At 38.1% G+C, this 72,089-nt stretch overlaps 1 protein-coding gene and 1 long non-coding RNA gene across 2 annotated transcripts; one reads left to right on the plus strand and one right to left on the minus strand.

Annotated features, from left to right (window-relative positions):
* Positions 1 to 12,290: 12,290 nt before the first annotated feature.
* Positions 12,291 to 14,224, minus strand: LOC147299446 (uncharacterized). The gene is made up of 3 exons (XR_015120738.1): positions 14,109 to 14,224; positions 13,386 to 13,443; positions 12,291 to 12,360 (listed from the first exon to the last, which is right to left on the minus strand). It is a non-coding gene; the product is annotated as an uncharacterized LOC147299446 (long non-coding RNA).
* A 5,640-nt stretch (positions 14,225 to 19,864) lies between these two features.
* LOC147299447 (PH, RCC1 and FYVE domains-containing protein 1-like) lies at positions 19,865 to 33,842 on the plus strand. Its single transcript, XM_086238032.1, has 9 exons — positions 19,865 to 20,466; positions 22,214 to 22,300; positions 24,159 to 24,248; positions 25,186 to 25,266; positions 25,400 to 25,594; positions 25,677 to 27,815; positions 30,367 to 30,513; positions 31,351 to 31,730; positions 33,236 to 33,842. Exons 1-9 carry the CDS (start codon positions 20,398 to 20,400, stop codon positions 33,366 to 33,368), a joined length of 3,321 nt encoding a protein of 1,106 aa, XP_086094158.1. The 5' UTR covers positions 19,865 to 20,397; the 3' UTR covers positions 33,369 to 33,842.
* The last annotated feature ends 38,247 nt before the right edge of the window (positions 33,843 to 72,089 follow it).

Raw genomic sequence — 72,089 nt, forward strand, 5'->3', positions numbered from 1 at the left:
ATATCAGCTTTGGGATGTCGACTGTAGCCGAAGGAGAACATGTATAGTTAACTACCTAGGGAAACCGACTAGAGAACTAAGTATGTAAAATGGATATAATATGTTAATAGCAGTTACAACTAGTAACTAATCAAACCTGCTAGCTTGTAGGCAAACTTTAACATATTAGGGGAATACTAAGAATTAGGGTGGATTCTGAATGCTAGCATGTCCATGGGAATTTATTTACTTTTATGCACTTAGGATAGAACATCTCAATCCCCCTGCTTTTTATTGCTTTCAATAAATGCTAATTAAGTGAATTAATACTATTACCAACACATTCCTCGTGAAATTGACCTCGTACTTATACGTTATCACTACATCAAAAGATTCGTATACTTGCGAGCTATAACTTGGTATTCATTTCAAATTTCAAGTAAAACAAGTTGTATAAAAAGTGGCAACATGTTCCAGCCATCAAGCTTTCACCTCCACCTTCATAGCTTAGTTTAATCAACATCCTAGAGTTTTTACAAAATAATTAGTTGCCATCAGCTGCTACTAGCCTATCATACTCAGTTTTCCCTAGGTTGTTGAGTGAGCATGGTTATGATTATGTTAGAAAGAGATGATAAGGATGAGAAGCTAATAAGAAGAGGAAGAAGCAGGCAAGAAAAAGAAGATGATTTGCAGGAAACGTTCAAAATTTTGGCTGGGTTTTTGCTTTGGGTTTTGAGGGAATGAGCTAATCACTTATGGGCTATTAAGAATATGGGTTGGTACAATCTAATTCTAATATAAATTAATTCATCCCAAAACTTAAATAATTATAATTTACTTAAATAAACAAATAAAATTACTAATCAAAAAATTTAAAATCACATAAAAATATATGGGTCTTTACATAGCTCTTGTACTGTACTCTCCTCATCGAGTTAGACGCTAATTTGGTCTTGACCAAGGGATACCATGCTACTTATGACCAGGAGGATAGGTCGTGTGTGATCCAATTATTCTTGGGGAAATTGGGGTTATTGGTGTCACACTTGGGATACTCATATTGGCCGGCAAAGAGAGGGAGAGGCGTAGTTCCAAGCCCTACCATGACTATTGGATTAAAGTTTTGGCGACTTTTCAAACTTTCTTAAAATATTTGGCCCTAGAGCAAGGCTGCCGCCCCCATAATAATTGCGTAACCATCCGGAACCATCAGATTATCTTATAAATCACTACTACAAAAAGGTGTAATCTTGGCGAACAATGCTGGCGGATTAGAGGTGTCCGCCACAAATGCTTAAGCATTCATGGTGGAAGATATTATCCGCCAGGATTGATTAATCCTGGCGGTTTATTCCGCCAGTATTGATCAATACTGGCAGACCAATCCGCCAGGAGCAAGTCAAAAAAAACACTCCAGCGCCTCACTCATTCCTGGCGGATTGGACCGCCAGGATTAATCAATGCTGGCGGAATAGATCGCTAGGATTGATTAATCCTGGCGGTCCAATCCGCCAGGAATGAGTGAGGTGCAGGAGTGTATCTTTGACTTACTCCTGGCGGATTGGTCCGCCAGGATTGAGTGCTTAACCTAATCCGCACCCTCTTTCTTCTTCTCTTTTCTTTTCTCTTCTTCCTCGCGCCGCATCTTCCTCCTTCTTCTTCTTCTTCTCTTTCCCTTCTCTTCTTCCTAGCTCGCGCCAATTCCTTCTTTTTCCTCCATCTACTCCATCTTTCTTCTTCCTCCTCATCTGCCACCACCGCGCTCAGCTCCAGCTCCACGTCCACGCTCCCCACCAAGCTCCAGTAATCTCTCTCTCTCTTTCTCTCTTATTTCTGATTTTATTTTCAGATTTTGTTAATTAAGTTTGTTTTTTATTTTGTTTTATAATTTGTTAGGTTTATCCAAATCTTCTCAAATTTCTTGTCTCAGAGGCCAAAATCCACTTCATTCTTGAATTCTTTGGGGGTATGCCGAATTTGATTTTTGTATATACTAGATTATATTTAATTTAGGGTTTTGTATATCCATTTTCATTATTGTTATATATGTGATTTTTTGTGTTTTTTTTTTTGCAGGCCAGATAAGTGGTGATTTTGGTGCAGCAAGATTTAAGTGTTGATTTGGATTTTGCAACAAGGTTTTTCTATGACTAGCTTGGATTTTTTTTTTTTATATGTTGATGTGTTGAAATATATTAATATATGTTAGATATGTTAAAAAATATATATGCTTGATTTAATTGATATATATATATGTATATGTTAGATTTGTATTCATTTTTTGCATTGTATGTTAGTGTCAATATATTATTAGGGTAGGGAGTATAATATTAATTATTTAGCTAACATACAATTATTAGGATAGTATATATAAAAAATGTTAGTATTATGTTAGTGTTCATGTATCAATGTTAAAAATAAAAATAATAGGAGAAATAAAAAAATTCAAATTTTTGGTTAAATAGATAAATAAAAATATAACATATTAGTGAACTTAATTTATTCATTTGTTCTATTTAAAAGTAAAAATAAAATTGACTGAAAATTTTTAAAATTTGGGTTAATTAGATAAATAAGTATAGAACAACTTATTTGTAGATATAATTTATTTGTTACAGTTCAAATAAAAAAAAAGGTTAAGTAGATTAACAAACATACAACTTATTTGTGAATATTTTGTGAATTTAATTTATTTGTTTGACATATATAAATAATCATAAATTATTATTGAATATTTTTTGAATTTAATCTAATAGGTATGAATAGATACGCCTACATGATAGGGATTGAAAGATTGTAGGCGTCAGGGTCTAGAGTTTTCATCTAAGAGGTAAAGCATGGATAGGACTTGGTTGACGATTCCGCGACAGTTAGAGGCATAAGTAGATGGAATTAATTTGTTTTTGGATCAAGCAGCTGCGAATGGTGTTGGGCCAAATAAATTCAAATGTCCGTGTAAAAAATGTTGCAATAGATACATTTTTGGAAGACAAACTATTGTGGATCATCTTGTTTGGCATGATATGGATAAAGATTACAAAAAAGCTTGGTGGCGGCATCATGGGGAGTCTAATATTGGAGAGCCAAATTTAAGGGAGATAGAAGATGACGTAGGAGGAGAGATGGATGGTATGCATGATTTTCTTAATGACATATTTGTTCAACCAGTAACGGAAGAAGAGGTTGGGTTATCGACACAACCTACTATCGTGGATGGGCGTCCAGCAGAGGCCAAAAGTTTTTTCAAGTTGCTTGAAAAGGCAGATCAAGAGTTGTATCCTGGTTGTCAAGAGTTTAAGAAATTGGAGGCCGTTGTAAGATTGTACCAAATCAAGTGTTTAGGGAGTTTGCCGGACAGTTTATTCACTACATTACTAGAGTTGGTTAAAAGAATGTTGCCTGATGGAGATTGTTTGCCTGACTCGTGTTATAAGGCAAAGAAACTTATAAATGGGTTGGGTCTCACATATGAGAAGATTGATGCATGTCCCAATGATTGCATGATATATTAGAAAGACACCTCAAAATTGACTGCATGTTCGGTTTGTGGCAAATCAAGATATAAAGATAACAAAGGAGATGATACTTCTAGAAAGAAAGTCTCAGCTAAGGTTATGTGGTACTTCCCTTTAAAATCGAGATTGAAGAGGTTTTATATGTCGAAGCATATTGCTGAACATATGAGGTGGCATGCAACTGAATGTCCCAAGAATGGGTTTATGAGACATCCGTCAGATTCTCCAGCATGGAAGCATTTAGATAATTTGTACCCTGACTTTGCGTCAGAAATTCGAAATGTGCGTTTAGGGCTGGCAAGTGATGGATTCAATCCTTTTGGCCATATGAGCAATGCCTATAGCACATGGCCTGTAGTGCTTTCTGTTTACAATTTGCCTCCATGGATGTGTATGAAGCAACCAAATTTATTATTGTCCTTGTTGATTCCAGGACCGAGAAGTCCTGGAAATGACATTGATGTGTATTTGCGACCATTAATTGATGCTACCATGACTATTGGATTAAAGTTTTGGGCGACTTTTCAAACTTTCTTAAAATATTTGGCCCTAGAGCAAGGCTGCCGCCCCCATAATAATTGCGTGACCATCCGGAACCATCGGATTATCTTATAATTAATGCTGCCAAAGGGAGAGTAGACATTTCTCACATGGTTGAAAGAAAATGTAACAGCAAGGCAAATAAAAAAGCATATAAGCCAAAGGTGTTGGAATTTGGCCATTATACTAACAAGAGGAAGATTAATGCTATCAATGTGACCCCATTTGGTAGTGTTTTATTGCTAGAGTCGTTTGATACTCCTTAATTTGAAAAAAGGGAAGAAGAAGTAGTATGCAATCAGCTCATTTCCCAATACCCCACAAAGGAATCTTCACCCTAGAACCGCTTCTGAGTCTCACGAACCTCCAAGACTCATCTCTTCCAGCGATGATAAGGACTCCACTTCATATGCTGAGGAGGTACACACTGAGGCTAATCTGAATTAGCACATGGGCCTCCTCAGGGCCGTGTCTTGGATGTGAGGTCGAAGGTGCTTGCAACCTACACTTTCCTCTTTTCTCATTGCAATTAAATTTACTATTTTTTTTTTGCTGGGAGATATTTCGCATGAGCATGCAGGTCATTCTCAAAGCCATAATTCATGTGAGGTGGCTTAGGTGCGTATTTTGTGATTACTTGCGTATTTTGTGCAAGTAGTAGGATCAACCCTAGTGGCATTTCTACAGCTTCGGATATAGGGATTCGCACTTCTGACCCTCCAGGCCCTAGCGCATCTTTTCTTAGCTCAGGGTCCCACTGTATCACCCTAAGGTCATGGTGGAGAAGCCCCTGATCCAGATTCAGTACAAAATTTCAATCATTTGCTGACTCCCTTGAAGAGTATAGAGCTAAAGATCCATTCTTTCAAGGGGATCCATTTTCCTCCCTAAGTGACACATGCATGTGATCCTTGTTCCTTTCAAGGGCATGCAGGTTTTTGCAGAGGTTATTGCTCCTCTGGCCAAGGAGTTAAATTTCAAAATTTTCGAGGAAATTTCGTCGAAAATTTCAGAATTTGGGGCTAAGGAAATTTAGCATGATTCCATGTATTTTTTGGGAAAAATTAGAATACTTCAGTGGAAATTTCGAAAATTTTTGTGATATTACGAAGGGAAATTTCGATTCCATCTTACACTGCTCTCTGACAAACTTTTCAGAAATTTCAACAATTTTAGCAAAAAAAAAAAAATTCAAACTTAAGTAGAAAAAAAACAATAGCAACTTTTTGGAGGCCCAAAGATTCGAACTAAGGAAAAAAAGAAACAAACAGCCTACAAAGGCCCTACCATCCCATCTACAATAACTTTTTGTCAGCTTTTGATTATACATTATATTTATTGTGTTACCTTTTCTAGAGTAAGTTATACTATCACTCTATTTTTTAATTGGCTTATTCACGCCAATTGTAACGACCCGACCCAAAGTTGACTTTTAAAAATAATGGACTTTCATCTTTGACTTTGGGCACGTTGGAAAGCTCTTGAGTCCACGAGTTCGTAGACACGCGGCACGCGTTAATCGGAGCTACGGTTTGAAAGATACGAGCATTTGAAGGGAAGGGCAATTTTGTAATTTTGTAGGAGTGGGTTTTAAATACCCAAAAATCCAGAAATTTCGGGGGGATTCTCTCACACTCTCTCTCCTCTCTCCCCGATACTCTCTCTCTCTCGCCCATTCAGTACCGCCGCCCTGTCACCGGCGCGTGGGCGCGCGTCCGGCGGCGGATGGAGGCGGACGAAAGCTCTCCGAGCACGCCTCTCCTCCCTCCTCATTCCTCTGTAGATCGTTTAGCCCAGAAACCCCCAAAAATCGAACCCAGTTAAGGCCGATTGGGCCTCCGGCGATGACTCACATTTTCCGGCGGATTTGAGGGCGGCGACCACTTGGGTTTTCTTCCCCAGGCCCCGGCGAGTTCAGCCATGCCACTCCTTTGCTCCGGCGACCACCCCCGATGGAGAAATGACGCGAAACAGGGCCGATCTTCCTCGCCGGCGATCTGCGTTTTTCGGCCACGATGCGACGCCGGACCCACTGGGTATCATACCTCTCGTCACGGCGAGTTCAGCAATGGTGTCCTCCTGCCCTGACGATGTCCCACGGCGGAGCAATGAGCTCGGGAAGCCAAGCCAGCCGCCGGCTTCCGCCGTCGATTCCGGCGTTTCTGGCGACTTTTGGCCGTCGGTCCAGTTGACAAAATCGATCCTCTAGGTACGAGTAATCTTTCCCCTAAAGTGTTGATGTTCAATTTTGAGACTTTAGAAATTTGATTTTTGGGTTTACGTCTATTTTGAATATCTTGAAATCGGACTCAAATTTGTGATGTTTATGTGCAATTGGAGGTTCTATTATATGATTAGGATTGTTCGGAGTTGAATTTGGATATTTCTAGGTATGTGCCGCCGCTGCCACCGACGGCTCCACCACTTGTGGCGGTGAGTTGGGTGGTTTTTCTTGTTAATCAGCCTCCCCAGGACTCTTAGAGGCCAACCCTAGGGTTTGTTTACGTGTGGGTGAGTATTGGGTGTACTTTGGGGCTGGGTAGTCACCGTACGTGGTGGTTACCGCCCATTTCGGTCATTGAACGGCCAAATTGTGAAACCTGAATATTTAAATATTGGTTGTCTGGTCATAACAGGTATACGGATTCAGGGAATATCATTCCCGATGCCGTTATGCTGCCGGATTTGGTATCCGAGCAATGACACTGTGAAGGGTAGGATTTGGATCATGAGAATAAATTGATGAGGATCTGAGGTTTAGGAATTTATTTGGAATGTTAGAGTTTGTCCTGAGGAAGTATTGGAATGATTTGAGTGACAAACAAGGGAAGGGTCGTGAGTAGAATTCAATCTCGGAAAGGTTTCGGTGTAGATCGGAGTAAACAGTGAGTGGACTTTATTTTTATAAAAGTTTATGTTTCTAAATGTTTATGATTTCATTGATTTAATGGTGGATTTGTGTTGAGAATTTTTATTTAAGTTTCTTCAAATGATATTCTGGTTGAGACAAATGACTTTAAAAATTGAGATGTTGTGAGTTGAGGAAAGACACATGTTTTGTGAGTTGGGTTGTTAAAAGGGAATTGTGAAAAGAGTATTTAAAAACTGATGTATAAATGCACGTATTGACCGGTCGAGCCTGCCTGTGTAAAATGCACGGGATTGTGGCTAGGATACGAGCCTGCTCGTACGGATTGACCCCTCCGTATGAGATTGTGGCTAGGATACGAGCCTGCTCGTACGGAGCGACCCCTCCGTATGAGATTGTGGCTAGGATACGAGCTTGCTCGTGCGGAGCGACCCTCCGTACGAGATTGTGGCCAGGATACGAGCCTGCTCGTTCGGAGAGACCCCTCCGTACGAGATTGTGGCCAGGATACGAGTCTGCTCTTACAGAAGGACCTCTATGTGCGAGATTATGGCTAGGATTTGAGCCTGCCCGAGTGCGGGATTGTGGCCAGGACATTTTCTACAGTACAGGTACGAGAATGATGTGAGTTTTAAGAATTAGTGTTTTTGAGATATCAGATTTCAAGGATAAATTCAGTTCAGAGTTTGATTTACGGTTGAGGGGATGTGAAAATGGTTTTGAAAGAAGAGATTTTTGAAAGTAGTTATAAAGCTGGAGGATTTCCATGAAACGAAGTGTGTGAAATTAGATAGATGGTTGTTTGGTTGCTTGTATTGCATTTGTTTGCTAGGACTTAGTAAAGTCTAGGCTTGAATCGTGAGGACGGAAATGATAGTGTCTATGCGTTGAGGATATTAATTAGAATGTGAATGATTGAGGTTGAGGTTAATGGTTGATTGATTAGGCAATTGATTGGTTGGAATGATTATTAATATTATTGGTGGGATTTTGATGTGAATTTGAGGAATTTGGTTCATCTTGTTGCTTGGATGATTGGTGATGGAACTATTATGAAATTGAATAATTATGGATTTTATTGTGGATTATTTATTGAGTATGGAATTGAAGAAATTATTGAGGACAATTATTATTATGAAATTTCACTCATACGAGCTTTAGTGAGTTTACCGGATTTGTTGTATAACTCGGTACACCATGGATGCGGTGTAGGATTTGTGTTTTGCAGGTTAAGCAGACTGAGGAAGCAGTGGGAAGAAGACGAGGCAGTGGGACTCAGAGAGATTTATTTAAAATGTTTTTGACAGAATTTTATTTACTTATGTTGTTGTGTATGGCTCAAAAGTAAGAGAAAGCAGATTTAACAGTTTGATGTTCAGTATTTTCATGGCCCGAGGTTTGAGGTGTTTCACCAATGCCCTCTGAAAGTAACTTCGATTTTCAATTTGCCCCTTGAAAACTTCATTCCTCCCACTTTAACCCCCGAACTTTACAAAATATCATATTCTATCAAGTCTGTTACAAACTCCGTCAAATAAACTGACGTGGCAGTTTATTGCCCCTTCCACATAAGCGACACGTAGGCTTTTTTGACGGACTCATAGACAGACTTAACGGAATATGATATTTTGTAAAGTTTGAGGGGCAAAGTGGGATGAAAGAAGTTTCAAAGGGCAAATTGAAAATCGAAGTTATTTTCAGGGGGCATTGACGTGAATAAGCCTTTTTTAATTTTAGTTCCACTAGCTTCACTCTTTAAGGAATGATTTGCATTCTATACAGACAACACCAAGATACACTTGTACGAGAAATGCTTAATAGTTCTAGTCACCAAATCCAATACAAAGGATGCACATTTAGTGCGGAGTCAAGGAATCTAAAATCTACAACTCTGATACCAAATTGGCAGGACCGGCCTCGGATTTCATCCTAAAACTTGGAGTGATCCTGTGGGATCCAATATAAAAAAAAATCCTATCGAAAATTCGGCAAAACCTCCCCTGAAATTGGACTAATTCAACTTATAAAACCTGTAGAAAACACTTCTATGTCTTTTAGCCACCTCTACCACAAAGCAACAACGGTCTCTGACCCGTCAAAAAATAAAATAAAACATCATACAACCAATTTCCATCGGTTATCAGAGTCATTCTAGATTTTATACAAATAAAAATAAAAGGAACGTTAGCCTACAAAGTCCTCAAACATATCACAAAAATGTCTCGATGTTCTTCTTGGCTCGACCACTCCTACTTAGGGGGAAATTTAAAACAAAACAGACAAGATGTGAGAGAAAACTTAGTGAGTGGACATAAACTAATTTAATAGCGTAAAACCCTTCGTGAGCTTGTTTCCATATTAAAAACCTTTTTTCCTTAAAATTAGACTTGGTTTTGAAATCCTCCAGTTTTAAAACTATTTAGCAATTTAAAAAAAAAAACGTCATAAAAACCATTTATGAATAAATATGCAATTGTTCGATGAGAACTTTCCAATTATAAGTATCATGCAAAACCAAATGTCCAAGAATCAAGATGAACATAAAAAGAAAAGTTTTGTTTAAAACTTGTGTAATGGAAATCCTTGGGAGAATAATGAGATTACACCATACTCGTACCCGTAAACTGTAGACAATACCCTGACCACAATCCCGCACACAAGCAAGCTCATACCCTAGCCACAATCTCGTGCAGAGAGGTCACTCTACACGAGCAGGCTCATATCCTGGCCACAATCTCGTGCAACTTACATAGGCAGGCTCATCTGATCATACGTGCACGTAGAGCGGCCCCTAAAGGGCGAGACATCCCAACACACAGCCCAAAGCCTATATGTGTACCAAGATGGGTCCCAAAGACCTATCTGTATCTCAAATTTCAAAAACGGGCACTTAATACAGCGATTTTAAAATATCTTTTAAATGTCTAAAAAAAATTACTTTTGAGATAAAAGATTAAGCCATTTTTATTTCCTTCCAAACTCTCTTTAACAATCCAACTCATCAAAAACTACCTTTCCTCAAATCACAACGTCACAACCAAACGTAAATATTCAATGAAATGAACATCCAAGATATATGAAATTATAACAATTACAGCACGCCTTTTAAATAAAGATTTCTTCAATAAGAATTCACATATAAAAACACATTGAAATATTATTTGATCGTTTAAAATATAAATTTCAAGATAGGGGCAATCAGACTAATATAAGTGGTTATTTATGAAACTTAGGATTTAAAATTCAAGGTCGACTTCAAATTTGATCAAAGGGATCAAAATCACATAGTAAAACATAATTTATTAAAAATCAAGGTCCACTCACAGTGAAATATCTAGCTCCGATCCTCCACCCGATCGTCTCGGCCCACAATCGTCTCGCCTATAGAATAAAACAATAGATTAGTCTCGGCTCTACGACATTTAAAGGGTGTGTGTGTGTGAAGCCTAACGTCCACCCAACTCTCACTCAATACAACAGTTAGAATCTTCTTCTCCTAAACACTATACTTAACTCTAAAACTTTTCTGCTCAAATTAATGTTAATTACATAAAGTAAACCAACCATAAATCCAAAGTTAATTATGTAGAGCCTACCCCAAAACTACAATTATTCTAGAGCTTGTTCGGTCTTGGAAAAGTACATAAATACCGTCCAAATTACACTCCGATCATTTCCAACACCTTCACCCTATATAAATCCGACAACTTATCAAATTAGACGCTTAAAAGATGCTAGAAACTAGAGTTGGTAACTGAATGGTTGTAACCGCTGCTGCCACTGCCCAACTTGGCAGCTCCGAAGGCAACACTCACCAAAACTCAGACAAATGAGAGTGAGTAAGCCCAAGAAATGAAGGCCATGTATGGGTCCATATGAAAGTAATAGAGAGTGAGAGTAGTAATAGAGAGTAGGACCCGCACTAAAAGTGATGACATCAGCAAACAAGTGGCTGACAGCCCCTGGCCCACTCTTACATCACGCTCCATGCGCCTCCTATATAAGCCACGCACGGCTGGGATCTTTGAGCCATTGGAGATCGATCAACGGCTATGAACAACTGACCATTGCTTTTTTATTTTTCAAACTTGGGCAGTGTGCTGGCGAAATCTAGGCCTTCGAAAAAAGTGACCGTTGCTCATCCAACGGCTCACATTATTTGTCTGTTAATTTCAAAATAAAAAATCATACAAAAATCAAAAAAATGCCAAAAAATCACAAAAAATTTGTAACAGCTAGTTTAACATTTCCTCCATAAAATTGGTCATTCCCTAATATATTCATGAATTTACATCATTTTATATTCCTCTTACTTAGTTTTTGTGAATTCATTTGAATAAAAGCTTTAAATTTTATTTAGTTTTGTGTTTTTGGCTTCTGAGCAATAAAATGAGAAATTGCACCATTTATTCTCCTTAATAGATATTGACATGAATCCAATTAGAGATAGAAGCTAACACCTTGAAGTTTTCCTAGGTTTAATTTCGTGACATTTGGAGGCACCTGGGACAAGAAGCTATTTTGGGCATCCTTGGAGGAGTGACACCCCTTGGGAGCTTAATTGGCTTCAACATCTAGAATTTTATTTTTTCCTTCTTGTTTCCATTTATGTTTAATTGGTGATGTTGTTTGTAATTTTTATAGTTACTGAGTAGTTTCTTGATTTGGGGCTAAAGATTTAGCTCTAGCGCGCCCAACTATGTAATGACTTTGTGATTTGTGAAATAATGCCTATTTGGATATTTATATCTTATGCTAGTTTAATGATCACAACTTGTATGTATGAACTCATCACTTGTGCATATGAGAAATGTTGTCATGTAGAAATTGGAGTTTGATGAACTTTAGTTTCTAAAGCATGTTGCTTAAGAGTGTGGTAATTTAAAAGCACTTTGGTTGGATTGTTTTAATTGCTTGGATTTCTCATCCTTAGAACTTTTTGCACCTAGGGTTGGCTATGACATTAATCTTGGGTAGTTAGCTATCACCTTGGATGGGGTAGTTGATAACATAAAAGAGGATGTGCCTTAATTCATCTTGGCCGGGGTTAGGAAAAAATCTAATATATCCAATTTGGCATAATCACTAATTGCATTGTTTGTTATATAGAAGGGTTAGTGTGAACCCCTAACAACCCCAAATCTCATGACAGGACCGCCCCCGGATTCCACCCTGAAACCCGGAGAGGTCCTGCGGGAATCCAAATTCAAGGAAAATCCTACCAAAAATTCGGCAGAACCTCCCCTGAAAATGGACTAACCCAGAAATTTCTAAACCTGTTAAAAACACTTCTAAATCATCAACCACCTCTACCACAACCAAATAGGGTCTCAGACCCAACATTTTAAAATAGAAACCATTTTACAAAGCTAGAATAACGCCTACAGGGTTGGAGTAAGGATATGGACGCAAATGCCTCGACGTTATTGGCTCGACCTCCACCAAAGCTACTACCTGGGGGGACAATGTAAGACAAAACAAAGAAACTGTGAGATAGGCTCAGTGAGTGGACAGTTAAACGGAAATGAAAATCATAGTTTGAATACTTTTTTCAGAAAAACCCTTTTAACCACATTTAACGCTTAAACCTTACGATGTCCTTTGAAATCCCCCAATTTTTTTAAAACCATTTCCCAGTAAAGTAATAAAATTTGAAGCTGAAAATCAAACTTTGAAAATCCAAGTTCTCAAACTATAAATAAATAACTTGAACTGAAAACTTTCTTCTCAAACATTCTCAATATACTGAAAATCAATAAAACTGTTCAACTGGAACTGTCTTACTTAAACTTTTACTGTCATAAACTCATCACTTAAAATACTTAACATTTGAAAACACACACCAGTCAGTTACCCATATAATCTGTCATACATGCGTAGAGCTGAGGATCTGTCATACGCATGCAGAGCCATAAATAATCTGTCATACATGCGCAGAACCGAGAATCTGTCATACGCATGCAGAGCCACAAATTCTGTCTTACGTGCGCAGAGCCAAGAGTCTGTCGTACGCACGCAGAGCCGGATATTCTGTCGTACGTGCACGCAGAGCGGCCCCCAAAGGGCGAAGCATCCCGACACACGGCCCAAAGCCTATGTGTGTGCCGTGATGGGTCCCAAAGACCTATTAAATCTGGTAACCTGGAGGGTACTGCAAAGGTGGTTTGAAAACCGATAACTCATAAACACATAATTCAAATCTCAATCCTTTTCTTTTTCTTCCAAAACTATTCTTAACAAAACCAAACTCATCGAATATACATTTGTTCAACTCAAAATATCTAAATTCATAAATCCATGAAACTTTGAAATGCAAAAACCATAAATATCAATTTAAACTTAGGAAAAAGGAATTTAAAAACCCAATTTTAACCCAAAAATCCTTTAGCTTAATTTCAAACTCAATATAGCTAAGTAATAGAATTTAATCATCAACATGTAAAAACATTTCAGAAAAATTTAAAAGTTAGTCCACTCACAGTGAGAACATCTAATGTCGATCTTCCACCGGATCGTCACGAGCCACGGTCGTCTTGCCTAAAAATAAACCAATAAAACATAAGATTAGTCTCGACTTCAACGACCAATTACAAGGTGTGTGTATAAAACTAGGTATTTCGTTCAACCCCCTATTTTCAACGGTAAAAATCAACTTCATCTTAAAGCCCATAAACACAAATCAGTATATATATTCTTCCCGGCTCAGAACCCACCACACACCAAACTTTTTAATCCGTCAACTCTACTCAAATAAAGCTTCTTGCATAGGACACCACGGTTGGGGTTCGTCCGAAAGTCGTTTCGGTAACCAAAAGTATCCAAATAGCACCCAAAATTGAGTTTCGTCAATTTGGGCAACACCCAACAGTCCAAAACAACGACCGACTTAATGTGAGTTCTTGATTTCGTGTCATCTTAAAGAATTGACGGCTGAGTGGTCGGAACCACCGCCATCGCCACCACCACCATAGTGAATCCTGCAACTTACTCCAAATTACTTCGAATTTTGATCCTAAACATCAATCATCCTTCCTAAGAGGTAGAAATCGCCCAATAATAGACCAAGAACAATCTCCAAAACCAAATTTCAAAGCACACCCGAACTGGCTTTAAACCCCCAAATTTCAAGTTTCAAATTTCTAGTTTTTAACAACCAAATACATAAGGAAATGAAAAACCCAGTAGGAGAGAAGAAAACCCACCGGAAAAAGCATTGATTGGCGACGGGGAAGGCTGGAATCCGGAGAGCAATGGCGGCGGGCTGGGCTTCCTCTGGCCCTGATTTCGCGCGTGTGGGAGCTGGGCTGGCTGGAGTAATGGCCGGGAGAGGAGGCCGGCGTCGAGAAGGCTCGCCGGTGGCCTAGGCTGGTCGGGAAATGGCCGGAATTGGTCGGGCTGGGCTGAGTCGATTGCGCACAGTGGGGGAGGGAGAAGAGGGAGTCATAGAGAGAGGGAAAGCTAGGGGGTCTGTGGGGTCGGTGACGACGAGAGGGACTCGTCGCCGGCCTCTCGTCGCCGGGGAGTAGGCCGGAGCTGGCAGCGCCGGTGAGGGAAGAGAGGAGGAGGTGAGTGAGCTCGGGGAGAGAGGGAGAAGTGAGAGTGCGGGAGAGAGAGAGAGAGAAATAAAAAGGAAGAGAGAAAGTTCTAGAGAGAGAGAGAGAGAGTTGTGGAAAAATCTAGAGAGAGAGAGGAAATCTGATTTTAAAACCCACTTTTATAAATTTACAACATTGCCCCTCACTTTAAACGCCTATATCTTTCAATCCGTAACTCGGATTGGCGCGTGCCGCGTGTCTATGAAATCGTGGGATTGAAACCTATCTAACGGACCCGAAGTCAAAATCGAAATCTCATTCATTTTAAAAGTCAACTTTTGGTCAAGCTTAAATTAAAACAAAAAAATATAAAATAAATTCAAAACATTTTATTTCTCAATAAATTCCCAAAATATTCACAATAAATTCCCAAATCTTTAAAATACTTTTCGAAATCAAATTCAGAAAAATACAGTCTTACAAATTTTAAAACGAAACATTTTTAAATCCAAATTTAACTTTTAAATAACGTTAAATCAATCTTAGTGAAAACGTCAAATAACTCTCAAAACTCCCAAAGTAAATTTTTTAAAAAAATTTCCAAGGTCGCGAAAACTAAACTTCCTTGAAACCCTCTTGAAACCAAAGTTACATAAAAATTTTAACTTCCAGTGAACTTTGGGTCGGGTCGTTGCATCTCATATCATTATCAATTTAAACTTGTACTTGAATTTGCTTACTTTCCATTTAAATTTACTTGTCTTTCATTTTAGTGTTACTTGTCATCAATCAACCAACTAACAACCAAATACTACTCATTTGTGTATATCATGATGCTTAGCCGTGACTTTGCATAGTACATAGTAGTTTGTTGTTAGTTTTATATCCTAAAATCAATCTAGCTTGTAGTTGAAGTCTCAATCCAATCTCTTGAGTATGACAATCACCTACTTAATTCTCAATTCATACTAAAACTTGACAACTTTGCACTTGAGGTAGATAAATCAACATTCTCACCCCATATTTTCACTCACTCATCTATTGTTTGCATACTAATTAATTGTAGAAAAATTTTCTTTTCAATCATGGTAAATCCAAAGGGGAATAATTGGTCCAATGAGGAAGAGGAAGCTCTAGTTGTAGCTTGGATACAACACTCTGAAGATTGTAAAATCGGTTCTAATCAACAAAATATAGATTTTTGGCGTAAAGTGTACAATCATTTTATTCAGAATTGTCCTCGAGTCGTGGCTAATGGGCACAAATTGGGGCGGTCATAGCTCACTTCAAGAAGATAAGGCAAGCCACCTCGAAGTATCATAAATGTATCTTGGCAGCGGAATGAGCACAAACTAGTGGGCAAAACCAAATTGATGTGGTGAGTTTTTTTGTTAATTAAATTTAAATATTTTGTGTTCCATTTATAATTCATTAATTTGTTTTCATGTTACTAGGTGATTTTTTCTAACGTATGATACCAAGCAACCTACCCGAAAACTGTCCTTTTGGTTGACTCCATTGTTTTGTCAAGATGCAGCATTTTGTGAAGTGGCAACATGAACTGTCAGGCACTCCAACCGACACCCCACTGATGCCGATGTCGATGACAATTATGCTGAAACGGTTCAATTGAGCGCGGTTGAGGATGATTCGGCCTTTCAACCACTTGTCGGTAGTCACCCGAAGCCACCTGGCAGAAAGAAGTCAAAGAGGGCTAGATAAGATAGTTCCCAAGTGGCTGAAATTGCTGATAGTATCAAGACCCTTTGCCAAGATACCAAGACGTTGTCTGCTGTACGCGAGCAATTGATCAAAGAGCACACCAATTTCAAACAAAAGCAAAAAGACTTGGAGGCCGGTCATGAAAATGAAGCTTAACACCATGTTTGAAGAATAACTAGCGTTTTGGGAGGCATGACAGTGGGAAATTATGGCAAGATGAAATGCAAGTGCTGCTATAATGAGGCCAATCAGGGCACATCAAACTTAGAAGGGTACTTTCCCAACACTGACTTTTCACCATATAACTAGTGTTAATTTCATTGTATTTTCAATTATGTTTGTCGTTTACTTTATATTTGTCGTCTATTTTATGTTTGTGTGTGTTTTATCAATATGTGTGTACTTTATGCCGTGTAATATTATGAATTGAAATAAAATATCCTATTATTAAATATGCCTTGAATTTTTACATTTCCAAGATGATAAGATTTCGATTCGTTTATGTTTCTCACATCATAAATTATAATTTGTTTAGGTTTCCAAGATGATAAGATTTTGATTCGTTTAGATGTCACACGCGTTTGCATTACAACAAACCTAGTTCGTTGGATCGTTATCTTTGATTTCACATGTATTTTTATAAATATCATGGCTAAACCTGCGCTTTAATCACACTCTGTTTTAGGATGTCTTTCACCAACGATTATGATGAGGAGGAAGAGATGTTTAATTTGCAACTAGAAATGATGGATCAAGAAATCATAAATCTCACGGCGTGTGCCATGGGTGTTGCAGTTTCTTATGCACAACTCAATGAAAAACCAATACATGGAGGCACATCCAACCCACGACGCTATATCTCTCGAGACCGAGAACTAGGCCACAATCTTATTATGAGCAACTACTTCAACCTTGAACCAACATAATATTATCTCAAAATAATACCAAGGAAAACTCAAAATAATATCTCAAAATAAAACTATACAATGTATCCATACTCAAGACATGGACTTGGAGTACGTATGGATTGGGTCTAGTAATACATGTATGAAGAATCATAGTTGTACGACAAAGAATCTGTCACTTTCCGTAAAGAAGGCGAATAACTTATGTGACATTCTAAGATAGTTGTTATGAAGACTTTGGTCAAATCATTAGGTTATAATTTGAGAAAGGGGTCTTCTCAAATTATAAGACTAGACAACATCAGTTAGAAGATGTCTAGATAATAAGGATATATAGGACCTTATAAGGGTGAGTGATATTATCTTCCAAATTTTTGATGTAGAAGTTTACCAAGAGGGAAGAAAGAAATATTTAATCATAGACATTCATCTCTCAGATGCACAATTGAAAGAACGTTTGGTATTCGAAAAATTCGATGGAGAATGATACGTCAAATTAATGACTTTCCTTTGGAAAAAACAAGTACAAATTGTTGTTGCTTCAATGGCCCTCCACAACTTCATAAGAATTCATTCTATAACAGACCCATAATTCAAACCTTATGATGATGATGAAGACCTACTTCCCATAGGAGATGAGGGAGAGCATGGAAGTGAAGAGGTTGCTCAAGAACAAAATTTAACTCATGGATGAGAGATGGATGACGAATGCAAGAGAATTGCAAATCTTCTCACGTTTAGTTGAAACTTATGCCAAATTTTATTGCCACACAACAATTTAACATTTTTTTTCTTGAATAAATAACTATCAATGACGTTTTATTTTGCATTAAAAATTTATCATGTATGGTTTTCATTCTTTTATAATTTAATTGATGCATTAGTTGGTGTACGAATTATAAATATATGACAGTATTCTTTATTAATTTTGTTTATAAATATTTATAAGAGAATATAATGCCCTTTTTGATAATTTGTCAATAATAAAAGTATTTTTTTTATTATGTAGCTAAACATTATGAATAATAGTAAAAATTCTTTTATATAATAGAAAAACACTTTCATGGTTATCCAAACCAAGGAGTAAAATTTCGTTTTTTAAAGGTATGGAAATTTTAACACTATACCAAATTAATTTCGAAAAATTTCGTCGAAATTTTCCGAAATCCTCGAAATTTCGGCGAAATTTTCGAGTCGCGGGGTGGGAGGCACGGGTTCTGGGCGAGTGAGGAGGAAATTTTCGAGTCGCGGGTTCTGGGCGAGTGAGGAGGCGCGAGGCTGGCTGGGCAAGGAGGGAGGAGGCGAGCGATGGGCGCGGACGGTGGATCTGTGTGAGGTGAGCGAGCGGCGCGGGCGGCGCGGGAGGTGGGCGCAGATCTGGTGGCTGGGGAAGGACTGAAGGAAGGGAAGACCAGTGGGGGAAGAAGAGGAAAAGAAAAGAAAAAAAGAGGAAGGGCACGGGGGAAGAAGAGGGAAAGGGAGAAAAAGAAAAGAAGAGAAAAGAAAGGAATAGGAAAAAAAAAAAGAAAAGAAAAAAAAATAAGAGGAAGGGCACGGGGGAAGAAGAGGAAAAAGGAGAAAAAGAAAAGAAGAGAAAAGAAAGGAAAAGGAAAAAAAAAAGAAGAGAAAAGAAAAAAAAAAGAAGAGAAAAGAAAAAAAAAAGAAGAGAAAAGAAAAAAAAAAAAAAGAAAAGGAAAGAAAAAAAAGAAGAGAAAAAAGGAAAGATTTTTTATTTTTTTTTTAAGGTAGATTGAGATTTGGAGTCTTTAGACAATTGGAAAGAAAAAAAAAAGGTTTGAGATTTTATTTGGGGTTTGATCTGGTCAATTTTGTGTTTCGTTTAGTTATAAACATAAATTATGAAAAACAAATTTATCCCCTTATCATGAAGTTTCATTTTCTTAATGGTTTTCCAATTTTGATAATTTGTAAAATTGAAATTTTAAGTAAACAGTTGTCGCCGCTGCTATCGGATTGGTTCTATTTTAACCCAATTCGGCTTAATTTAACTATCGAAGACCATTTCCAAGTCCCTTTGAGCAAGCTTGCTACTTTTCGTTGTCACATTAGTGATTTATTCGTGTAATTTTATTATGTAATTATTAATTAGTGAAGTATTTTTTTAACAGTATTGTCTCCGGCGCACATTATATTCATCACATATCACATGAAATCTACTATATTATTTGATTTCTTCAATGTTTTTTATCAATGTAGTAGATAATATGTTAAATAAACATATGATCAAGTTTCATTCAAAATTTCCATATTTTAATAGCAATTTTCGACGTTTTTGTCTAATTTTATCGAAATCGAAATTTTAATCGAAATTTCCGCGAAAATTTCCGTCGAAATTTCCATCGAAAATTTCCTCGAAACCGAAATTTTACTCCTTGATCCAAACAACAAACTGCTTTCTTTATTGAGTAAAAGTGCCTTCTTATAAAAGCACTCCCAAATAGACCTTAAATTCTCCCAATTTTTATTTTGTATTCTTTTCATTGTGTGACTTTTTTGTCATTCACACAAGAAATAGAAAAAGAAAAAAGACAGTAAATAGAAAAAAATAAAACAGATAGTGATAAAAGAAAGAAACAGAAAGACCATAAAGCAAGTGTCATGTTATAAAGAAAAAAAAAGGGTCAAATAAGAAAATTCAGATAATAACATGGGCATTATCCTAATCACCCTTCTCTTCTACCTTTTTTGCCATTCTGTTTTCAGTTCTCTCACTTGTCAACATCTTTTTATTATTTATTACACTTTCTCATAATCAAAAGAATTAAAAAATAAATATAATTCCACCACTCACTCTCTCTCTCTCTCTCTGTGGAGTTAAAGCTGTTTCTCTCTCTTCTGCAACTCATTCATAATCAGATCATACTCACCTGGATTTTCTCACACTTTCCCTCACTTTCTTGCCCCGATTCTCTCACACACTGTCTCGAGTGCGTAACTCAGTGACTCACCAACTCACCGCTTCCGCAATTCTCGGAATCAACAAACTCTCGCCTCATTTCACTCTTGGTTTCATTCACACTAGACCAACTTACGGACTTCACTTCAAGACTCCAACGGCGTCGTTTTCTGTACAGTTCTTGTAGTCAAAGGAGCTGAAGCTGAGAGAATTTGAGTTGAACTGAGTGGCTACGATGGTAGATTCAAGTGTCGGTGGAGATTTGGGGCTGTTTGGGAGCGAGGATATGGGGTTCGGCTTGGAGACTCAGTTAGGAATCGGTGAATGGCAGTGTTTGGTTATGGGAATGATTGAGTCCCGAATTGGGGTTTAGAATTTTGAGGTACTTAGGGTTTTCTGAGGAGAAGAAGAAATGTCGCGGACCGATAGGATGGCTTCCGATCTTAGCAGGACTGGCCCGGTCGAAAGAGACATTGAACAGGTATATCCTGCGTATTGGTTTTGGTTCTTTTCGGGTTTGGTTGATAATGAGTTGTTTAATGGTTTAAATTAATTGGAATATACTAATAACCCCAAATTGAGTAGTTTTGTTTGTTGCATGTGATGCTATTTTGGCGATGATGTTGTTGTTGTTGCGATTTTTTCTCATTGTGATCAAGTGGCATTGGGTTGCAGACGGTGTGAAATGATTTTTTTGAATGTGATTTTTACTTATGGGATTTGTAGGAGCGCATTTAGATTAAGTTATGGACTCGAGTAATTGCTAACACTGATACTTGGGTTGTTGTTCAAATGAAATGAAAGATAGTTGATTACTGAGTTTATGTGTTTACTGTTTGGTAAACATAGCTAAGAGTTGCCTTAACCATGCAGTGTTGAGTTTTCTGTGAACTTATTGTTATTTGCATTTTTTTCTGCTTTTTGTGATATGGATGTGGGGGTTGGGTAGTTGAAGTGGCAGATTTGGTTGCTCTAAGTTTAGGCATGACCATATGACAGATTTTTTAAGAGTTCACTGTATGAGTTTAGCAATCAGGTTGCAGTTACTTTGTAAACAAACAAATGCAAAGCACTAATTCATCAGGCTGAGTTAGTCTCTATTCTTTTTCCAAAAGCTGAGTTAATCGTGTTCAGCTATCTGTTGCTGTACTTGTTTGTATGCTGATCACTTTTTATCAGTGACAACAAATGCTCTCTATATATAATGGTATATAAATGATGAGAAGATTAAGGGACTGAAGCTGGATCAATAGCATTATTTGTTGCTTACAAATGATGATGACTGACACACATAGTTTGGCGAGTATGAAACCAGAAACATGAAGGATGCTTTAAGTGATTTCAGTATAATTATATCAATTCAAAAGGTTATGAGTAGAGACCACAAGATGCCCACAGCAGAGAAAAATGTCAAATCTAGATAATTTTACATTATTTGAGATGGAGGATGTTGGCAATATAAATATGAAATGCAGGATCAATTATGTTTTGAGATTTAGATAATCTAGGCATGTGCATTATTGGTATGTTAGAACTGCGAAGGTGACTGGAAATAATCAGGATGAGATTAGTGAGAAAAAAAGAGAAAAATAAAGAGGGGAGGGGGGGGGGGGGGGGGGGAGGAGCTAATAGGAGGCATGGCTATGCAAAATAAAATGTTGTTTAGTGGAAAAGAATCTTTCAATTTGTTCTCCATGATAATCTGGGCAATAATTGAAGCATGATGAAGATAATGAAAGAATTTTCTAAGATTTTTGAGATCGGAATTTTCTCCTTCTTCCCCATTATCCCTTGCCAATATGTTTCTCTTCTTGTATCAACACTTTCAGACTGCTGTTTAGGAATATTGTATTCATTACCTTGTAGAGCATCACTTCTTGGAATGAATACATTTTTAAATTGAATTTCCATGATTGGTTACTTTCCTAAGCCATTTTAATATGGGTTCTGGAAAATAGCCGGAAGGTGAAAATTTCAACATGAATTCTCAGAAGGTGTCGTATACCAGGACTCATTTCAAATTCTTGCTCATGGGTATTGATGCACTTCCGTCTTTTCTTTTCTTTAAAGTCTCTATGTCCTTTTCACATTTTAAATATTTTGTTGATTATGCAATTTACTCATCCTTTTTCTGTACTTAGCTATAGTTACTTTTATTGGTAGTTTCTTCCCACCTGCAAATGTGCCGAAAATGCTTAAGTTAGTTTCTTGGTTGATCTTTACAACAGGCTATTACTGCTCTGAAGAAAGGGGCATACTTGCTTAAGTATGGACGAAGGGGAAAGCCCAAGTTTTGTCCCTTCCGTCTTTCCAATGTAAGCTTGGTCCTGCATTTCTTGATAAGTATATTGCAATCTTGTATTTGTGCCTGCCTTTGTGTTTCTTCATATCTATATATGTTTGTTTTATTTTCCTTGCAACAGTACCTACTAGTCGTTCATATCTCAATTTCTAGTTCAACTGATCATATTGTTTTCCATTTCCACCTTCTTACATGCATGAACAAATTTATGAATCACTTTCTATTTAAAGCTAGTGTTTGAAGTATGTGAGGTTGTATTTGGATATGTGGATATAAAACGAGGTATTTAGAGGGTTTTGATATTAAAAAAATAAAAATAAGAAGAGATTTTTGAGACTTTTTGTTATGAATTGAAAAGATAACTCTTATTCAAGTGATTTAGATAATGAATTTAAAATGACACTTTTTTCTTGAATATTTCAAGTCCATCATATCTCATATAGTCAAATTTACCTATAGGTTAAATTAATACTTCTAAAGTAACAATTTTCACTAACAGTTCAACTTCAAAATCCCTTATTATAAATGCACATATCCAATGCAACCTAAATGCATTTCCTTTTTCATTTTATTGCGATATAAATGTTTCCCTCATGACAGTGACACATACACACACAAAAGTATGATGTTCGTGCAGCTCTAGTTTGCTTTGTTTTACTGTTCAACCAAATCAGGGATAAAAAACATATATAAGTTTCCAAATCTAGCCAAATATATGCTAGTGAGAACCCAAGTCAATCTACTCAGATATTCAATAAACATACAGTAGACAATGATCCATTACATTTGTTTGCAATCACAAAATTTTTCTGTTCTCATTTTTTCCAAATTGTACCACTCCTTTGCATGCAATGCCACTAGACAGAAAAATAACAGAATGGAGAGGCGGGACATGCCATTAAATGAAATAAATGAATGGGATAACATGCCTGCACATAATAATATGCCAAATGTCTTGGGGCCTAACTTACCACATGCAATGCCACAATCTGGACCAACTTGTTCACACAGTTGGGCCACAAAGCTTGGAAAGCTTCCTTCTCTATTTCAAAAAAAGCTCTTGCCTTTTATCTATTTGAGTACATGTATTCATTTGTTTTTTTTTTTTCAAAAAAAAATTATCAGAGAGAGGGGTATATATATATATATATATAGAGAGAGAGAGAGAGAGAGAGAGAGAGAGAGAGAGAGAGAGAGAGAGAGAGAGCCAACTTGGATTTATCTTTCAGAACTTCAGAGCCATAATAATATTTGTTTTGGATTTGGTTACTGCAATATAAACAATTTTTTTCCCTGATTACTCACCCGAAAAGGGAAATGAAAGATACCTTGGCGATGTTTGGTAACTGAGCATTGCAAGGAACTGGAAAATACAAACAACCATGTGGTTAACTTTATGCGCGTAGGTTTCTTGACAGCTAAACTGTGGCTGCTTTTAGCTATATGCATGACATCATGTTTCCAAATGCAATCATACAGAGTTCTAAATGTTCGAGATCCATATGAAAGCAGTATTGTAACAATTCAAATGCCAAGTAACAGATTGAGTGAGTAATATCTAAAATAGCTTGAGTGCCATCTTTAAACATAGACAGATTGAACTACATTAACATCTATTCAGCACCAAATAAATCAGGCTGAATCAAATGCTATTTAACTTATTAATTTCACTTATGCCACTTTCCTCTGCAACCATATCATCAAATTCCCTTATTATTAACAATCTTTTATGATTTTTGTACGTGAGGCATGTAATTGTGGTTATAAGTCGTGCAATCTTGAATGCAGTAGTTTCATTTCAATTCATCTTATTGTCAAACCGAATTCTTTCTGCTAGTAGATATAATTCGTCTTTGCATTCTTTCTTTCAGGATGAGTCCGTTCTAATATGGTTCTCTGGGAAAGAGGAAAAGCACCTTAAGCTAAGCAACGTGTCTAGAATTATTTCTGGGCAACGCACCGTAAGTATCCCTATGTGAAGATACACTGTCTATACTGTACTTGCATAGTTATTGCTATGCTATTAATTTTTTATAATGTGGCTACATGACTATATCATTTGATAATTTTGTCATTCAAAGATGGTTATGTCCCATGTAACAGCATTATGGAACTGGAAAAAGTTGCTATTCTTTTTGTCAACTACTTGTACTTTTTATTGTTCAGAACAATTAAAGTACATACATATCACTGTTGTCCAAACCTTGCATAGCTGAATGGAGTTGGATATAATGGTCAGATTCATGAGATATACAATCTTTTTTGATATAACCTTACGTCTGTTCTGTACCTCAACCTGTCACCTTAGACTGATTACTACTTATGGATAAATTTTGCTAAAAGGGTCATAATTAATTGTTCTCCTTGCTAACTTCTTGCTCCTTTAGTGCACTAACGCATTAATCAAGATGCAGTTGTGGTGATACCAATTCCTTGACTACTAATTTCCTTTTTTCTTGAAGTTTATATCTTACGCTAAAGAATACTTTTCTTTTTGAAGAATAATTTAAGGTATAAATTTTCTTTTTGGTGTATGATTAAATCTTCATTGGTTGTAACTTCAACTTTTCAACTCAAAAGGCCCCACTGCGTATATGGAAAATCTGGATCTTTTGACCAAATTTAGATATTCATTACCTTTTTCTTATTTTCTTAATTTTTTTTCCTCTTGAAATATATACCATACATGGCCTATATTTTTGTGCCATTCTAGATCCTATGAAGTGTTGAATGTTGTTCTTCGTATGCCATTAGTCTTTCTCTTTTCATGTGTGGCTGACTGTTTATTGTGTTTTACTCAGAAGCTCCATGTCTTTATATATCCACAATAACATGGTGTTAACTGTTAAGTCTGAAGTTTTTCTGTTATGTACTGAACATGGCTTATATTTATTTCAGCCAATCTTTCAAAGGTATCCACGGCCTGAGAAGGAGTATCAGTCATTTTCTCTAATATATAATGACAGATCACTAGATTTGGTAAGAATTATTCTGCTGTCTTTGATTGTTATCTAGGTCCTCCTAAATAGCTCCTATCCTATTGTCATAGAATGGTTCAAATATTTTTGTGTTAAACTTTATTATAATCTAGTATCCGATTCTTTTGTACTAGATATGCAAGGATAAAGATGAAGCTGAGGTGTGGTTTAGTGGTTTAAAAGCATTGATAGCCCGCAGCCATCATCGAAAATGGAGAACAGAGTCAAGGAGTGATGGGATTCCATCTGAAGCAAATAGTCCTAGAACATACACTCGGAGAAGTTCTCCTCTGAATTCTCCATTTGGTAGTAATGATAGCTTACAGAAGGTATGATTTCTTTTTCCTTTGTATACTTTTCATCACTTATGTTGAGAATTTAAATTAAATTCTGCTCTTTTGCTGAATTCAGGATGGTGCAGATCACTTTCGCCTTCATAGTCCATATGAAAGTCCTCCTAAAAATGGTCTGGATAAGGCACTATCAGATGTGATACTATATGCTGTCCCTCCCAAGGGTTTCTTCCCTTCAGATTCGGCCAGTGGTTCAGTACATTCTTTGTCATCAGGAGGCTCGGATAGTGTACATGGTCAGATGAAGGCAATGGCAATGGATGCTTTTAGAGTTAGTCTATCCAGTGCTGTTAGCTCATCAAGCCAAGGTTCTGGTCATGATGATGGTGATGCATTGGGAGACGTTTTCATTTGGGGAGAAGGCACAGGAGATGGTGTTGTGGGTGGTGGTTCTCATAGAGTTGGAACTTGTCTTGGTGCAAAAATGGATTCTTTGTTGCCCAAAGCCTTAGAGTCTGCAGTGGTACTTGATGTCCAAAACATTGCCTGTGGTGGACGACATGCTGCTTTAGTAACCAAGCAAGGAGAGATTTTCTCTTGGGGAGAGGAATCTGGAGGCAGGCTTGGGCATGGTGTAGATGTTGACGTTTTGCATCCAAAGCTTATTGATGCCCTTGGTAATATGAACATTGAACTTGTTGCTTGTGGTGAGTACCATACGTGTGCTGTTACCCTTTCTGGCGATCTGTACACATGGGGTGATGGCACATACAATTTTGGGCTGCTTGGACATGGAAATGAAGTGAGCCACTGGGTGCCCAAAAGAGTAAATGGGCCCTTGGAGGGTATACATGTCTCATCTATATCTTGTGGACCCTGGTACACTGCTGTTGTAACCTCTTCTGGGCAACTGTTTACTTTTGGTGATGGCACATTTGGTGTTCTGGGCCATGGAGATCGAAAAAGTGTTTCAATTCCCAGAGAAGTGGAATCCCTTAAGGGCCTTCGCACTGTGCGAGCAGCTTGTGGTGTTTGGCATACTGCTGCAGTTGTAGAAGTGATGGTTGGGAATTCAAGTTCCAGCAACTGTTCTTTAGGAAAGCTGTTCACTTGGGGAGATGGTGATAAAGGTCGGCTTGGGCACGGTGACAAGGAAGCAAAACTTGTGCCTACCTGTGTTGCTGCTCTTGTTGAACCCAACTTTTGTCAAGTTGCTTGTGGACATAGTATGACAGTTGCATTGACAACATCTGGCCATGTCTACACAATGGGTAGTCCTCTTTATGGTCAGTTAGGAAATCCTCAAGCCGATGGAAAGCTCCCTGCTCGGGTTGAGGGGAAACTCTCAAAGAGTTTTGTGGAAGAGATTGCTTGTGGTGCCTGTCATGTTGCAGTTTTAACTTCAAGAACTGAGGTTTATACTTGGGGAAAAGGAGCAAATGGTCGTTTAGGTCATGGGAATATAGATGATCGAAACTCCCCAACATTAGTTGAGGCTCTGAAAGATAAACAAGTCAAAAGTATTGCTTGTGGTGCTAATTTTACTGCAGCTATCTGCCTTCATAAATGGGTTTCAGGAGTTGATCAATCAATGTGTTCGGGCTGCCGCCTTCCATTTAATTTTAAAAGAAAACGCCATAATTGTTATAATTGTGGACTTGTGTTTTGTCATTCTTGCAGCAGTAAGAAGTCACTTAAGGCTTCTATGGCACCAAATCCCAACAAACCTTATCGTGTCTGTGATAATTGTTCTAATAAACTGAGAAAAGCTCTTGAAACTGATACTTCATCCCAGTCTTCTATGAGCAGAAGAGGAAGTATCAACCAGGGGTCAAATGAGCTTATTGATAAAGATGATAAGTTGGACTCAAAATCTCGTGTGCAACTTGCTAGATTTTCTTCAATGGAATCCTTGAAGCATGTGGAAACCCGTTCTTCAAAGAAAAATAAGAAACTAGAATTTAACAGCAGTCGAGTCTCACCTGTTCCAAATGGAGGTTCACAGTGGGGAGCTCTTAACATTTCTAAATCATTTAATCCAGTATTTGGGTCATCCAAGAAGTTTTTTTCAGCTTCTGTTCCTGGATCAAGAATTGTTTCACGAGCTACATCCCCAATTTCAAGGCGCCCCAGCCCTCCTCGTTCTACTACACCAACTCCAACTCTGGGAGGACTTACATCGCCAAAGATTGTTGTAGATGATGCTAAAAGGACAAATGAAAGCCTTAGCCAGGAGGTTATCAAACTAAGAGCGCAGGTACCCGCTACTTTTCCTTTTATTTTTCAACAAGTAGAGCACAGGTGCACAACTCTCTTGTAAGTCAGCTACTTATGAGAATTCACTTGTTTACTTGATTTTCTTTTTCTTCTTTCAGCTTAATTTTGATGAAATAAATAATTGTGAATGGACCTATTTTTGGAAATTTAATATCCCTACCACTTAATTTCAACGTAACTTATTTTCATTTTGCAATTAAAATTTTAGAAATATTAGACAGTTAAACATCTGTATCATCAAATTTGAAATGTATCCTGATGAATATGTGTATAAATATTGGCAAGCATGCCTTCTAGGTATTAATTCTTATTCTGATGCTTAAAACATCTCAAGTAAATGCATTTAAACTGTAAAAGTTGAGTATAAATTGTTACATTACATGGTACACGAGAGTGAAAGGAAAGGATGGGTGACCATCCTTTTATTGTAAAGTGGTTTATTTAGTATTGTGATCTACAGTAAATGTGTTATATGAGTGTCACATATTTAGAATAGGATCATGTTGGTTAAGAGCTTATTTCAAGTGCATCATGAGTCAGTTATGGTGTTCTTTTGGGTTCCACTGTGTGCATCCAAATTTGGCACTCCGTCCCCTACCAACCTCTACAGAGATTTATTCTGTCAGGTCTGAGTTGGCTTTTGGCTGTCTTCGTAACTGTGAAGACCTTGTTTTTTCTGTCTGAACTCAACCTGTTATTAGTTGGGTTGGACTAGGTTTAATGCATGCTCCTATAATCTATCTTTTGTGAATAGTAAGGTGAGTGCTTATTGATATGATATAAAATAAGTGTAGAGTAAGAGTTTAGGAAGTACATTAGTTGCTATTTTAGCTTGCAAGAATATCAAGCAGTCACAAGAAAGTCCGCCCAACTTTTTGAATTTATGATAGTAATTGTTTACAGTGGGACAGTAGAGGGAAGGGGATAAGGAATATTTGTGGGAGAGGGTTCGATTTTGGGCATCCTTATGGGCTTCAGTATCTTCAGAGTTTAGGCGCAGTTCTTTCTTTGTTATCTTTTCAGATTATAGAGCTGTTCTCAAGAGCCTTCTTCTGATGAATTGGATAAATTTTGTGTTTATTGTCTCTAGCTACTTTTAGGAGGAGATTATTAATTAATTATTATTTTTTTTTTTTTTTTTGTGTTGTGGATTTCTTGTCCTCTGTTATTCTACGTGTTTCTTTTAATCAATGAAGATGGGTTATGGTTTTTGTTAAATCGGATGCCAAATAAAATTCAAATGAGCAAGTATTTGCAGACAATCAAGAAAATAACTAGGCATAATTTTTAGGACAAAAATTCATCAACAGGTAAATGAAGATGAATTTTATTTAATATTTATGAGAAACTTAACTTTCATTAATAAAAAAGAAAGGGTACAAAAGAATGAACAAGGAGTCCATCACAATACAAAGCTGTACTAAAGACCTACAAGAGCACCTCTACATCAGGTAGTAATACAACAGCACATGAACAAAAAACCCCTAACCAAAGCACACTAAATTACAACTGCTTTCCAATCTGATACTAAAGACCTACAAGAGCACCTCTACATCAGGTGGTAATACAACAGCACATGAACAAAAAACCCCTAACCAAAACACACTAAATTACAACTGCTTTCCAATCTGATAGAAGAATAGAGAGAAGAATTGTTGAACTCCAAAGATACAGATGCCCATAAAGAATTCCAAAAGCAAACCCTTTCCCACAATGGTCCACCTCCTTGCCCTTAATACCCTTTTATTCCTCTTCACCCACACAACCCAAAAGATTGCCATCATAGAACATCTCCCCAATACTGACCTTTTTATTTTCATAAAATTTTTTGGATCTCTCACATAATAACGCAATACATGAAACAGGATCAACCCAGCTTAAACTTGCCTCCCTGAACAGTTGTGACCATAAATTTGAGGCCACTGGCCAATGAATCAACAGAAAGCTCCATACTATCAGCATCATTCCTGCACATTACACACCAATGGGGATAAAACGAAAAAGGTCGCCGTCTCTGAACCATGCTACAAGTATTAAGCTTCCCTTGAGCATTTATCCAAGCTAACACTCGTTCTTTAGGGGGGTACAAGTGCAGACAACAATGCATGAGCTCCTTAAGTGACTGAGCTATTAACTATTAAGGAACATAGCAGAGGGATAAAAATTAAAACAAAGAGACAGAACAAAAATAAGATGAATTTTATTGTTGAGTGCAGACAACAATGCATGAGTTTCTGTCCTTGAGTGCCTGAGCAATTAAGTATTACAAACACAGCAGAGGGGTAAACAGAGAGAGAGAGAGAGAGAGAGAGATTGAAACGACCATGTTACTTTTTCAGTTGTAAGCAAGATAAATGTTTTTTTAGATAATTGATGTTATGAATTTAGTTTGATCTAATGTTCTTGGGCCTTTGCACCATTCAAATTCTCTTTTTTTTTTTTTTTTTTTTTTTTTTTTGGGACCCAACAGTCAGATTATACTTGTTCAGTTTTATCTCTGTGCATTATGCCTGACTAATTTTATCTCTTAGGTTGAAAGTCTTGCTCGAAAAGCCCAACTACAAGACGTTGAGCTGGAAAGAACCACTAAACAGCTGAAGGAAGTAATAGCAATTAAAGGTGCAGAGACTGCAAAATGCAAAGCAGCAAAGGAAGTGATCCAGTCACTTACCGCCCAAGTAAGATGGATGTTTACATGCTTTGGTCCAGTAATTATTATTATTATTATTATTATTATTATTTCTGGATATACCGTGTAAAAAATAAGAGCCTATTCTGTCAATGTAGAAGCCCTTAAGCCTTTACAATGATTTCATTCATCTTTGTGGAATATCATTTAGGGAAATTTCTCATAAACAAAAAAAGAAAAGGAAAAAGAGAAAGAAATCTTGTTTTCAAAGTTTCGTTTTATGTGATCAATTGCAAAGATATAATTTTCAGTTTGAAATTGTCTAATTTCATTATTGTTTTAGTTCCATTAAAAGCCAGCGGGAGGAAAGGAAAGGGAGATTATTTTGGTTTTCTAGGATCTCCAAAAGTTCCTTATCATTTTTAGTAGTGATTCTAACATGTACTTCACCTGTTAAAAGGTCAACCATTGCATCAAATATAGTCTGTTAGTTAAATTGATTATTTCTTTATGTTGTACCTTTAGAAAATGTGATTCGATTGTATCTAGAGTTCTGTCCCACCAGAATAGGGAATTAATGGGTTCAACTCAGTTTTATTTATTCTTTTCATTTGACATTTATGGCTGCTTGATTATTATCTTCTCTAGAGATTCAAGTTTTTCTATCTTCCGACAAATGTGTTTCAACATATTAAGCACATGGGGTGATGTTTACCAGTAAATTATCTACTGTATCATGCACTAAAAAGAAGTTTCTGAGTCCGTTCTGGAGGCTCTATTTAAGTGATCGGACAATTCATATAAAGCATACTGAGTATTGTCGTGTGGCCTCTCATTGGCCAAGTCTTGCTGATGATTCATTTTGTGTTTTGTATATGGTGACCAGTTGAAGGACATGGCTGAAAGGCTTCCTGTTGGAGCAGCACGTAATATCAAATCACCCTCTCTTACATCCTTAGGTTCTGATCCTTCCAATGAAGTATCTAGTGCTTCTATTGACCGATTGAATGGTCAAGCAACATGCCAAGAACTAGACTCTAATGGATCAAACATCCAGTTGCTTTCTAACGGATCCAGCACCACCAGTAATCGCAGTTCAGGTCACAACAAACAAGGACACTCCGAAGTAGCAACTAGAAACGGAAACAGAATTAAAGAAAGTGAATCTCATGAAACTGAATGGGTTGAGCAAGATGAGCCTGGTGTATATATTACACTTACTTCCCTACCAGGAGGTGTCAAGGATCTCAAGCGAGTTCGCTTCAGGTATGTATTCATACCTACATAATGACATATTTACAAGTGACAATTAAATTAAAACATATTATTTTCATCACAAGAAATCAGCAACTTTTAGTTATGTGCATAATGTAATTCTCCTTCTAGGTGTTGGTAAAAATATAAAGCTTTGTGGAAAATAATCCCAACAAAATTTGAAATATGGCAGTCTGGTTATCTATTTTGAATATCTGTGGTTGGATTAATAAAAATACCTAACAATTAATGTGAAGAGGGCCTACACCTATCAATCTTGACAGGGTACACACAGTGTACATAGTGTTGGCAGGAAATTCTCTGGCTGACACTAAAGTTAGTTGTCAAATGTTATCCTACCTGGGCGATTAAAGCAGCGTACTCACTTTGGTGCATCTGCATAAGGCTGTAAAATGGCTGGCCCAACCCAATATGGAAAGGTTGGGCCCAAGCCTTGTCCTTAGCCCACAGAATTGAATGGACATAGGGTCAAGCTACCTTTCTACTGTTTTTATAACTGGAATCATCTAAGATGAGTTATTAAGTATTTATTAAATAAGACTAATGTACAATTCTAACTAGGAAATAAACTTATAGAAATAATAATATCTTTCTTTGGACTGAATACAAAAAAATAAATTAAAAACATATAATACTAATAATATGTGATATATAATATACATTATAAAAATGAAAGGGTCGGGTCATGGGTTAAGCCTCCGTTTGGCCCTACAGGATGACCCTCAGCCCTCAGGTAATAAACCTTGTTCCAATGTGTATGTAACATCGGGTTAGGTTGGCTAATTGCTCAAAAACATTTAGTCCAGCCTTATCAGCCCTTGGGTCAATTTTACGGTCCTAATCTGCATATAGCATATATTCTTTATATTTTTGAATTTGAGTAACTTTTATCCCCATGTATGTTGACAAATAATTGGATGAAATACTAAGGGCCTGTTTGGTAATGTTTTCATTTTCTTTATTTAAAGAGATAGAGGAAAATATATAGGAGAAAGGAGGGATGTAGATGAGAGATGAGATAGGTGAGGAAGAAATGAAGGAGAATGCATAAACAAAAACTTGAAAAAAAAAAAATATTTGAAATTATTTTTAGTTTATTGTTTTATGCATTATTTAATATGCATTTTCTCCTATTGCCCTTACATCTATCATCTCTTTTCTCACTATCCTCTCATTTTTCCTTGTTGATCTGTGATTGAAAGCACAAAATAAAAAATAAAAATAAAAAACAAAAAATGTTACCAAATGGCCCTAATAAATATTTTTTTTTTTTTATAATATTGATAACTGTGTTGCTGAATTTATTAGTCGAGATTATTACAATATTTGGACAAAGGAGTGGTTACTTGAGGGGGGTTTGTAGGTGCAGCAACAATTGAACATAGTGTGAGAATTAGTTGCAGAGAACTGGTATTTAGTTGCATTCCGGAAACTGACCATATCATCATTACACATATTATAGAGCAATTCAAACTCTTTATCATTGTTGAATGCAGTCGGAAGCGATTTAGTGAGAAACAAGCAGAAGTCTGGTGGGCAGATAACCGGGCAAGAGTATATGAACAATACAATGTGCGGATGATAGACAAGTCTAGTGTAGGCGTTGGGAGTGTGGACTTGGCTCACTGACATGTGGAAACAATCATTTGTACATGAAATGTTCTTTTTTCAGATTCAAGCTTGGGTTTCGGAGGTCGTTTTGGTTAATTGGAATTGGCTTTCATTCTTAAAAAGGATTGAGGAAGGCTTGGTATAGGAGGAGAATTTAGATGGGTTTGATTGTGTTTTTACTTTTTCCCTTTTTCTTTAATTTTTTTTTTTTCACCTTGATTTTCTATTCCATTTTTTCCCTATGGTCCTTGTGTGGGGGTTTGAGGGTGAGAAATGTAAATTCCTATTAGGTTGCTGGCTCTTGTGGAAAGCAGCTGCCATGTAAATTCCATAAGTGTGGAAAGCATCTGCAATTTTTTCTTTTTCTTTTCCTCAACAGTTATAAATGTGTTCAGGCAATGATATAAGCAGCTGCAATGTATGTTCAAAGGCAAATCTTATCTTGATTAGTTTGATACCATCGAAATAGAAATTTGAGCAAAAGTTCTTTCATCCTCCATCGATATCCAATACGAATCTTAATCCTAATTGAGAAATGAAAATTACGACATGATCCCAAGAGGCAGGAACCGTGTTTTGCATGTTCTATTTACTTACCGTCGTTGTGGAGGTCCGTAGAGTTCACCACATCCCATTGCAATTTGTCGCACCCAAGGAACGGTAGTCATGCAGTAAAACTTGTCCTCTCTGAGTATATTTCTTGGATTTCTTAAGAATTTTTTTAGAAAAGATGCAAGAATTTAACCTCTTGACTAATCTTATACTTTTTGAACCTCTTAAGAATTTAACCTCTAGAAACCTCCCAGATCTGTAGCTGTTATGTCTAGGCAATTCCCTTCTTCTAACTCTGTCAAAGTAAATACTGATGGAAGTTTAAGAGGATCTAAACGGATGATTTCGGCTGGAGGTGTTATTAGGGATCAAAATGGGGAATGGTTGTTTGTCTTCGCTGTAAATCTTGGGTTTGGTCTAATTATGAAAGCTGAGCTGTGGGGTAGTTTCTATGGTCTTAAAGGGGCTTGGGATTGTGGCTATAGGTGTTGTGGAGTCAGATTCTCTTTCTGCTGTTAGATTAGCCAATGCCTTTGTTGGCATGGACCACCCCCTTGCTAACTTGATTCTGGGCTGTCAAGACTTGTTGGGCTGTAGTTGGGCTTGCACAGTGGTGCATATCTACAAAGAAAGGAACATGGGGCGGACCGTCTAGCTGAGTTGGGATTCTTTCTTGACTTGGGGCTGACTAGTTTTGCCTCTCCTCATGCTTCTATTGTTCATTTTGTTTGGGAGGATATTGTTGGGTTTAATAGGCTAAGGAATGTAGGGCCAATTTGACACTGTTTTTAGAACTACCAAAAGCGCTTTTAGATTAGTAAAAGCGTTTTTGGTAGCGTTTGGAAAAAATAAATAAAAGTGTTTATGGGTTAAAAGCGATTTTAAGGGATTTTTTAAGAAGCAACTATCAAGTACTTCTTCATGAAGAATTTTTAAGTGCTTTTGCATGAACAACTTTAGAATTTTTATAAAAAATTGTATGTACTTTTTAGCAAAAGCGCTTCGGGTAAAAGCGCTACTAAATAAAAACACTTCTAAGAAGCAGTGCTAAACGGGCCGGTTAGCAATATTTTCACAGCCAGGCTGATAACTTGGGACAGTTGATACAATACATCTAGGACATGTCGAATTGGAGAGGGCACACCGTTGCGTTCTGTTCAACTGTAGTGTAGTGATGTCGTACATTAGGTATACAAAAACATGCATCATTACTTATATTCCATACACCATTTCAAACTTATGCATCATATGAGCTTATTTTCTTATAAATATACCTCTCACACCTTGCCAGAAGACACGAGGACCATGCAAAGGCACATTGTAAGGGGCGTGTGAGTGTAAAGGAAACTATTAGACGAGCACACATGACATTTCCAGAGTGGTTTCGTAAGCATGTGAGTAGCCAATCTGTGAAACATTGCTAGATGACTCCAATCACACCTTTCTTTTCTCATAACTAACTTGTTGAATGTAGATTGACACACAATTACGAGATGAAATTGGTGATATATCGGATGATTTAAGAGCATTGGCCAAAGGTCCCAGTCAGTGGGCTGGACATTGGAAGTCCTACATTATGAATGGGTTTCGATTTCATGTAAAAATTATTGATGACGAGACAAGAACACAAAATAGTGGTGTCTACGTGTACACTGAGTCTGACGATTTTGCTAGTGCGCGTGATCCAAATCCAAGATCTGGAATGGGAGACTACTATGGTGTGGTAAGAGACATAATTGAGTTAGACTACTTCAATAAGCGAAAAGTTATTCTATTCGATTGTGATTGGTTGACTCAAAGTCACCATGAAGCCCTGGGTTGAAAATCGATGAGTATGGATTTACCTTGGTAAACTTTGGCTGATTGCTCCCACCACCTGACACCTTTGTCCTTGGTTCACAAGTGCAACAAGTGTTTTATGTTGAAGATCCAACTGATCCAGGATGGCAAGTTGCAGTTCGAACTAGGCCACGAGACTTGTTTGATTTGGGCAATATAACTGATGTAGATATATCTTATCCTCAAGGACTTGATGATGCAATTAGTGAAGCAGATGAGATCCATGCTCGAAATGATGTTGAGGGCATTGTTGTAAGTACTGCGTAAAGGTTAGAAATAGGATCAAGGTAGGCATCTTCTTATGGGTACTTGTATTTAGATATATAACCCATATATATCTAGTATCAGTGTTTTGAATGTTGATATATACCACGCAAGGCATATATATATAAACACTTTTATAAATTGATATATGTGGCATGTTTATATTTAGTTACTCTGCCAATTATTCAATCATATATATCTTGACATGATTAAGATGCATCTATATAGGTGGTATGCAGAGCATGCAAGACAGGGAATTACACCACATGGGGAGAATGTGTGGATGAAGTTCATGAGCTTAAAACAGGGGTTTTTTTTCTTCTAATATATCACGTGATATTGGTCCAACTAATTTTTTTCTTTTTGGTTATTGTTTTCATGTTTGGGCCAAAACAAAATTAATTAAATAATATAATAAAAGGTGTACCACAAACTGATGCATGAACCATTTTGCGCACAAATAATGTGGGCTTACTAATATCATTTAGTTCTAAATGAGACATGCTTCAACTTAAGTAACATGATTTCTAAAAAAAAAAAAGAACTTAATTAACATGAATTATTTGTTGGATATTTACCATTTTTCTTGTTCAGACACCTAACGATGCATTCGTCAATATACTCTACAGGAGGTTTAATGGAACGTGACGGTGGCAAAGTTGGTGGCAAAGTTGTTGGACCCACATGTGCCGACGACATTGTTGGAACGTCACCCACAGAAGAACATGCCCGACTTTGAGGGGTTCTGGCTATTGCATGACAATTTTCAGTGCTTAGTATTTCCTCATCGGAGTCCCATTCAATATCAAGTTTGACAGTTGGTAAGTGTGCCGATGAGGAAAGGTGCAGCTTGAGCATGTTTTTTTCGCCTAAAGGAAGACGAGCCATGAACCGCGCTTGGCCTAAGAGAAGAAAAAGTTTCTCCAAAATTAGGCATGAAGATGTTATATAGTTTTTTGGCTATAGCTACAAGGGGATTAATTGGAATAGGCTCATTAGATGATGAGGCTGGCGATAGACATGGTTGATTTTGGGGATTTGGGTGGTCTTCAAAGTGCAGCTTACGAGAGCTGTGTTTGGATCTCCGCGACATTGTTGCTGCGGAAAATGGACTAGTGTTTGGCTGAGTTGAAAATACAAAATGACATTGAACAGATTGTATGTGTATATATAACAATATTTATAGCCATGGTTGAAAGTGAGTGATTATTTTATTTTAGACTAGTGGAGAGTTTGGGTCATGAATTTCAAATGTTATATGAGTGAAAGGGGAGACCATTTTACAAAGAGACAAACCTTATATGAGTATTATCATAGAATCTTTCAGCTTTTTAAATACGTCCTTAAAAAGTAAATGAATTAAATATTTTAATAAATTTATATTTAGAATTAATTTACAATATTGAACAGTGCTTCTGGATGGTTTCATAGATCACATCATAATTATTTTAATACTTAAAAATAATAAAGTAATAGTTAATGTTGAAATCTCACCCACGTGATTTGATAAAAATCAAATAAATTAAAAAAAGCATCATGTTGAGAGGAGAGTCACAGAAAGGGAACTCGCAGATTCAAAGAAAATAAAAAAAAAGCATCAGCAGATCCACCTACCTCATCGCAGCGGCACCGTCAACGTAGAAGAGTGACACTTTCGCGGCTGTACTGGTAGCTAGTCTGAATCATACAACACCCAGGTATGAGCTTCTTCTCAGGTTTGAACTCCACCTACTTCTGGATGAGATGAGCGACGGCAGGTGAATGGTGCAATTTTCCTAGTAGAGTTTTATTCTCTATCTCTGATAAGTGTTTGTTCAAGTGAATGCATGATGGTCATTAGAATTTGGGTTTAGGCTTAAAAATGAGGGAATCTGTAAATAGTGATTTGCCATGTGAATACTAAAAAGCAAAAGGGAATCTGAATACTTACAGAGATCTTGAGAAAAGATTGAAAAGTTTTTTTTGTTTGTTTTCTATAAATTAGTAAAATAAAAAGATTGAGAGATCTTGCAGAGAATATTGCACACGACTTACATTTTATATAGTAAAGTCAGTCCTCTGGAAGTATTATACTTTTTTCATCCTTGTATGTTTGAGCCATTCAATCATGAATAGGGAAGGACCACAAGGTTACACATGTGATTTCTCATGTACTTTGTTTTCCCTCTTAAATGTGGCATATTTATTTTTCCATCTACCACTAGAAAGAGTAATTCAGGACTTTCCATTGCATTCATTGTGTACATATATTAATGTAACCAAGTTATGTTGGGGGTTGTGGTTACGAGATTTATTGAATATATATGCTTTTGGGGGGAGGGGGTGGACATGGTCCAGGGTCCACACCTTTTTATTATTTTGACATTTGCTCAAAGGAATATTTGAGGCAAATATTTTTACAGCATTGTTGGTTTGTCTACTTCTGCACACATGTGGCTTTGACTACTTTTTTCTTATTTTTTACTTGGGTTAAATACAAAAATAATCCACGAATTTTACAGTAAATCTCAATTTGGTCCACTAATTATAAAAGTATCAATTTGGTCCACAAACTTTTCAAGTTGTACCAAAGCAGTACAAACGTTAACTTCCATCGAAAATTTTAACAAAAACTGGTCATATGAACAGCAAGTGACCACATTTTTAGAGGCATTTCAGTCAGTTCATCACATTTTTATGTGGCCAATTCCGTTAATTTTCGGATGGAAGTTAACGTTTGTACAACTTTGTTACAACTTGGAAAGTTCGTGGATCATATTGAAACTTTTTAAAATTAGTAGACCAAATTGAAATTTATTGTAAAGTTCGTGGACCATTTTTGTATTTAACCCTTTTTACTTTATATTCCTAAAATTCCTATTTATCATGCCTACAATTCCTACATGAATTTTTCTTGTCATTTGAGATAGAGTTGGGCTGCAACTTTATAGTTTGGCATGTTAACATTTATGCTAATTTTTATACTCATTATAAGCTCATACTTTTTAAGGCAGCATGTTGACAATCTAACACAACTTAAAGTATTAATATTTAATTAAAATAATGTCTTAATTTGTAGGTTTGGTTGCATCATGAATAATTTTTCTATTCCTTCAACCGGGGAGTTGTTCACATCTTTGGGTCAAGACCATGTGACACAACAACCTTTTTCTAACGCCCCGAACCTCGGGCCCATAAAAATACTGAAACACCAAACATTTAAACCTGTTTTCTCTTTCTGTTGAGCCATGCACAACAACATAAGTAAATACAGGTTTTCCAAAAACATTTAAACACTTCACTGTGCAAAAATAGTTAATAAAATCTTTGGTGGGTCCCACTGTCTCGTCTTCTCCTCACTGTCTCCTCAACCTGATATATGCAAAACATCAACCACACTGCACCATATTCATGGTACACCAGGTCATTCAAACAAACAACTCGATAAGCTCACTAGAGCTCGTATGAGTAAAATGACTTAACAATTATCCTCAATAATCACAATTCACAAAATAATCATAATACAAAGGCATAAAAATAATCCTCACATGCCAATAATCCAAGAGATAATCAATCAACTAAATCTAGCAAACTTAAATATTCTAAACCTCAACATCAATAATTCTCATGGCATCCCAAGAATCCTCTAATAAACCTTTAACCTCAAAATACTCATTTACTTTCTTAAACTCAAACTCATCATCAATTCCATCCTCAAAGATTCAAGTCTAAACTTTACCAAATCCTAGTAAACAAATGCATACACGTAAGCAAAGCAATAAATCAACTATCTAAGTTCACTCATAGTGTAACCACGTATAAAGACCGAATTGCTCTTCACAGCGCCTTTGCTCGGATATCAAATCTGGCAGCATGACGGCATCGGGAATGAGACTTCCCGAGCCCGTGTACCTGTTAAGACCAGACAACCAATCAAATACAATCAGAACACAAAAGGGCCACTAAACAGCCGAAACGGGTGGTAACCACCACACACGGTGGCTGCCCAGCCCCCAAACAACACAGAAAAATCACTGAATTCTTACCAAATGGAACTAGAAGGGTTCCTGAGACTTCAATTGGGCGGAATTAGGTCAAACAACCATTAACCCGCCTCCAAAAGTGGTGGTTCCAATGGTGGTAGCAGCGGCACAAACCTGGAAATACCCAAAATCAACTCTAATTAATCATAAGTGCACAATGGAACCTTCAATTGCACAAAAACAACTCGAATTTAAGTCAAATTTCAAGAAATTCGAAATAGGCATAAACCCTAAAATCGAATTTCCAATTTCTCAAAATTGGACGTGCCCATCTTAGGGGAAAGAATACCCATACCTCGAGGATCATTTTTCGTAACTGGGTCAACTGTCTAAAGTCGCAGAAACGGCTCAAATCAGCAGTGGAAGCCGGCGGTGGGGTTTGGCTTCCCGAGCTCATTGCTCCGTTGTGGAGCATCTTATGGACGAACGAAGACCATGGCTAGACTCGTCGTGATGAGAGGAACAAGACCTAGTAGGTCTGGTGTCGCGTCTAGGCCGGAAAAACGAGATCGCCAGCGAGAGCTGATATGCTCATAAATTCACATCCTTTTATATTCCTCTTACTTAGTTTTTGTGAGTTCATTTGATTAAAAGCTTTAAATTTCATTTAGTTTTATGTTTTTGGCTTCCGAGCAATAAAATGAGAAATTTCACCATTTATTCTCCTTAATAGATTTTGACATGAATCTAATTGGAGATAGAAGCTAACACTTTGAAGTTATTCCAGGTTAAATTTCGTGACATTTGAAGACTTCGAAGGTGTTCATTTTGAATTTCAAAGTCAGCCTAAAACTGCACCCGAGGAGAACTGAGTCAGCTGCATTGTGTAGGACATAACTTTTTTTTTTCGAGCTTAGATTGAGGCATATAATATATGGTTGGAAAGAAGACATCCAGGGCTTTCTATTGATATATAAAACGTAAATTTCGGAGTTGGTTAAGGTCTCCAAATTGCTCTACAAAGACAGCTCAGAAATCCTGTCAGCAAAAGGATAAAGTGGTCCCAAGGCATCTTTCCATTTTGGGTAATTGCCTATCACATGCTCTCTTTCCTTCCCCCTTTGTTCTCCCATTCTAAGCAAAATTCAGAAACCACAATGTGAAGGCTCTAAATGAGGCAAAGAGAACATCTACCTATCTCAACATCCTTCAAGGATCATCCATTGAGGGATAAGATGAAATATTCTCATTTTTGAATTAACCAAACCTTATCCCTTCATTTCATTTTAATCCTAGCCACATATTTTAGACACAACAACTCACTCAAACCAAAAACACTCTCTCAATTTCGAGCTCCTCTCTCCATTCTCTCTAATTTTACTCATTTCATCATTCATTCCATCATCTCATCTCAAAAACACACATCTCATCTTCCATCTTCCAAAACCCTAGCTTTTTCTCATCTCTCTTCATCATTTCTTTTCTTCATCTTCCTTCCATCAACTCTTCCTCTTCAAAAAGCCAAACACCATCACAACACCCATCTACCATATTCACCACCATTATTGCAAGAGAAGCTTGGAGACACTTGGGACAAGAAGCTATTTTGGGCATCCTTGAAGGAGTGACACCCCTTGGGAGCTTGGCTTCAACATCTAGATTGTTCTCTTTCCTTCTTGTTTCCATTTATGTTTCAATTTGTGATGTTGTTTGTAACTTTTATAGCTAGTGAGTAGTTTGTTGATTTGGGGCTAGGAATGTAGCCCAACCTTGTGCTCAATTGGGAAAAGTGTCAGTTCATGGTTCAAGAAGGCATAGTTTTGGGGCATGTTGTTTCTCCAAGAGTGATTGAGGTTGATAAAGCAAAAGTGGAGCTCATTGAGAAGTTGCCGCCACTTACAAGTGTAAGGGTTGTGAGAAGCTTCCTTGGCCATGCCGGGTTTTATAGAAGATTTATCAAGGACTTCTCCAAAGTATCAAAGCCACTTTGTGATTTGCTAGCCAAGGATGCACCATTCGTGTTTGATGAGGCTTGCCTACATGCCTTTGAGAAGGTCAATGAGTTACTTATCAAATCTCCTATCATTTGTGCACCGGATTGGAGTATGCCATTTGAGTTGATGTGTGATGCTAGTGACTATGCACTTGGAGTAGTTTTGGGACAAATGAAGGACAAGTTTCTCCATGCCATCTATTATGCAAGTAGAGCCTTGAATGATGCTCAACTCAACTACACCACAACGGAGAAGGAATTGCTTGCCATCATCTTTGCTTTGGAGAAGTTTAGAAGCTACTTGTTGGGTGTTGAAGTCATTGTGCACACGAATCATAGTGCATTGAAGTATCTCTTGTCCAAGAAAGATGCAAAACCGAGGCTTATAAGCTGGATACTCTTGCTACAAGAGTTTTATATTGAGATCAAAGACAAGCCTGGAAAAGAGAACTTGGTTGCTGATCACTTGTCAAGATTTGTGGAAGGAGGTGATGATTCTCACATCCCTTTGTGTGAATCTTTTCCGGATGAGAGCCTTTTTGTCCTGACTACTAGAGAAGATTCTTTGCCTTGGTTTATGCATTTTGTGAACTACCATGCTAGTTGAGGCAAATTTGTGCCTAAAGAGTTTGACTACCATGCCAAGAATAGGTTTTTAAAGGAGGCAAGACACTACATTTGGGATGATCCCTTCTTGTTCAAAATGTACAATAATCAAGTGATGAGAAGATGTGTGCACCAAGATGAAGTTCAAAGCATTCTTAAGCATTGCCATTCATATGCTTGTGGAGGACACTTTGGAGGCAAGAAAACCGCACTAAAGGTACTCACTAGTAGATTCTTTTAGCCTACTATATTTAAAGATTCATATGCTTTTGTTACTAGTTGTGATAGATGCCAAAGGGTTGGAAACATTTCATCAAGAAATCAAATGCCTCTAACTGATATCTTGAAAGTTGAATTGTTTGATTGTTGGGGCATTGACTTTATGAGACCATTCCCTAGTTCCTATAACAATCTATATATTCTTGTGTGTGTTGATTCTGTGTCAAAGTGGGTTGAGGCCGTGGCATCCAAGACAAATGATCACAAGATGGTTATGAAATTCTTTAAGGAGAACATCTTTTCAAGGTTTGGCACTCCTAGGGTTCTCATTAGTGATGGAAGATCACATTTCATCAACAAGCCCCTTGAAGCCTTACTCAAGAAGTATAATGTGAAGCACAAAGTGAGCACTCCCTATCATCCACAAACTAGTGGACACGTTGAGATTTCAAATAGGGAGATCAAACATATCTTATAGAAGATGGTGAACACTTCAAGGAAGGATTGGAGTTTGAAGTTGAATGATGCTTTGTGGGCATATAGAACGGCATTCAAGACATCTTTGGGAATGTCACCTTATAGGCTTGTGTATGGGAAGACATGTCATCTACCCGTGGAACTTGAACACAAGGCTTTGTGGGCACTTAAGGAGTTGAATTTTAACTTTATCAAGGCCGGTGAAAAGAGGAAGCTTGATCTTTGTGAGCTTGATGAGTTGAGGTATGAGGCATATGAGAATGCCAAGTTATATAAGGAGAAAACCAAAGCATACCATGATAAGAAGCTTGTGAAGAAGAATTTTAAGCCAAACCAACTTGTTCTTCTTTACAATTCAAGATTAAAGTTGTTTCCGGGCAAACTTAGATCAAGATGGAGTGGTCCATTTCAAGTAGGTCAAGTCTTTCCAGCCCCATAGAGCCATTGAAATCAAGAACATGAAGAGTGGGGATGTGTTCAAAGTGAATGGCCACCGTTTGAAGCCCTATTTCTCGGCTAGCTTCAATGAAGAAGAGGAAGTCCTTTACTTTAAAGATGCTCCTTGTGCACCATAAAGGCAACCCAAGTGTTGGAGGTCTACAAGGGGGAGTTTTTCTTGATCCTTACCTTGTTTTTAGTTTCTTCGTTTTTGCTTTGTTGTTGTATTGTTGTGTTTTGTGTTGTGTGTTGTTTATCTTTCACCTCATGCATGAATTTTTCATTGAAAAACTTTCAAAGTCACTTTTTAACATTGAGGACAATGTTAGATTCAACTGTGGGGGAATGTAACTTTTGTTGAAATTATTTAATTTTTGTCATTTAATAAAGGCTAAGAAGAGAATGAGCATGTTTAAGTCATAGAAGTTTCTCTCTTGTTAATAGTGAGTTATGAGACCTTGTTTGAATCTATTTACACAAACTTTGTCAATTTGGTGCATTGCAATGAGAGAAGCATAGTAAGACTTGTGTGAACCAATTATGCCATATATGTGAGTTTTGAGCCTAATGGAAATGCATATATTGTTCCTAACACTTTGTTCTTCTTGTGTGATCAATCTTGTGCATATTGCATCTCTAGAACTTGCTTAATATCTCTCAAAGCTTTGTGTCATGTATGAATGCATCTTGGAAATGATCTAGGCATTAGGAATCCACTATGGCCAAATGAGCATAATCCCTAAATATGTTATATCCATTAAATTGCCATTTTGTGCCTTTATGTTAGCCTTTAATTTTTTTCCACTACAAATGTCTTACCTTTTTGCTTAAACACTAGTCTTACGCTTTCAAGCTAACTAGTGAGCAATATGAGATTGAGTATGTTAAGGTGCATGCAAAGAAATAAGTTTGGGGGTTTTGGGAAAGACAAGTGTAGGGGTGTTATATGTATGCAAAAAAAAAAAAAAAAAAAATCGTGATTGTGATTGCATGTCCAATTGTCAAACAGGGTGTGGATGTGATAACTTTGAAAAGACAATTGCATATCCGGCTTTAAAGGATTGGATAAAAAAAAAGTTTTATTCAAGAAATAAAAAGTGTTTTTTTTTTGTTTAAGTTTGGGGGAATGGTTTGAGGATTGAGTTTTGGCAAGCATCTTAAAGTCCTTAATGTTCTTAAATCTCAACAAGAGAATTGCTCATTATGTTTGCTTACAATTTGTGATAATCGTTCCTTTTCATTTCTTTAACCCGTCACCCTAAACCCTATTACAACCTAATAAAAGTCATTTTGATCCAAGATATATTGTGCATAATTAGTGGAGATGGGATTGAGTAGCAAGCATATGGAGGCATATGCACAACATTACATTGAGTGCATACACTAACCCTTAAACACTTGTGTGAAAATAGAGAGCATTCCAATGAGTGTTTGGTTGTCCAAGTTTGAATTGCATATCTTGTGAATGCATTGAATTGACATATGATTTATAGTGCACACACTCACTCAAGCATGTGTTTCATGTCTTGTTATTAGCACTAGAGGAAAAATCTAGGAAATATTTTGTGCTTACAAAATTCATAGCTCTATCTTGTGTTTTTCTTTATTGTGTGTTTTGTTTGCTCGAGGACGAGCAAAACCTAAGTTTGGGGGTATTTGAAATGCTCATAAATTCACATCCTTTTATATTCCTCTTACTTAGTTTTTGTGAGTTCATTTGATTAAAAGCTTTGAATTTCATTTAGTTTTATGTTTTTTGCTTCCGAACAATAAAATGAGAAATTTCACCATTTATTCTCCTTAATAGATTTTGACATGAATCCAATTGGAGATAGAAGCTAACACCTTGAGGTTATTCCAGGTTAAAGTTCGTGACATTTGAAGACTTCTAAGGTGTTCATTTTGAATTTCAAAGTCAGCCCAAAACTGCAACCGAGGAAAACTGAGTCAGCTGCATTGTGTGGGACATAACGTTTTTGTTCGAGCTTGAATGGAGATATATAATATATGGTTGGAAATAAGACATCCAGGGCTTTCTATTGATATATAAAACGTACATTTCGGAGTTGGTTAAGGCCTCCAAATTTCTCTCCAAAGACAGCTCAAAAATCCTGTCAGCAAAAAGGATAAAGTGGTCCCAAGGCATCTTTCCTTTTAATTCTAGTCACATATTCTAGACATAACAACTCACTCAAACCATAAAACACTCTCTCAATTTCGATCTCCCCTCTCCATCCTCTCTAATTTTACTCATTTCATCATTCATTTCATCATCTCATCTCAAAAACACACATCTCATCTTCCATTTTCCAAAACCTTAGCTTTTTCTCATATCTCTTCATCATTTCTTTTCTCCATCTTCCCTCCATCAACTCTTCCTCTTCAAAAAGCCAAACACCATCATAACACTCATCTACCATATTCACCACCCTTATTGCAAGAGGAGCTTGGAGGCACTTGGGACAAGAAGCTATTTTGGGCATCCTTGGAGGAGTGACACCCCTTGGGAGCTTGGCTTCAACATCTAAAGTTTTCTCTTTTCCTTCTTGTTTTGCATATATGTTTTAATTTGGGATGTTGTTTGTAACTTTTATGGCTAGTGAGTAGTTTGTTGATTTGGGGCTAGGGATGTAGGCCTAGCCCAACCATGTAATGATTTTGTGATAGAAATGCCTTTTTTGATATATATGCTCTTATGCTAGTTTAAAGATCATGACTTGTATGTGTGAATTTACCACTTGTGCATATGAGAAATGTTGTAATGTAGAAATTGGAGATTGGTAACCTTTAGTTTCTAAAGCTTGTTGCATAAGAGCATGGTAATTTAAAAGCACCTTGGTTGCATTGTTTTAATTGCTTGGATTTATCATCTTTAGAACTTTATGCACCTAGGGTTTGTAATGACATTAATCTTAGGTAGTTACCTATCACCTTGGTTTGGATAGTTGATTAGATGAAAGAGGATGTGCCCTAATTTACCTTGATCGGGGGTTAGGAGGGAATCTAATCTATCTAATTTGGCATAATCACTAATTGCATTGTTTGTTACATGGGAGGGTTAGTGTGAACCCCTAATAACCCCAAATCCTTCATCATTTTTTAATTTAATTTGTACTTGAATTTGCTTGTATTTCCATTTGTTAGTTTCAAATTCTAGTGTTACTTATCTTCAATCAACCAAACAACAACTCAACACTACACATTTGCACATACCATTATGTTTAGTCTTGGCTTTGCATAGTACATAGTAGGTTGTTTGTTAGTTTTATAACCCTAAAATCAATTTAGCTTGTGGTTGAAATCCTAATCCAATCTCTTGGGTACGACAACCCCCTACTTCTATTTCCATATTAAAACTTGACAACCTTGCACTTGAGGTAGGATAATAACAAGAGCTTCTCTTGGTCTTTGCGTCGATTCTTCGCAATGATGGCTCAGGTGGGTGATCGAAGGCCAAGGGGAGGAAGAAGGAGGGACGGCAAGCTCAACTGGCCAAAGCACGAGCTCAGCTGCCACCGAATGCGCCAATGGCAAGTGCGACTGCTCCTGTGGAGCGAGAGGCGAGAGAGAGAGAGAGAGAGAGAGAGAGAGAGAGAGAGAGAGAGAGAGAGAGAGAGAACCGGGGAGAGAGGAGAGAGAATGAGAGCAAATAGACTTTTGGGTAATTAAAACCCATTCTTGCAATTTTACAAAATTGTCCCTCACTTTAAACGTCTGTAAAACCCAAACCATAACTCTGATTTACGCGTGTTTCGTGTCTACGAACTCGTGGACTCGAGGCCTTCCCAACAATCCCAAAGTCAAAATCAAAAGCCCACTAATTTTAAAAGTCAACTTTGGGTCAAGCCCAATTTAAAACAAAAATTAAAAATAAATCTGAAACCTTTTTTTTCTCAAATAAATTTCCAAAATAATCAAAATAAATTCTCAAAATATTTAAAATAAATCTTTGATAAATACGGGGTCTCACACCTTTAGTGGAGGATTCTCTATTGACCACTATAATGAGAGGATCGTTCAATGTTTTGGGGCTCCCAGTGATGATGAAGATGTGCATCATGAGATGGGTGAAGCAAATAATGAGGCTGCACACCTGAATGATAGAATGAATGAAGATCTTACTAAAGATAACAGTTCAAGGCCAAGTAAGCGAGCTAAGAAAGGAAGAGGAAAAAGTAAGCCCAAATTTGGTGTAAATGGCCCTGAAAAGATTGATTTTAACAACTTGGGTCAGACATATAGTGACCGTAAAGTGATAAGAAGGTTTGTTACTTTAATTAGGACGATTGCTAGAGATCCTGCAAATTTTCACATTAATGTGGGGAGTTAGGAGGATTTTTCTGAACTGGACAAAGACATAGCGTGGAAACAAGTGAAGGTGATGTGCATTTTGGTGATCTCTGTTTAATTGATAAGTTCACAAAAATGCCTCACATATTTAAACTTTGCATTTTATGCAGGATACCCTTGATTGGTCTGATCCAAGGATGTTGGCTCTGAAAGAAAAAATCAACAAAATAGTAGTTGCAAGGTTTCATGAACGATGGAGGTCCTGGAAGTCCAAGTTGCTCCATACTTGTTACCTCCCTTACATGGATATGGATGAGCGGTTTCACCCTAATGATGACGACATTAACCTCCACCAATGGAATGAGTTGGTTCAAAAATGAGAGAAGGAAGATGGACTGGTATATCAGCAATGCATAAAATGTCATACACCTTAATGAATGCTTATTGTTTAATTTGTAGAAAAGTTCGAATACAAACAGCAAAATAAGGGCACTGACAGGACCGCCCCCAGATTTCACTAGGAAACTCAGAGAGGTCTGTGGGATCCAAAATCAAAGAAAATCCTACCGAAAATTTGGCAGAACTTTCCCTGAAAATGGACTAACCCAAAAGTTAATAAAACCTGTAAAACACTTCTAAAACATCAACCGCCATTACCACAGCCAAATAGGGTCTCAGACCCAAACAACACCACAATAACTTAAAATTTCAATATGAATTTTCAGAGCCACTACTTCTACTACAACAATTTTATAGTTAAAGAAAAAAAGAACTTCCAAAAATAGAAGCGATGCCTACAAGATTCGAGTAAAGAAAATGGACATTATGCTTCGACGTGATTGGCTCGACCTCCACCACTGCTACTGCCTAGGGGGACAATTTAACACAAAACAGACAAATTGTGAGATAAACTCAATGAGTGGAAAAACGAAAACAAGGTTATCTATCTTTTCAGAAATCCTTATAAGCAAACTTAACACTACGACCTCACATCGCTCTTTGAAATCCTCCAGTTTTAAAACGCTTTTCAAAAAACTCTCCTCAAATGTCATGGAAACTATTTAAACACAAGATAGAAAGGTTAAGTAAGTAAGAAGTCGTTTTTCGAAACTTTCTGAGTAAAAGTATTCTGTAGCACCATATATTTGAGAATCCAAATTTAAACATAAAAAGAAATTTCCTCTTTAAACTTATGTAATAGAAAATCCTTAGAAAGGAGAATAAAGTTTTACCGTACTCAAACCCATAACTGTAGACAATGTCCTAGCCACACAATCCCACGCACGGGCAGACTCAAATCCTGGCCACAATCTCATACATAGAGGTCACTCTGCACGAGCAGGCTCATATCATGGCCACAATTTCGTACGGAGAGGTCACTCCGCATGAGCAGGCTCATACCCTGGCCACAATCTCGTATGGAGATGTCACTCCGCACCAGCAGGCTCATATCTTGGCCATAATCCCGTGCATTTTACACAGGCAGGTTCGTCCGATCAATACGTGCATTTACACAACAGTTTTAAAATACTTTTTAAATCTCTACTTACCTTTGAGATAAATGAATAACATTTTCCTTTCCCTCAACGCTTTACTTAATAATCCAAACTCTAAGTGTCATTCCTCATATCGCGAAATCACAATCAACATAAATATTCAAAGAAATGAATATCCAAGATATATGTAATCTTTTCATAAACTAAGTAATAATTAAAGCCCGCCTTTTAAATAAAGATATCTTCAATATGAAAGCACATATAAAAGCATGTTAAAATTTTTCTTAATCGCTTAAATTATAAATTTCAAGATAAGGATAATCGAACTAACATAAATGATTAATTAAGAAAACTTAAGATTTAAAACTCAAGTCGATTTAAATTTAAATCAAGGAGATCGAAATCACATGACAAAACATAAATTATTTAAAAAAGTCAAGGTCCACTCACAAAGATAGCCCTAGCTTCAATCCTCCGCCGGATCGTCATGAGCTACGGTCGTCTCGCCTATAACATAAACAATAAATAAGAAATTAGTCTCAACTCTAAGATGTTAAATTTGTGTGTGTATTGTACCTAACGTCCCACCCAACTTTTGTTCCTACACAATGGTCTACGATCTACACAATTTGACCAACAACACCTTCATAACCGCCCCTAAAGCTTCCCGGTTCAACCTAATCACAATGAACATAACCAAGATCGATAACTCACTCAACAAATTGTCCTAAATACTCCCAAAAATTATGAAATTTCAGTGGGGGTTCAAAATCACAAAGGTTGCCACCCAAGGTGGCTGTTTCAAGTCCAAAATAAGCCAAAATTGTCAAAATTCTTCAAACCCACTCCATTTATGCATCCTAAACATTATTTGAACTTCCTAACATTGCAATTCTGTCCAAATAACCAACAATAATCGCCCCCAATCTGAAACCCCAAAGAAATCTCGAAATGGCATCAAATTTCCAAAATTAATCTTCAACAATTACTCAAATTCAGACAATCAAGCCACAAAAGAATGAAAGCCCACTAAGAAGAGAAGAAAACCCACCTAGGATGGAGGTGATTGGCGTCGAAATATGGTCAAAAAAAAATATGGAGGAGAAGCCGACAGCAGAGGAGCCCTTCCTGAGCAGCAACCGCGCGCAGGGGGTGGTTGGCTGGCTGGAGGAGCTGGCCGGCTCGTGGGGAAATCGTCGGAGGTTGGCGACAGTGAGGAATGGCCGGTGGCTGCGCACAGAGAAAGGGGAAGAGAGAGAACACGAGGTGAGAGAATGAGGAGAATGAGAGAGAGAGAGAGAGAGAGAGAGAGAGTGTGAGAGAGAGAGAGAGTGAGTGAGTGAGTGAGTGAGGGGGGGGGGGGTTGGCGGCTGGGGGTGTTCGCCGGCAGGGGTGACCGGCGATGGTGAGTGGTGGTGGCTAGGGTTAGTGCGCGCAGGGGAGGAAGGTGCGAGAGAGAGAGAGGGTGAAGCCGAGGGGAGAGAGAGGTTAAAAAAAATAAACTTCAAACCAGTGTGCATGTTGTGGATCTCGTCCACGATGCTGTGTTCCACTCCGCTAAATTTTATCTCAATTCTTTGCACGACGCCCTGAACGCCTTGTATTCCAATGCTTATCTGTTGGGCTACTTGAGTCTCGGCCGCTGCTCGCTCTTTAGTTGTGGTCGAGTTTCTCCTTGAAGCAATTCCCCTTTCAGTCATTATCGCTTTGAGTTTTTCAGCAGTAACTCCTTGTCTAACAACTTTGTCGAGAAATTCTTCGATCGTCTTATGAAACGTTCTCGTCACAGTCATTCACCTATTGGTGTCCCACTGGGCGTGCCAAATTATGTTACCTTCAAAAATCATGGCAGAGTATTGCTGAGAATCTTGATAAGAACACTAAAGTTAAAAAGCACTTCTAAGTCTTTCAGCCACCTCTACCACAAGCAAATAAAGGGTCTCGGACCCACTTAAACCTTAGGAGTTGTTATCAGAGCCACTAATCATTTACAATAAGTTTTTACAAAAATAAACATAGCGCCTATAGGGACCAGGAATAAAAAATGGATGCTTTACCTCGACGCGTTTGGCTCGACCTCCACCAACGCTACTACCTGGGGGGACAATTTAAGACAAAACAAGAAAACGGTGAGATAGGCTCAGTGAGTGAACAGTTAAATGGAGATGAAAATCAAAGATTTAAATATCTTTTCAGAAAAACCCTTTTTCACATGTTTAACTCTAAAACCTTAGAATGTTCTTTGAAATCCCCCAGTTTTTAAAACCATTTCTCAGTGAAATAATAAAATATGAAGTTGAAAATCAAACTTTGAAATCCAAGTTCTCAAACTGAAATCGATATTGTCAATTTATAAATAAATAACTTGAGCTGAAAACTTTCTTTTCAAACATTCTCAATATATTGAAATTCAATAAAACTGTTCAACTGAAACCGTCTTACTTAAAACCTTTTTGCTGCCATAAACTCATCACTTAAAATACTTAACAGTTAAAAACACACACCAGTCAGATACCCATAGAATCTGTCATACATGCGCAGAGCCGAGGATCTGTCATACGCATGCAGAGCCATAAATAATCTGTCATACATGCGCAGAGCCGAGAATCTGTCATACGCATGCAGAGCCACAAATAATCTGTCATACATGCGCAGAGCCGAGAATCTGTCATACGCATGCAGAGCCACAAATTCTGTCTTACGTGCACGCAGAGCGGCCCCCAAAGGGCGAAGCATCCCGACACACGGCCCAAAGCCTATATGTGCATCGTGATGGGTCCCAAAGACCTTTTAAATCTGAAACCTGGAGGGTACTGTAAAGGTGGTTTGAAAACCATTTTTTTATATCTCAATGCCACGCAAAATAATTTCTTAAAAAATGAAAAGTCCCAATGAGATTCTCACACCTTTTGCTATCAACTCAAGGCTTTCTCAAAACTTTGAAATCGATTTCCTTTCAATAAATTATTGTATAAATCACTTTTGAAATCGTACATCTCTATCGACTCTTAAAACCACATTTATTCGTCAATCTCGTATGAAAAATCATTTAATAAAACTTAAAGTAAGAACATTAGTCAAACTAACGGAAATGTAAACTTTGGAAATCATAATCACTTATAACAAATTCAACCCCAAAATATTTTACTCAATCCATACTCAAATAAAACTCGGGATAAGCAAATAAATTCAACCATAAAATAAACAAAATGTTTTTAAAACAAAAGTCCACTCACAGTGAGGAAATCTAACTTCGATCCTCCTCCGGATCGTCACGAGCCCCGGTCGTCTCACCTATAAAATAAACAAATAAAAATACTATTAGTCCCGCCACAAAGACATCAAAGTGGGTGCTAAACCTAATGTCTCACTCGATTCTCGTTCAATGACCACGAATTTTAACATGCCCAAATTAAAATCCGTAAACGCCTCCTCATATCCCAAAAGCTTCGCGGCTCAACCCAACGTCACATACACTTCTAGAATCAAACCGGAAATTAAGAGGACTAGCATAAGACTTATATCGGTCGAAAGCTCATCTTAGAGAAATTTCGACAACAACAAAGTCTCACTTTTTGCGCCCCAAACAAATTTCGACTTCTCCAACCACACTCGACGCAGCCATGATTAAACCCACTCAACAATCGCCTTAAAAATAAATTTACAACCACGAAATGACAACGGGTTTTCGAAATCACAGCGGGTGCCACCCAAAGTGGCTGCCCCAAATCCAAATTTTAACTAAAATACCAAATTCATCAAATCTACTCCAACCTTCAATTCTAAACAATAATTGGGGTTCCTAGGGATGAAATTTATCCAAAACCAACACCAATTAACAACCCCCAATTCAGAACTCAAAGAAATTCGAAATGCCCCTATAATCCAAAAATTTAAGTTCCCAAATTTAAAGTCTTGAACCACAAAACCAGAAGAAATTGAAAGCCCAGAGGAAAAGGAAGAAGACCCACTTACAAGGGAGGTGATTGGCACCGGAGTTCAACCCAAAATTTGGCGAAACAGAGGGGAGCCAATTGCTGGGTTTTTTGTGCGCACGGGCTGGGCTAGCTGGAGGCGGAGCTGGCGAGCTAGCAGGCGTTGGGGAGGCACGCCGGTGACCTCAGGTGGCTGAAGATGGCTGGGCGAAGAGATGGGCGGCGGCTGAGTGATGGACGTTGGCTGATGTGCAGGGCTTGGTGGCGCACAGAGAAAGTGAAAAGAGAGAGAACACGGGGAGAGAGAGAGAGTAGGCTCGGGGGGTGGTGGTCGGCGCCTGGGGGGCGTTTGCCGGAGCCAGGGGCTGGCCGGTGATGGTGAGTGGGGGTGGCTGGGTGGTGCGCGCAGGGGAGAGGGTGCGGAGGAGAGGGAAAACCGAGAGAGAGAGTGCGGGGAGAGAGAATAAATAGAGGGAGAGAGAAAGTTCTAGAGAGAGAGAGAAAGTTGTGGAAAAATCTAGAGAGAGAGAGAGGAAATCTGATTTTTAAAACCCACTTTTATAAATTTACAACATTGCCCCCCACTTTAAACGCCTATATATTTCAAACCGTAACTCGGATTGGCGCGTGCCGCGTGTCTATGAAATCGTGAGATCGAAACCTATCTACCGGACCCAAAGTCAAAATCGAAAACCCATTCATTTTAAAAGTCAACTTTTGGTCATGCTTAAATTAAAACAAAAATAAATAAATCAAAACTTTAAATCAAAACTCTTTTTATTTTCCAAATAAATCTCAAAATCTTTAAAATACAATCCAACATCTTTTATAAACCTCTTAAAAACATAGTTAAATAAAAATTTAAATTTCTAGTGAAAATTTGGGTCGGGTTGTTACAACCTTCCCCCCTTAAAAAAATTTCGTCCTCGAAATTTAGTAGAAAATTTTAATTTAAGTGAATTGTAGTTGCAACTTTTTATTGCCCAAAAATCAAACCTCCTTTCAGCAACCATATATTAAAATATGCGTGAATTTAGTAAGGATATTTAAACTTAGGAAATCGCTCCACAACGAACCTAAATAAATTTAGTAAGCCTCAAAAACAAAAACTTGAAAATTTGGTGGAAACGCCAAACTCTAGATAAAGTTTTCAAGAATAAAACCATTACGAAATAAATCCATTTAAAACCTTTAAATCATTTGAAAACCACTCTAACCCACCAATCGAGAAAGTTTATCTCTTATCGACATTCAAAACGAGAATACGTGCCAAACTAGAGTGTGTGTGTGTGTCCTGAAGTCTATCGAAAATATCATATCATGCTCAAAATTAGATAATATACCCATGATGACATCCGGTGAAGCCAAAGCGTCCTGCTGCGTCATGACGAGGACTCTGCCCTGGGCTCTAGGGCGTCTTGGTTGATCTCTCTGTTGTTCTCCACCTCTACTCGTATGGCTAGACCGTACACCACTACGCTTCCGCTGCGCCACTCTGATTAACCCTTTGATCTATAAATGCATCAAATAGTACTCTAAATACCCCCTGCTCATAACCTCGAAATTTTTTTTTTTACTAAACTCAAATACCCAAGTACTTCACGATCTCAACTCCTTATGTACTGATCAAAAATTATTCTTGAAGTGCACGAGTCAAAGCTGAAATATAGACGTACCGTAATCGTAACACTCACGTTATTCGAATAAACTATACCCCCAAAACTTACCACAAACTTCTTGAGGTCGGCCACGTCGAGGAGGCATATCCATACTAGCTGAGGGAAACCTATCTACACACAGAGGGATGCACACGAGGTGCCGAATCTACAGGAATTGAAAACCTAATGCTCTGATACCAAGTTGACAGGACCGCCCCCAGATTCCACCCTGAAACCCGGAGAGGTCCTGCGGGAATCCAAATTCAAGGAAAATCCTACCGAAAATTCGGCAGAACCTCCCCTAAAAATGGACTAACCCAGAAACTTCTAAACCTGTTAAAAAGCACTTCTAAGTCTTTCAGCCACCTCTACCACAAGCAAATAAAGGGTCTCGGACCCACTTAAACCTTAGGAGTTGTTATCAGAGCCACTAATCATTTACAATAAGTTTTTACAAAAATAAACATAGCGCCTATAGGGACCAGGAATAAAAAATGGATGCTTTACCTCGACGCGTTTGGCTCGACCTCCACCAACGCTACTACCTGGGGGGACAATTTAAGACAAAACAAGAAAACGGTGAGATAGGCTCAGTGAGTGAACAGTTAAATGGAGATGAAAATCAAAGATTTAAATATCTTTTCAGAAAAACCCTTTTTCACATGTTTAACTCTAAAACCTTAGAATGTTCTTTGAAATCCCCCAGTTTTTAAAACCATTTCTCAGTGAAATAATAAAATATGAAGTTGAAAATCAAACTTTGAAATCCAAGTTCTCAAACTGAAATCGATATTGTCAATTTATAAATAAATAACTTGAGCTGAAAACTTTCTTTTCAAACATTCTCAATATATTGAAATTCAATAAAACTGTTCAACTGAAACCGTCTTACTTAAAACCTTTTTGCTGCCATAAACTCATCACTTAAAATACTTAACAGTTAAAAACACACACCAGTCAGATACCCATAGAATCTGTCATACATGCGCAGAGCCGAGGATCTGTCATACGCATGCAGAGCCATAAATAATCTGTCATACATGCGCAGAGCCGAGAATCTGTCATACGCATGCAGAGCCACAAATAATCTGTCATACATGCGCAGAGCCGAGAATCTGTCATACGCATGCAGAGCCACAAATTCTGTCTTACGTGCACGCAGAGCGGCCCCCAAAGGGCGAAGCATCCCGACACACGGCCCAAAGCCTATATGTGCATCGTGATGGGTCCCAAAGACCTTTTAAATCTGAAACCTGGAGGGTACTGTAAAGGTGGTTTGAAAACCATTTTTTTATATCTCAATGCCACGCAAAATAATTTCTTAAAAAATGAAAAGTCCCAATGAGATTCTCACACCTTTTGCTATCAACTCAAGGCTTTCTCAAAACTTTGAAATCGATTTCCTTTCAATAAATTATTGTATAAATCACTTTTGAAATCGTACATCTCTATCGACTCTTAAAACCACATTTATTCGTCAATCTCGTATGAAAAATCATTTAATAAAACTTAAAGTAAGAACATTAGTCAAACTAACGGAAATGTAAACTTTGGAAATCATAATCACTTATAACAAATTCAACCCCAAAATATTTTACTCAATCCATACTCAAATAAAACTCGGGATAAGCAAATAAATTCAACCATAAAATAAACAAAATGTTTTTAAAACAAAAGTCCACTCACAGTGAGGAAATCTAACTTCGATCCTCCTCCGGATCGTCACGAGCCCCGGTCGTCTCACCTATAAAATAAACAAATAAAATACTATTAGTCCCGCCACAAAGACATCAAAGTGGGTGCTAAACCTAATGTCTCACTCGATTCTCGTTCAATGACCACGAATTTTAACATGCCCAAATTAAAATCCGTAAACGCCTCCTCATATCCCAAAAGCTTCGCGGCTCAACCCAACGTCACATACACTTCTAGAATCAAACCGGAAATTAAGAGGACTAGCATAAGACTTATATCGGTCGAAAGCTCATCTTAGAGAAATTTCGACAACAACAAAGTCTCACTTTTTGCGCCCCAAACAAATTTCGACTTCTCCAACCACACTCGACGCAGCCATGATTAAACCCACTCAACAATCGCCTTAAAAATAAATTTACAACCACGAAATGACAACGGGTTTTCGAAATCACAGCGGGTGCCACCCAAAGTGGCTGCCCCAAATCCAAATTTTAACTAAAATACCAAATTCATCAAATCTACTCCAACCTTCAATTCTAAACAATAATTGGGGTTCCTAGGGATGAAATTTATCCAAAACCAACACCAATTAACAACCCCCAATTCAGAACTCAAAGAAATTCGAAATGCCCCTATAATCCAAAAATTTAAGTTCCCAAATTTAAAGTCTTGAACCACAAAACCAGAAGAAATTGAAAGCCCAGAGGAAAAGGAAGAAGACCCACTTACAAGGGAGGTGATTGGCGCCGGAGTTCAACCCAAAATTTGGCGAAACAGAGGGGAGCCAATTGCTGGGTTTTTTGTGCGCACGGGCTGGGCTAGCTGGAGGCGGAGCTGGCGAGCTAGCAGGCGTTGGGGAGGCACGCCGGTGACCTCAGGTGGCTGAAGATGGCTGGGCGAAGAGATGGGCGGCGGCTGAGTGATGGACGTTGGCTGATGTGCAGGGCTTGGTGGCGCACAGAGAAAGTGAAAAGAGAGAGAACACGGGGAGAGAGAGAGAGTAGGCTCGGGGGGTGGTGGTCGGCGCCTGGGGGGCGTTTGCCGGAGCCAGGGGCTGGCCGGTGATGGTGAGTGGGGGTGGCTGGGTGGTGCGCGCAGGGGAGAGGGTGCGGAGGAGAGGGAAAACCGAGAGAGAGAGTGCGGGGAGAGAGAATAAATAGAGGGAGAGAGAAAGTTCTAGAGAGAGAGAGAAAGTTGTGGAAAAATCTAGAGAGAGAGAGAGGAAATCTGATTTTTAAAACCCACTTTTATAAATTTACAACATTGCCCCCCACTTTAAACGCCTATATATTTCAAACCGTAACTCGGATTGGCGCGTGCCGCGTGTCTATGAAATCGTGAGATCGAAACCTATCTACCGGACCCAAAGTCAAAATCGAAAACCCATTCATTTTAAAAGTCAACTTTTGGTCATGCTTAAATTAAAACAAAAATAAATAAATCAAAACTTTAAATCAAAACTCTTTTTATTTTCCAAATAAATCTCAAAATCTTTAAAATACAATCCAACATCTTTTATAAACCTCTTAAAAACATAGTTAAATAAAAATTTAAATTTCTAGTGAAAATTTGGGTCGGGTTGTTACAACCTTCCCCCCTTAAAAAAATTTCGTCCTCGAAATTTAGTAGAAAATTTTAATTTAAGTGAATTGTAGTTGCAACTTTTTATTGCCCAAAAATCAAACCTCCTTTCAGCAACCATATATTAAAATATGCGTGAATTTAGTAAGGATATTTAAACTTAGGAAATCGCTCCACAACGAACCTAAATAAATTTAGTAAGCCTCAAAAACAAAAACTTGAAAATTTGGTGGAAACGCCAAACTCTAGATAAAGTTTTCAAGAATAAAACCATTACGAAATAAATCCATTTAAAACCTTTAAATCATTTGAAAACCACTCTAACCCACCAATCGAGAAAGTTTATCTCTTATCGACATTCAAAACGAGAATACGTGCCAAACTAGAGTGTGTGTGTGTGTCCTGAAGTCTATCGAAAATATCATATCATGCTCAAAATTAGATAATATACCCATGATGACATCCGGTGAAGCCAAAGCGTCCTGCTGCGTCATGACGAGGACTCTGCCCTGGGCTCTAGGGCGTCTTGGTTGATCTCTCTGTTGTTCTCCACCTCTACTCGTATGGCTAGACCGTACACCACTACGCTTCCGCTGCGCCACTCTGATTAACCCTTTGATCTATAAATGCATCAAATAGTACTCTAAATACCCCCTGCTCATAACCTCGAAATTTTTTTTTTTACTAAACTCAAATACCCAAGTACTTCACGATCTCAACTCCTTATGTACTGATCAAAAATTATTCTTGAAGTGCACGAGTCAAAGCTGAAATATAGACGTACCGTAATCGTAACACTCACGTTATTCGAATAAACTATACCCCCAAAACTTACCACAAACTTCTTGAGGTCGGCCACGTCGAGGAGGCATATCCATACTAGCTGAGGGAAACCTATCTACACACAGAGGGATGCACACGAGGTGCCGAATCTACAGGAATTGAAAACCTAATGCTCTGATACCAAGTTGACAGGACCGCCCCCAGATTCCACCCTGAAACCCGGAGAGGTCCTGCGGGAATCCAAATTCAAGGAAAATCCTACCGAAAATTCGGCAGAACCTCCCCTAAAAATGGACTAACCCAGAAACTTCTAAACCTGTTAAAAAGCACTTCTAAGTCTTTCAGCCACCTCTACCACAAGCAAATAAAGGGTCTCGGACCCACTTAAACCTTAGGAGTTGTTATCAGAGCCACTAATCATTTACAATAAGTTTTTACAAAAATAAACATAGCGCCTATAGGGACCAGGAATAAAAAATGGATGCTTTACCTCGACGCGTTTGGCTCGACCTCCACCAACGCTACTACCTGGGGGGACAATTTAAGACAAAACAAGAAAACGGTGAGATAGGCTCAGTGAGTGAACAGTTAAATGGAGATGAAAATCAAAGATTTAAATATCTTTTCAGAAAAACCCTTTTTCACATGTTTAACTCTAAAACCTTAGAATGTTCTTTGAAATCCCCCAGTTTTTAAAACCATTTCTCAGTGAAATAATAAAATATGAAGTTGAAAATCAAACTTTGAAATCCAAGTTCTCAAACTGAAATCGATATTGTCAATTTATAAATAAATAACTTGAGCTGAAAACTTTCTTTTCAAACATTCTCAATATATTGAAATTCAATAAAACTGTTCAACTGAAACCGTCTTACTTAAAACCTTTTTGCTGCCATAAACTCATCACTTAAAATACTTAACAGTTAAAAACACACACCAGTCAGATACCCATAGAATCTGTCATACATGCGCAGAGCCGAGGATCTGTCATACGCATGCAGAGCCATAAATAATCTGTCATACATGCGCAGAGCCGAGAATCTGTCATACGCATGCAGAGCCACAAATAATCTGTCATACATGCGCAGAGCCGAGAATCTGTCATACGCATGCAGAGCCACAAATTCTGTCTTACGTGCACGCAGAGCGGCCCCCAAAGGGCGAAGCATCCCGACACACGGCCCAAAGCCTATATGTGCATCGTGATGGGTCCCAAAGACCTTTTAAATCTGAAACCTGGAGGGTACTGTAAAGGTGGTTTGAAAACCATTTTTTTATATCTCAATGCCACGCAAAATAATTTCTTAAAAAATGAAAAGTCCCAATGAGATTCTCACACCTTTTGCTATCAACTCAAGGCTTTCTCAAAACTTTGAAATCGATTTCCTTTCAATAAATTATTGTATAAATCACTTTTGAAATCGTACATCTCTATCGACTCTTAAAACCACATTTATTCGTCAATCTCGTATGAAAAATCATTTAATAAAACTTAAAGTAAGAACATTAGTCAAACTAACGGAAATGTAAACTTTGGAAATCATAATCACTTATAACAAATTCAACCCCAAAATATTTTACTCAATCCATACTCAAATAAAACTCGGGATAAGCAAATAAATTCAACCATAAAATAAACAAAATGTTTTTAAAACAAAAGTCCACTCACAGTGAGGAAATCTAACTTCGATCCTCCTCCGGATCGTCACGAGCCCCGGTCGTCTCACCTATAAAATAAACAAATAAAAATACTATTAGTCCCGCCACAAAGACATCAAAGTGGGTGCTAAACCTAATGTCTCACTCGATTCTCGTTCAATGACCACGAATTTTAACATGCCCAAATTAAAATCCGTAAACGCCTCCTCATATCCCAAAAGCTTCGCGGCTCAACCCAACGTCACATACACTTCTAGAATCAAACCGGAAATTAAGAGGACTAGCATAAGACTTATATCGGTCGAAAGCTCATCTTAGAGAAATTTCGACAACAACAAAGTCTCACTTTTTGCGCCCCAAACAAATTTCGACTTCTCCAACCACACTCGACGCAGCCATGATTAAACCCACTCAACAATCGCCTTAAAAATAAATTTACAACCACGAAATGACAACGGGTTTTCGAAATCACAGCGGGTGCCACCCAAAGTGGCTGCCCCAAATCCAAATTTTAACTAAAATACCAAATTCATCAAATCTACTCCAACCTTCAATTCTAAACAATAATTGGGGTTCCTAGGGATGAAATTTATCCAAAACCAACACCAATTAACAACCCCCAATTCAGAACTCAAAGAAATTCGAAATGCCCCTATAATCCAAAAATTTAAGTTCCCAAATTTAAAGTCTTGAACCACAAAACCAGAAGAAATTGAAAGCCCAGAGGAAAAGGAAGAAGACCCACTTACAAGGGAGGTGATTGGCGCCGGAGTTCAACCCAAAATTTGGCGAAACAGAGGGGAGCCAATTGCTGGGTTTTTTGTGCGCACGGGCTGGGCTAGCTGGAGGCGGAGCTGGCGAGCTAGCAGGCGTTGGGGAGGCACGCCGGTGACCTCAGGTGGCTGAAGATGGCTGGGCGAAGAGATGGGCGGCGGCTGAGTGATGGACGTTGGCTGATGTGCAGGGCTTGGTGGCGCACAGAGAAAGTGAAAAGAGAGAGAACACGGGGAGAGAGAGAGAGTAGGCTCGGGGGGTGGTGGTCGGCGCCTGGGGGGCGTTTGCCGGAGCCAGGGGCTGGCCGGTGATGGTGAGTGGGGGTGGCTGGGTGGTGCGCGCAGGGGAGAGGGTGCGGAGGAGAGGGAAAACCGAGAGAGAGAGTGCGGGGAGAGAGAATAAATAGAGGGAGAGAGAAAGTTCTAGAGAGAGAGAGAAAGTTGTGGAAAAATCTAGAGAGAGAGAGAGGAAATCTGATTTTTAAAACCCACTTTTATAAATTTACAACATTGCCCCCCACTTTAAACGCCTATATATTTCAAACCGTAACTCGGATTGGCGCGTGCCGCGTGTCTATGAAATCGTGAGATCGAAACCTATCTACCGAACCCAAAGTCAAAATCGAAAACCCATTCATTTTAAAAGTCAACTTTTGGTCATGCTTAAATTAAAACAAAAATAAATAAATCAAAACTTTAAATCAAAACTCTTTTTATTTTCCAAATAAATCTCAAAATCTTTAAAATACAATCCAACATCTTTTATAAACCTCTTAAAAACATAGTTAAATAAAAATTTAAATTTCTAGTGAAAATTTGGGTCGGGTTGTTACAACCTTCCCCCCTTAAAAAAATTTCGTCCTCGAAATTTAGTAGAAAATTTTAATTTAAGTGAATTGTAGTTGCAACTTTTTATTGCCCAAAAATCAAACCTCCTTTCAGCAACCATATATTAAAATATGCGTGAATTTAGTAAGGATATTTAAACTTAGGAAATCGCTCCACAACGAACCTAAATAAATTTAGTAAGCCTCAAAAACAAAAACTTGAAAATTTGGTGGAAACGCCAAACTCTAGATAAAGTTTTCAAGAATAAAACCATTACGAAATAAATCCATTTAAAACCTTTAAATCATTTGAAAACCACTCTAACCCACCAATCGAGAAAGTTTATCTCTTATCGACATTCAAAACGAGAATACGTGCCAAACTAGAGTGTGTGTGTGTGTCCTGAAGTCTATCGAAAATATCATATCATGCTCAAAATTAGATAATATACCCATGATGACATCCGGTGAAGCCAAAGCGTCCTGCTGCGTCATGACGAGGACTCTGCCCTGGGCTCTAGGGCGTCTTGGTTGATCTCTCTGTTGTTCTCCACCTCTACTCGTATGGCTAGACCGTACACCACTACGCTTCCGCTGCGCCACTCTGATTAACCCTTTGATCTATAAATGCATCAAATAGTACTCTAAATACCCCCTGCTCATAACCTCGAAATTTTTTTTTTTACTAAACTCAAATACCCAAGTACTTCACGATCTCAACTCCTTATGTACTGATCAAAAATTATTCTTGAAGTGCACGAGTCAAAGCTGAAATATAGACGTACCGTAATCGTAACACTCACGTTATTCGAATAAACTATACCCCCAAAACTTACCACAAACTTCTTGAGGTCGGCCACGTCGAGGAGGCATATCCATACTAGCTGAGGGAAACCTATCTACACACAGAGGGATGCACACGAGGTGCCGAATCTACAGGAATTGAAAACCTAATGCTCTGATACCAAGTTGACAGGACCGCCCCCAGATTCCACCCTGAAACCCGGAGAGGTCCTGCGGGAATCCAAATTCAAGGAAAATCCTACCGAAAATTCGGCAGAACCTCCCCTAAAAATGGACTAACCCAGAAACTTCTAAACCTGTTAAAAAGCACTTCTAAGTCTTTCAGCCACCTCTACCACAAGCAAATAAAGGGTCTCGGACCCACTTAAACCTTAGGAGTTGTTATCAGAGCCACTAATCATTTACAATAAGTTTTTACAAAAATAAACATAGCGCCTATAGGGACCAGGAATAAAAAATGGATGCTTTACCTCGACGCGTTTGGCTCGACCTCCACCAACGCTACTACCTGGGGGGACAATTTAAGACAAAACAAGAAAACGGTGAGATAGGCTCAGTGAGTGAACAGTTAAATGGAGATGAAAATCAAAGATTTAAATATCTTTTCAGAAAAACCCTTTTTCACATGTTTAACTCTAAAACCTTAGAATGTTCTTTGAAATCCCCCAGTTTTTAAAACCATTTCTCAGTGAAATAATAAAATATGAAGTTGAAAATCAAACTTTGAAATCCAAGTTCTCAAACTGAAATCGATATTGTCAATTTATAAATAAATAACTTGAGCTGAAAACTTTCTTTTCAAACATTCTCAATATATTGAAATTCAATAAAACTGTTCAACTGAAACCGTCTTACTTAAAACCTTTTTGCTGCCATAAACTCATCACTTAAAATACTTAACAGTTAAAAACACACACCAGTCAGATACCCATAGAATCTGTCATACATGCGCAGAGCCGAGGATCTGTCATACGCATGCAGAGCCATAAATAATCTGTCATACATGCGCAGAGCCGAGAATCTGTCATACGCATGCAGAGCCACAAATAATCTGTCATACATGCGCAGAGCCGAGAATCTGTCATACGCATGCAGAGCCACAAATTCTGTCTTACGTGCACGCAGAGCGGCCCCCAAAGGGCGAAGCATCCCGACACACGGCCCAAAGCCTATATGTGCATCGTGATGGGTCCCAAAGACCTTTTAAATCTGAAACCTGGAGGGTACTGTAAAGGTGGTTTGAAAACCATTTTTTTATATCTCAATGCCACGCAAAATAATTTCTTAAAAAATGAAAAGTCCCAATGAGATTCTCACACCTTTTGCTATCAACTCAAGGCTTTCTCAAAACTTTGAAATCGATTTCCTTTCAATAAATTATTGTATAAATCACTTTTGAAATCGTACATCTCTATCGACTCTTAAAACCACATTTATTCGTCAATCTCGTATGAAAAATCATTTAATAAAACTTAAAGTAAGAACATTAGTCAAACTAACGGAAATGTAAACTTTGGAAATCATAATCACTTATAACAAATTCAACCCCAAAATATTTTACTCAATCCATACTCAAATAAAACTCGGGATAAGCAAATAAATTCAACCATAAAATAAACAAAATGTTTTTAAAACAAAAGTCCACTCACAGTGAGGAAATCTAACTTCGATCCTCCTCCGGATCGTCACGAGCCCCGGTCGTCTCACCTATAAAATAAACAAATAAAAATACTATTAGTCCCGCCACAAAGACATCAAAGTGGGTGCTAAACCTAATGTCTCACTCGATTCTCGTTCAATGACCACGAATTTTAACATGCCCAAATTAAAATCCGTAAACGCCTCCTCATATCCCAAAAGCTTCGCGGCTCAACCCAACGTCACATACACTTCTAGAATCAAACCGGAAATTAAGAGGACTAGCATAAGACTTATATCGGTCGAAAGCTCATCTTAGAGAAATTTCGACAACAACAAAGTCTCACTTTTTGCGCCCCAAACAAATTTCGACTTCTCCAACCACACTCGACGCAGCCATGATTAAACCCACTCAACAATCGCCTTAAAAATAAATTTACAACCACGAAATGACAACGGGTTTTCGAAATCACAGCGGGTGCCACCCAAAGTGGCTGCCCCAAATCCAAATTTTAACTAAAATACCAAATTCATCAAATCTACTCCAACCTTCAATTCTAAACAATAATTGGGGTTCCTAGGGATGAAATTTATCCAAAACCAACACCAATTAACAACCCCCAATTCAGAACTCAAAGAAATTCGAAATGCCCCTATAATCCAAAAATTTAAGTTCCCAAATTTAAAGTCTTGAACCACAAAACCAGAAGAAATTGAAAGCCCAGAGGAAAAGGAAGAAGACCCACTTACAAGGGAGGTGATTGGCGCCGGAGTTCAACCCAAAATTTGGCGAAACAGAGGGGAGCCAATTGCTGGGTTTTTTGTGCGCACGGGCTGGGCTAGCTGGAGGCGGAGCTGGCGAGCTAGCAGGCGTTGGGGAGGCACGCCGGTGACCTCAGGTGGCTGAAGATGGCTGGGCGAAGAGATGGGCGGCGGCTGAGTGATGGACGTTGGCTGATGTGCAGGGCTTGGTGGCGCACAGAGAAAGTGAAAAGAGAGAGAACACGGGGAGAGAGAGAGAGTAGGCTCGGGGGGTGGTGGTCGGCGCCTGGGGGGCGTTTGCCGGAGCCAGGGGCTGGCCGGTGATGGTGAGTGGGGGTGGCTGGGTGGTGCGCGCAGGGGAGAGGGTGCGGAGGAGAGGGAAAACCGAGAGAGAGAGTGCGGGGAGAGAGAATAAATAGAGGGAGAGAGAAAGTTCTAGAGAGAGAGAGAAAGTTGTGGAAAAATCTAGAGAGAGAGAGAGGAAATCTGATTTTTAAAACTCACTTTTATAAATTTACAACATTGCCCCCCACTTTAAACGCCTATATATTTCAAACCGTAACTCGGATTGGCGCGTGCCGCGTGTCTATGAAATCGTGAGATCGAAACCTATCTACCGGACCCAAAGTCAAAATCGAAAACCCATTCATTTTAAAAGTCAACTTTTGGTCATGCTTAAATTAAAACAAAAATAAATAAATCAAAACTCTTTTTATTTTCCAAATAAATCTCAAAATCTTTAAAATACAATCCAACATCTTTTATAAACCTCTTAAAAACATAGTTAAATAAAAATTTAAATTTCTAGTGAAAATTTGGGTCGGGTTGTTACACCAAGGACTTCTCGGCGAAACTAAGTAGAAACCTTCTAAATCTTCATAACTTCATGGGTCTGGGCTCGGTTACTAGGCTTATATCTAACCTTGGGCCCGACAATGTGAGTTAGGCCCAAAACCAATTTGTGGTGTAAATAATATTAAATTTTATTTTTATAATTTTTATCATGCTAATACTGTAGTTCGGTTCTATTCTAATTTTGGTACTTTTTTTTATAATTAAAATATGTATACAAACTGTAGGACATGACTGAAACATATTGACTTCAAATAACAGCATCATTGATCTTAAGCCAATACAATGAAATCAGAGAAGAGATCATTAAAAGAGCATCACAAAGAATTTTTTAGGCATGAGAGACATCTTGTAACTTTCATCTCAAACATAAATACAAGACATATATATATACATATATATATATCTTTAGGCAAGTTATGTAGGAATGAGCTAGAATTTGTCAAGTATAAATGTTTACGATATTTTTGTTTGAATTATTTCAATAATTCTTATAACACTTTTGCATAGTTTTTTTACTCCTTTGAATTGTTAAAATAAAATCATGTCTTGACCAGTTAGTGAAGCTTTTATTTATTTACTTATTTATTATGTTATGCAAGTTGTTGGTCCATATATGTTTTGAATTAAAGGACCCCTTATTTCAACTAATTAAACAATTGATACATTATGGATGCCACTCATCCTTTGAATGATCTGAACTGTTTATTTTTTAAGTTTCCATATGGGGATCTTTCATGCAAAAAATTTGTCAAATCAAAAACCATTTTGACATATACTTCGGATTAAATAAATAAACGAGCGCTTGGTAATATTATTAAGCACTCGACTAGTGAATTTTTATAACAGCTGAGCGCTTTGTCCAGTGCTCGACGCTGCTTCCACCACTAGTTGAAGGGTACATATGCGACGGGTTCACCCATTCCTACAAAAAGAGATTATTTTATTCATATAGAAATTATATATAGGGCTTAAATGGAGTAAGGTCATGCGGGAACCGGCCGGTCAACGCGTGGGTCGCGTGTGTCTGCAAATGGATGATTTGGCTGGAAACGAGCAGAGGGATCCTAGTCAAGCACAGGTGAGAAATGACAGGTCATGAAACGCCCCGAACCTCGGGCCCATGAAAATACTGAACATCAAACTGTTAAATCTATTTTCTCTTACCTTGAGCCATGCACAACAACATAAGTAAATATAATTCTGTCAAAAACATTTTAAACAGACCACTGAGTAAAACCAATAAATAAATCTTTCTGGGTCCCACCGCCTCGTCTCCCCCTCCACTGCTTCCTCAGTCTGCTTAACCTGCAAAACACAAATCCTACACCACATCCATGGTGTACCGGGTTATACAACAAACCCGATAAGCTCACTAGAGTTCGTATGTGTGAAATGACATAATAATAATTGTCCTCAATGATTTTCTCAATCCCCAAACTCAAAAATAATCCACAAAATATCCATAATTACTTAATTTACAAAACATTCCACCACCAATCATCCAAACATCAAGATAATCAAAAACTCCTCGTATGCACATCAAATCTCATTAATAATAATAAAACATTTTAGCAAATCAATTGCCTAATCTTTAACTATTAACCTCAACATCAACCTCAAACATTCACATCCTAATTAATAACCTCACGACATAATCACCCTCGCTTCCCTTCTCAAGCTTCAAGCCTAACCTTTACCAAGTTCTAACCAGCCCAAGTCCTAACGAACAAATGCACACAAGAAATCCAGCAACAATTAAACTAACTAATTTCACTCACGTCGCTTTTGAAATCCTCTAGCTTTCAAACTACCTTCAAAATCTCTTCCTTCAGATCCATTTTTCAATCCCCTCAAAATTTGTAAATCGACCTCAGAAGAACAATTTATACTCCACAACCAAAACCTCACTCCACAAACTGTAAATCGCTCGCCACTTCCCGTGCAGAGCGGATCGATGCACGGGCAGGCAGGTATGCTCGCCACTTCTCGTGCAGAGCGAATCTATACACGAGCAGGCAGGAATGCTCGCCACTTCTCGTGCAGAGCGAATCAATGCACGAGCAGGCAGGATGCTCGCCACTTCTCGTGCAGAGCGAATCTATACACGAGCAGGCAGGATTTCTCACAAAACCTCAATCACAACATTCTCAGAACCATCTTATAGCCATCCTTGTATCACAATGTATAAATGCCTCATGTATTTCTCCTCAGATTCATCTCTACATATGCATCATCATCAACACTTGTTGTTAGACAATTTATTCTTTAAACATTTACTCTCAGTTTACTCCGAGCTATGCCAAATCCAAGAATCCCTTCCGAAATTGATTCTTACTCATGACCTTTCACTTGTTTGTTACTCAAATCATACCAAATGTTTCATCAAACGTAACTTGATTATTCTGTAAGATAATTACCTAATCATTTTCATTAATCCTCGACAATAAGTATTTCTTCCCTAATCCAGCAATTATTCTCGGGCAACCCTATAATTCCTAAATAACTCCCTAGCCTCAAATCCTCATCAATTCATTCTCCTAACTCAAATCCTACACCTAGTCTTCTCTAACGTAAAGCAGCAAATCCATAAAACAGACAATTAAACAATGGTACTCAACAATATAAGCAGATAAGTTTCACTCACAATTTAACTACGTAAAAGACCGAAATACCCTTCACGGTGCCATTGCTCGGATACCAAATCCGGCAGCATAACGGCATCGGGAATGGGATTTCCCGAGCCCATGTACCTGTTAAGACCAGACAACCAATATTTAAATATTCAGGGTTCACAATTTGGCCGTTCAACAGCCGAAATAGGCGGTAACCACCACGCACGGTGGCTGCCCAGCCCCTAACAACACACAAACACTCACCAATACGCAAACAAACCCTAGAATTGGCCTCTAGATGTCCTGGGGAGGCTGATTGACAAGGAAAATCACCCGACCCGCCGCCACAAGTGGCGGAGCCGACGGTGGCAGCGGCGGCACAAACTTAAAAATGCCCAAATTCAACTCCAAACAATCCTAATCATATAATAGAACCTTTAATTTCACAAAAACAACACGAATTTGAGTCCAATTCCAAGATATTTGAAAATAACATAAACCCTAAAATCGAATTTCTAAAATCACAAAATTGAACATCGACACCTTAGGGGAAAGATTACCCGTACCTAGAGGATCGATTTTGTCAACTGGATCGATGGCCAAATTTCGCCGGAAATGGCCGAAACTGGCCGGAGAAGACGATCGGACAACCATCTTCGATCCGCCGCCGTTTGAGGTCATCGGAGCATGGGGTAACCACTGGGAGACTCGCCATGGCCTGGGGAAGAGAACCCAGGTGGTCCGGCGCCGCAACTCCGTCGGAAAACGCAGATCGCCGGCGGGGTGGCTCGGCCCCGTTTCACGTCGTTTCTCCGTCATGGGTGATCGGCTGGAAAAACGGAGACCACCGGGAGAGAGAGGGGAGGGAGGCGATGGCGGCAGGCCAAAACCCGAGCCCAGCCGCCGTCGGACGCGCCGTCACGCGCCGGTGACAGGCGCGGCGAGGGTGAGGGGCGAGAGAGACAGGCACGGGGAGAGAGGAGAGAGAGAGTGAGTCCATGAAAAAAAATCTGACTTTTTGGGTTTTTAAAACCCCCTTTCATAAAAATTACAAGTTTGCCACTCGCTTCAAAAGCCCGTATCTTTCAAACCGTAGCTCCGATTGACGCGTGCCGCGCGTCTACGAACTCGTGGACTCGAGACCTTTCCAACGTGCCCAAAGTCAAAGACGAAAGTCCATTATTTTTAAAAGTCAAACTTTGGGTCGGGTCGTTACAGGTCATGTCACATTGAATCGAAGGCCATGCGCTGACACATTCTTGTTCGTCCGATCCGGCGTGATCGACGCCCCAGATTGCGCCACGTCAACGATTTTAGTTTCCTATTTTTTAAAATTCTCCCAAATTTAAATAATTCACCAAAAATACATCCGAGCTCCGAAAAATCCTATGAAATCATGAGACTGAGCACTATTTATCTAAGGCCTCAAAAAATTATTTTGACATTCAGAATTTTTATGAAAAATCCAACTTCCGAAAAATAAATTCTGGAAAATCAAATAATAGCCTAGACTAGATTATCCAACATCAGAAATTCATAAATCCTTCATTCAAACTCCGATTTCAGCGAATCAAATGTGGTTATTCTTAGAAAACTGAGTTCTACGCTACCAAGGTCTATCCTTAGTCACTTGGAGTTCAGAAAAATTAGTCAACACCAAGGAATAAAACTAATTCCTATTTAAAATAAGTCGAGAAATAAAATAACATGGTAGTAAAAAGTACGGAAAAATTAGGGTTACGATAGTAGGATGATTCTGGGAATTATTTGGAGTCCTTAGCTATTTTTTCTCAATTTTCAAAGTTTGGAAAAATTTAGAAATTAAATAATTGGAGATGTTGATGTGGCACGATCTGGAGCGCGAACGTAGGGAGACCACATATGCCGCGTCACACTGGGTCCGCTGGGATTTAATCTCATCTATTCCGACTCATTAAAGATTTTTGAATTTGGGCGATTGGTTGAAGATGCAGAAGGAAAAGAAAAAAAACAAAAGAGGCACCGACCCACTTGTCCAAATTGGGTGACTCACACCCATTTTTTCTCACAATTTGGACCTACCCACGGGTTTCCCGTCAAGTCCGTTCGGAAAAACTCTAATTTTTGTTAATTTTTAGCACTAAAACTCTCCATTTAATCCTAACCTTTCACTCATCTTATATCTTAACCCTTTATTCTCATTCCCTTGCCTATAAATAGAGCCTCATTGTCGTAACCTTGAATTTTTGCTAATTTTTTTTTTACCTTGTTAATTTTCATTAAGTAGTTATTAAAATTTACTCCTTAGATTTGACACATTTTCATGAAGGTAAAAAGGGTAAAGTAGGACCATGACAGTATAGTGCTTGGTTTTCTGAGGTCAGCGACATTTAGTTAGTGCAAATCGAAGTTTAGGAGAAGGAAAATGAATTTTCGAAGTTGGTGTTGAACTGTAAAAAAATTCAAAAAAATACAAAGGTTGAGGTTGAGATAAGATCCCCATGTACCATGTGCCACATTAATTTCAAATGAAAACAAGTTGGAAAATGAGATAATGTGGATTTATCTGGAAGCTTAATTATCTCTTATCTGATGAATTTAAATTTAAATGGACAGAGTTATCTCATCTCCATCTGATCTCATCACTTGGACCTCTCATGGACTCTATAAATAGAGCAGAAGGGATTCAGAAAAAGGGGAAGAGACTGAAAGGATGAAGGAGAAAGTACATAGTGAAGAGAGAATTATTGCAAGACCATTTCTGTTCAAATTCAAGGTAGAGACCGCCATAGGCCCATGGCGGTGTTCTTTCTTTTAAGATGGGGTTCAAGTCAAAACCCCTCATAAATTACTTTCATCTCAAGATGGGGGTTCTGGTTTGAAGCCTCCATAAATCTATCCTCTCTCAAGAGATGAGGGTTCTAGTCTGAACCCCCCATAAATATATTGTTTTCTCTCAAGATGGGGATTCTGATCTGAACTCCCAAAATTAATTTTCCAAGTTGGTGGTTCTGTACTGAACTCCACAAAGAAAATCACTTC

This window comes from Dryas octopetala, chromosome 1 (assembly GCF_963921425.1).
Source record: "Dryas octopetala chromosome 1, drDryOcto1.1, whole genome shotgun sequence".
NCBI lineage: Eukaryota > Viridiplantae > Streptophyta > Magnoliopsida > Rosales > Rosaceae > Dryas > Dryas octopetala.

Bases quoted from the DNA above. Each gene is read 5' to 3' on its own strand.
- LOC147299447 (XM_086238032.1), top strand. From the start codon at position 20,398: ATGTCGCGGACCGATAGGATGGCTTCCGATCTTAGCAGGACTGGCCCG. The intron at 27,816-30,366 runs GTACCCGCTACT...TTTATCTCTTAG, and splicing joins TTATCAAACTAAGAGCGCAG to GTTGAAAGTCTTGCTCGAAA. The intron at 30,514-31,350 runs GTAAGATGGATG...TATGGTGACCAG, and splicing joins TCCAGTCACTTACCGCCCAA to TTGAAGGACATGGCTGAAAG.